Genomic DNA, 72,089 nt, shown 5'->3' on the forward strand with positions numbered 1-72,089 from the left:
CAGTATTTTCTTGATTTTACTGTAACTAGAAAAGCACAAGCATAATAAAACCTCAATTTCTAAGACCTCACTGGTTTTAACTTATCATAAATAACTTACATTTGTACCGTGGGAGTTAAGAGATACTTTATTTTCCTCAGTAAGTGCTGGAAAATTACAAGTATACAAGAATCCACAATGTTTCTTAAGTTTTGCCTCCAACATCCATATACTTGCACCATTTTGTCCGTTTTCACAAGCTAGATATAAAAAAAACAATGTAAAGGATTATAAAGTTTCATGAACCGAAGAAAGCTAAGTATGGAAAAAAAACAGTTTTGGGTTTGGTATTTCAACTTTTTAAAAAAACATTTGAACATTAGTCTTTTGTAGACAAAAGGCGCGTCTGGTGTTTCAAATTATATTCCTTGTACCTTTGATAACTAATTTCAATAGGCAGGGAAAGTATTGGCCAATAGGGACTCACTCACCAATCTTCTGGACTCAAACACAAGAACATGTATGTTTAAGAATTGGAATCGAAGTAATTTACGAGTATTTGGATATTTGTCAAGAGCAGTAAGGATTTCAACCCTTTAAGGGGTTTGAATATCTTAAAATTGCAACAAGGAAAACTAGAGGCTCTCAATAGCATGTGTCGCTCACCTGTTACTGTATTTACTGATGTCAATCGTCTTGGTTGGTAGGTGGGGTCATTTGACACTTTTTTCAAAATAGATACCCTAGTAATGATTGTGGCCAAGTTTGGTTAAATTTGGCCCATAGTTTTAGAAAAGAAGATTTTTGTACAAGTTCCAAAAATTACGAAAAGTTGTTCAATATTGACTATAAAGTGCAATAACTCCTTAAGGGGTACTCTTACAATGTTGATCATTTGACTTATTTGTAGATCTTATTATGCTGAACATTATTGCTGTTTACAGTTTATCTCTATCTATAATAGTATACACGATAATAACCAAAAACTGCAAAATTTCCTTAAAATTATCAATTTTAGGGCAGCTACCCAACAACGAGTTGTCCGATTCATCTGAAAATTTGTGAGGGGATAAATCTTATTCTGATGGACTTTAAATCTTGAGAGATTTGCCCTAAATGTCTTAGTTTCAAAGATATAAATAAAAAACTGCATTTTACCACTATGTTCTAATTTTAGCCATGTCAGCCATTTTGTTTGGAGGCGAGGTCACCGGACACATTTTTTAAACGATATACCAGAATGATAATTGTGGCCAAGTTTTGTTAAATTTGGCCATGTAGTTTCAGAGAAGAAAATTTTTGTACAAGTTACAAAAAATTACGAAAAGTTGTTAAAAATTGACTATAAAGGGCAATAACTCCTTAAGGGAATGACTGATAATTTTGGTCTTGCTGACTTATTTGTAGGTCTTACTTTGCTTAACATTAATGCTGTTTGAAGTTTATCTCTATCTATAATAGTATTCAAGATAATTAACAAAAACAGCAAACTTTCCTTAAAATTACCAATTCAGGGGCAGAAACCCAACAACGGGTTGTCTTATTCATCTGAAAATATCAGGGCAGATAAATTTTCACCTGATCAACAATTTTACCACATGTCAAATTTGCTCTAAATGCTTTGGTTTTTTGAGTTATATGCCAAAAACTGCATTTTACCCCTATGTTCTATTTTTAGCTGTGGCGGCCATCTTGGTTGGTTTGCCGGGTCACACCACACATTTTTTTCACTACATACCCCAATGATAGTTGTGGCCAAATTTGGTTTAATTTGACCCACTTGTTTCAGAGGAGAAGATTTTTTGTAAAAGATTACTAAAATTTACGAAAAATGGTTAAAAATTGACTATAAAGGGCAATAACTCCTAAAGGGGTTAATATACCATTTCGGTCATGTTGACTTATTTGTAGATCTTACTTTGCAGAACATTATTGCTGTTTACAGTTTATCTCTATGTATAATAATATTCAAGATAACAACCAAAATCTGCAAAATTTCCTTAAAATAACCAATTCAGGGGCAGCAACCCAACAACAGGCTGTCCGATTAGTCTGAAAATTTCAGGGCTGATAGATCTTCACCTGATCAACAATTTTACTTCGTCAGATTTGCTCTAAATGCTTTGGTTTTTTTGTTACCTTTCAGGTCAGGTGAGCTAAAAATGACGAAAAGTTGTTCAAAATTGATTATAAAGGGCAATAACTCCTTAAGGGGTACTCTTACAATTTTTATCATGTTGACTTATTTGTAGATCCAACTTTGCTGAACAAAACTGCTGTTTACAGTTTATATCTATCTAATAGTATTCAAGATAATAACCAAACACTGCAAAATTTCCTTAACATTACCAATTTTAGGGCAGCAACCCAACAACGAGTTGTCAGATTCATCTGAAAATTTGCGAGGGGATAGATCTTATTCTGATGGACATTTAAATCTTGAAAGATTTGCCCTAAATGTCTTAGTTTTAAAGATATAAATCAAAAACTGCATTTTACCACTATGTTCTAATTTTAGCCATGTCGGCCATTTTGTTTGGTAGGCGGTGTCATCGGACACATCTTTTAAGCAATGTACCACAATGATAATTATGGCCAAGTTTGGTTTAATTTGGCCATGTAGTTTCAGAGAAGAAGATTTTTGTACAAGTTACAAAAACTGACGAAAATTTGTTAAAAATTGACTATAAAGGGCAATAACTCCTAAAGGGGTTAATTGACCATTTCGGTCATGTTGACTTATTTGTAGATCTTACTTTGCAGAACATTATTGCTGTTTACAGTTTATCTCTATCTATAATAGTATTCAAGATAATAACCAAAAACTGCAAAATTTCCTTAAACTAACCAATCCAGGGGCAGCAACCTAACAACGGGTTGTCCAATTCATCTGAAAATTAAAAGGCAGAAAGATCTTGACCTGATCAACAATTTTACCCCATGTCAGATTTGCTCTAAATGTTTTGGTTTCAAAGATATAAGCCAAAGTATACATTTTACTCCTGTGTTCTATTTTTAGCCATGGAGGCCATCTTGGTTGGATGGCCAGGTCACCGGACACATTTTTAAAACTAGATACCCCAAGGATGATTGTGGCCAAGTTTGGTTAAATTTGGCCCAGTAGTTTCAGAGGAGAAGATTTTTGTAAAAGTTTACGGACGACGGACGATGGACGCCAAGTGATGAGAAAAGCTCACTTGACCTTTCATGTCAGGTGAGCTAAAAAGTGTGGAGATAAAACAAGAAGAAAAAAACGTAGAAAACAATGTCAGGGGCGGATCCAGGATTTTCAGTTAGGGGGGGCGCAAATTTAAGTTCAGACGAGACAGATCACAATTGCTCACCTGACCAATATATTTTTCAAATGAAAATTTCTACTTTTACCAGCGATTTTTAATTGTCTTTTCATAGTATCTGTTTTTTACTTTTTTTGATCTTCGGAGGTCGTCACCGACTTCACCGACTGTTCGCCATAAACTAAAATAAGTAAAGAATAAGATGCATTTACGCAGTTATATTTATTTTCTTGGGATCACAAGCATACAGTAATACGGTACATTATTCGGCTAAATATTTAGGTTGCAAGTGAGAAATAAATATAGACACAGAGATACAAATTAATAAACTTACCTTTCGCTTAAAACAGTATTTCTATCTTTCATTACAGTACCGATATTATAAAAAAAAATCTCGCTGCTTTCTTGATAAAATTATGAAAGTGAGTAAGGTATGTTTTGGAACTTCGATTTTCAAACAAATTGATTATAAAAACCGCAAATACAATGTAATTTTTTTTTCTTTTAACTGCTCAAAACCTATTATAATTATAAAAGATTGAATGGTCTCTTCTGATACTTAAATATGTTGAAGTCAACCTATGCTTTGCAAATTTTAAGGGGGGCGCACGCCCGCCACGCCCCCGCCTAAATCCGCCCCTGAATGTTACCCGAATTTCGTTCGAGTTGACATAATTGATATAATCAAAATAACAATTGCAACGAACTGACAGTTTACATGGTAAAAGGCACCGTTTTCAAACCTCTGATGCATGAATTCACATATATACATAACACCCTATATTTCTAATAATTTTAAGGTCATATCAAAACGAGTTGCTGGTGATTATTAAAAAAAATTATGCAATCAATCCACGAATATAAACCAAACTAAGTCCTCCCAGTACTAATATATTTACAGTTTTTTGTAAGGTGTAATCAACCAAAAAAAAAAATCACTCATTGATTTTTTTCGTAAACTTCACATTTTAATTAACTTTCAGGTGTTTGTGTCGAAGTTTACATGCGTGACCTTAAAGAACAATCGTCAGCAGAAACATAGGACATGTTAGAAATAATAATAAAAAAAATAACTGGAATTTCTATTGCAAGCAATTGCAATAGCGGATGTCTACCATTACCTACAGACATTTCACTCTATCAAAGTTTCAATTGAAATGATCTACCATTTCACGACAGGAAATGCTACTTCTAGTTTTTGGGGGCATTATGATATTTTCTGCATTTTTTCTATGATAACAGCAGTCGTTTTAGAAATTCAAAAGTTAAATGCCAAATATGCACATATATAATGAGGCAATATTTAGATTTTCTAGGAATACAACTTCAAGTATTCTTAAGTTAATAAAAAATGTCACATCTTCAAATGACAAGTAACATTACTTTGGTTCAATTTGGTCAAATGATCGAAAACATCGCTTATACTTTTATTACTTTTCGTTTAGACATTGATCTCGAAGAAAGCATAATTCAGCCTCAGTTGAAGCCGTGTTCATATCACTCTAACTTGAACCTAAGCTGAAGATGGGTTACACATGTGTGTTCAGATAAAATTATTTTAACTTCTAGTTTCTTGTGTACAATTTGGAGTTTAGTATGGTGTTCATTATCACTGAACTAGTATATATATTTGTTTAGCGGCCAGCAGTAGGACGCCTCCGGTTGCGGGAATTTCTCGCTGCATTGAAGACCTGTTGCTGACCTTCTGTTGTTGTCTGCTCTATGGTCGGGTTGTTGTCTCTTTGACACATTCCCAATTTCCATTCTCAATTTTATTCATCTTGAAAATTTTAGTGCACTTACGCAGGACTCAATTTTCCCTCTATTTTTATTAGATATATACCCTTGAAAACTTTAATTTGATTGGGTATATCTAAGTTAATGGCAGGATATTTCTGTAGATGTTAAAAAAACCTTACATTATTTAAAACGGTAGTAGGAAGAAATTTTATCAAATTTTGAAACAAAGCATACTTATAATTAATGACATCTAAACATAAATGTATGTCCACTCCCCCACGCACCCGCCAAACGTTCCAATTGACATTACTATGATTAGATTTGCATATTTATTTTTAAATCGTTTGAAAGGGGTTTTAGGATTGATACAAGATCTTATAATATGTGAAAATAGAATTACAAGTTACATATGTTCGAAGTTATAGTTATTCTATACGAACTTAAACAATTGAGTCCTGTTGTTACTATACTATATATAAAAATATTAATTTTCGCGAACCATTTAGGTCACGGAAATTCCAAAATATGGCATCAGTAAGGAGAGTTGTGCAAATAATGTGAAGACACAGAACCCCCATCCAAATTATCTTTAGCTAAAAGTATTCATCATTTTCTATTTTAAATGTACCAGCAACATTCCATTTTTCTATAATTTCGATTGAAATATTCCAAAATCTGAGTTAAAATCGATCGAATGCCCCAAATAAACATTGTCTGATTGGTTGAAGTACTGTGGTGTCAATGGTTAACATAATAAGCCTCGATGTAAAGCACACGCTTCACATGAATAAGGAGAGTTTTACAAATAATGTGAATACACAGGTCCTCCATCCTATTTATATTTTGCTGGAAATGTTGCAGTGTTCATCATTTCTGTTTTGATTCTGCTCACAACATTCCATTTTTTCTATAATTCCGATTTAAATATGTGGAACCCGCAATAAAAATAGATGGCCTCAATCATCTAATAGCAACGCAAAAAATTCCGTTACCCTGAGTTCTACGATGTTACATTAGCCTGGGATCCGGCCCAATCTAGCTGCGCGTCGTAAGGTCAAGATTAGCCAGGATCCCAGTCTAAATTATGTTACATAAACCAAAAAAATCACACATACAGAACTTTGCGCTTAAAAGTAATTCTTGGTGAAGTATACGGGTAACTTCGTTTACGAAAATTTATACACACTTTATCATTAACATATATATTACCTGGCTTTTGCATATGCACGTTTTTTTATTCTGAACTGTAGTCGAATTTAATTCTATACATTTTTTTTACATGAAGCAGAGTAAGAATATTTATTTAGCGCCAATTTACCAGCATCACAACAAAATTATTTACCGGTATTTTTGTGAAATTTCAGTTCTATAGGTTATCAATTAGAGAAATGTTGGTAAGTATTACTTATTTATGTTAAGGTTCTACTGATGTGCTTCTCTAGACCTTTTTGACGGTCCGTTTTATCCTTATTTATCCCATTACTATCTCCGATGACAGGAATGTCAACTCGACCTATTCGTGTCGAAAGTGAAAATCCAATCTCTTTGATGAAATAATTTCTTCTTCAACGGTTCATGCATTATTTTTGTATTATTTGATAACCAATCACATTCACGTTGCATGTTTGCATGAAAATGGTTATGTAAAATTGAGAATGGAAATGGGGAATGTGTCAAAGAGACAACAACCCGACCAAAATAAAAAAAAAACAAAAAAAAACACAACAGCAGAAGGTCACCAACAGGTCTTCAATGTAGCGAGAAATTCCCGCACCCGGAGGCGTCCTTCAGCTGGCCCCTAAACAAATATATACTAGTTAAAGTCATAAAAATATTTTCATTTCAAACACATGTATGAAGTCTTATTTTATTTATTGAATTAAATATATTGTCAGAGTATATATTTTTGACATCATTTCATGAGATAGAACATGGAAGATGGAAACCTCACTATAAAATTAAAGGAAGTACGTGGAAGAATATAATAACTATAAGAACGTTTTCCATACGAAACGTAAAGAAAATTAACTAAATTTGTAATTAAAAATAAATACCTGTTCGCTCTACGCTTTGCATTTTCATTACAGCTGAAATAGATAAGACAGTACTATAATCGATTATTAAAATTCCGCTATAAAAATTAAAGTGCACATTAAAATGTGCACTGTTATGTTAGTTTTAACATATTTATTAATAGTGGATTGCGTAACTAGTTATTGCAACTTATATTAATCCCTTTTCACTTTGCGGGTTTAAACGTAATAATAGGTACCAACCTTGATAGTTTAACAATACAATTTAGAAAGACAAACTATAAAATATCATTTGAAATGGCTAAACTCAATCAAGAGACTATAAAGACAAGTGAACATAAACTGAAAGAATACATTTGATATATGACACAATGTTAATACATTATAAATAAAACAAGGGGTGAATGAATAAAGGCAAAAGTAGTATACAGCTGTTAAATGTTTAAAACTTACAGAAATTAAACCGTAACCTTGAACACATAACCTTGCCACCTTATAGAATATTGCAACACCCTTTTCTCAGGTGCGGGGAGCGGGTGGGGTTTGGCGCCAACAAACATGTTTCCCCTGCCACAGTCTGTATATCCTGTTTTAAGTTAAAAGCCTGTAATACAGTGGTTGTCGTTTGTTGCTGTATATTATATTTGTTTTTCAATTATTTATTTTTAATAAACTAAGGGTGGTGTTTTCGAAAATACCCTAAGATTTTTTCCTAAGACACATCCTTAGACAAATTTTCTGATGGAATGAGGATAATCTTAGAAAACATCTTAAGTTTTGTCTTGAAAAGAGAGACAAAAGATATCAGAGGGACAGTCAAACTCACAAATCTGAAATAAACGGACAACGCCATGGCTAAAAAGGAAAAATACAAACAGACAAAGTGAAACAAAAGGACATACGACACAACATAGAAAAGTGAAGAATAAGCAACACGGACCCCACAAAAAAAGGGGTGATCTCAGGTGATCCGTAAGAGAAAGCAGCTATCATAACATGCATCTTATGTTAGGACGTCCCATACATATCATAAGGCGAAATTGTAAGTCTTTTAAGTAAATTTTTGATTCAACATTTATTTATGACGAAACCAAATAATAATATATTGTTTATGAATTTTATGATTTCACGTTTAAATTAAAAAGATATAGGAAGATGTGGTGTGAGTGCCAATGAGACAACTCTCCATCCAAGTAACAATTTAAAAAGTAAACCATTATATTTTAAAGTACGGCCTTCAACACGAAGCCTTGGCTCACACCGAACAACAAGCTATAAAGGGCCCCAAAATTACTAGTGTAAAACCATTCAAACGGGAAAACCAACGGTCTAATCTATATAAACAAAACGAGAAACACGTATATATTACATAAACAAACGACAACTACTGTATAAAAGCATGATTTCAAATATAATTATATTTCAATATCAAAAACTGGAAAACAATTTGTTTTAAAATGAGAGTTGAATTTGAAGTGTCAGCGTATTGTGAAAACACTAAGTTCAAAGTTTAAACTCATACCAAATGTCTTCATATACGGGAAAATAACCGATGGTGTGTTTCATTTCATGTTCATCTTCAAGAAAAATAATGAGCAATTAGCGAATTTCAGAAGATCAAGTCAAAAGGGCATTATATTCAGTAAACAACGCACTACATCCACAAACGGCGCTAAAAAGAATGATAGACAATTTGCAGCAAGGGGAATGCTTACAAGTCGACAAATTAAGTTTGGACGAATAACATTAACGGTGCCAATTTTCCTGCACCAGAAGATACGTTAGGTGTCCTAAAGTTATGACGTAAAATGCGATAAAAAATAAGTTATGAGGACTTCTACGTATCATAAGATGGTCTTATGACACGTCCTAATCCTTGGATAGGTTAAAGAAACCCACTCAGGTTATTAGATTTTTACATTTGTCATATAAGAACCTGTTAAGCTTTCTATACAGTATGAGTTTACTCTTTGTTGAAGGCAATACATACGGTGACCTATAGTTGCTTACACAATCATCATTTGGTTTTTGGTGTATAGTTGCCTCATGGCGATTATATATTTTTTTCTTTTTTTTTAATAATATAAAAGGCCCCGATAAGACAATGTAAAACAGTTCAAGCGAGAAAACTAACTTCCTTATTTATGTAAAAAAATGAGTAGTTACTTTTCTGTATAGGTTTGCTTAATGTTGAAGAATGTACGGTGACCTATTTTCGAAAATTCTTACGTCATTTGTTGGCCTCTGGTGAAAAGATGTATTATTACAACATATTCGTATTTTTGCAGTAACTTTGCTTATCTAAAATATCTCATCCAACAAAATGTAGGTCCACTGTTGATAATAATGGAAATTGATGTTTATTTGATTTCCATCTATCTTCCAAAATGAATTACAATAGCTAATTAATCTAGTTAATTCAGAGAAAAATATTTTGTTGTATTTCCACTATCATCAGGTATTTTGCAAGTTAATTATTGTTTTCATTATTATCTCACTAGAACTAAGCTTAACTTGTTTGCATAGTTTGATCTCAACCGATTAGAAATTATCAGCAAACAAAACCTTTTAGAATTAGGGATATTTAACATAATCAAAAGCTTAAACATCTCAAACGAATGGACAAAAACTGGCATATACCTGACTTGGTACAGGATTTGAATGAATGTTTTACTTACCAGGATTATTGTATACTTCATTTATTCTTGCTGCAACATCTTCTTCTTTTTCTGCATCTATGTATCGGACAGACTTTAGTACTGTTGGCAATTCATCGGTTATCGAATTAATACGAATAGGAATGACCTTCAATTTGTTGTAAGACTTGAATGACATTTCCAATGCTTGGGTGGCTTCTGCCATACACCACATTTTTGCAATGAATGATTGGCTGATAACAATCAATATAGCTTCACTTTGGTTCATTCCCTCGTAAATAAGGTGCTCAATCCTTCTGCCAGCAGTAAAATCCCTATCATAATTCAAACATTTAAAGAAAAATCTTCCCTCAAGTTTTTCGATAAGCTTGTTTACTACTGAAATGTCGTCGGAAGAATACGAAATAAAGAAATGATATTTCTTTCCAACAGGAAGATCACGACAGTTTTCCTCTACGATTGCTGTTATATTGGAAACATTATCAGTTTCATTGCAAGTTAATGAAGAGGTATCAATATTTTGTTGATTGGTTTCGGTCATAAGGGTATCGCTTTCTATACAAAATAGTTGTGAGCTTTGTGCTTCTAACGGTGAAATATTTTCAATCGGCAATAAAGCAGTACTTTCTGAAAATGTACTATCATCGTTTGTCTGATGAATATGCAATATTTCATTGTCTTCTGAAACCTCTCGTTGTCTTTGATTCTGAAATTTACAAACGTTCATGTTTTCTTTCTTTTGAATCAACTGAAAAACAATAAGACAAATAATATAAAGTTAATTTTAATAATAATAAGTATCAAAATAAGTACCCTTTTGATAGATTATATGATATTATTAACACGTGCAAACAATGTTTTCTTTTGTTTATAAAAAAAATAACGACCACAGTAATCACAATACCGTCATATAACTATATAATTCTACATTTTGAGGTATGAAATCGACAATATTTTATTATAATGCAATTCAAAACGTAAGTGTATTACCTAATACCTCCCTTGCAAATACCAGACGCTGGATTTATTCAATGTGTGGACGTTTTCCTTTGCTAACAAAGAAGCACAATATTTTGTGCAGCTAAGTTCAATTCTATAACGTATTTTTTTCTTCACTTCATTAATCATGATGGTCCAGTCAGAATGAGGATGTTGAATATGATGCTTCATTCATAAAGAGAGTGGGCATGCTGAAGGACCCTTGATAAAGTATAAGCTTTACATCTCATTAACATAAAATGTTAACTGAAGAGACATGTATTGTCGAAATGCGCATCTGGTGAAATTGGTACCGTTAATGTTATTAACCATAGTTATCTGTTAAATATGATTTCCATGCTTTTGTTATATCCGAACTTCGAAGAGAAAAAGGAAAAAAGCAAACTTGACAACGCTTGGCACCAGCCGATATCAATAAATACTCAGGATGGGAACCAAACCTACATACGCCAACTACGTTGTCTAATTTTTTTTAAATGCACATTTAAAATTCCTGTGTCAGAAGATAGAAATTCAGATCATTAATGTATTAAATACTAGTATACCAAATGAGAGTTTGACCCGGATTGTGTTGTTCGCAGAACATAGGTAAGTGATAATGTGATGGGCATGTTTTTTTAAGGCTTCATATTGTTGTTTATATATGCATGTACAAGAATGTGTAGCTTCCATATTTATTATCGCCTCTTAGGTCAAGCTAAAGCGCGCTAGCAGAGTTTGGGAGTTATTTTGATCGATACTCTGCAGGTTCAAATTATTATATAAACCCTTTAAAAGTTGGCGATATTTAGGAGTCTGTACAGAGTCAGAAAAGAGATTCGTAGGTAGGGTAGCAAATATTTTCCTGCGACATAGTTAACTGACAGTCGCATACAATGTTATTATATTTACGACGATATGCAAACAAAACAAACAGGCATAATAAGTAAAACACTCAAAATAGGGGTACAGCAGTCAACATTGTGTTTTAATCTTAATCATTATAAAACAAACTAATGTGTTACAAAGAAAAAAAGGTGTAAAGACATTTAGCTCTTCCATAAAAATTATGATCGTCTTGTTTTAAATACTTTTTTAATGAAAGGACAGGACAAGACGATCTTGGACATACCCCTGGTTCATTAACCTTCTGCTCAGACTCTTGTGACGTTTTACAAAGTCTGAGCAGCAAAATGCATATCATCCACATTATTATTGCCATCATTTTTATTATATTCATGTAGCTAATCAAGGTACTTAAGGGGGAAATTATCCTCTGAGTCTGATGAAAAAGTGTCCTATTATATTAACCAGTACAAATATGTGTCCTCATACAACAGTGTGCAGTGTAGGTTGTTATCCTTGTTTTTTATTGACAGTTTTGGTTGCCTTCCGTATTGTCTATGGCTTTGGATACAAAGTTTGTATACTTATGTTTGTCCATGATAACTATTGTCGAGAAATAGACATGTTTATATTGCCTTGCATCCTTAAAAGTAGGGAAAAGTTGTTTATTTTTTTTTTATAATTTGAAAAAGATAGCAGAACTTGACATGAACATATTTTGATAAGTTACAAGAATTATTTACAATAACAGCCGCACATCATACATTTTCTTTCTTTTCTGAAAGGATGAATCTAGTATTAAAAAACGAGAATTCAATCATGAATATCAAATTCGAAAAACATTTCTCAGAATTATGACTTAGTTAAAAAAAAATATGGTAAGATAATCGGATTTGGAGAATATCAGTTAATTATTTGAATATCACTTAATTTGATATAGATTTACCAAATAACACATGCTAGATTTAGGATCAACACCAAACTTCACAAAATCCAAGTCTCGCTGCCTATTGAAAGTTCCGTTAGGTGATATGGATGGACTATAGATAAACAATTGTGTTAATTGATAGTTTATAGACCTGTTATTTCCTAATGTAATGAAACCAATATTTCTCATGATATCTACATGTACGAACAGCCTAGTAAATGTCTCATGGCATATACCACAAATGGAACTGGATACAAGTATAAGAAAACCAATCTTGTTACTATATTGCATGACTTATATACCAAACTACAAAGTGACTTGAGCAAATATATACCAAATATAAGTCCTTTAATGTCGTACTAAAATACTATTGCCAAGTTGACCTGATGCTGCTTCTAAGATATGTATTTTTTTAACCAAGATTCTATTGTTTTGCTGTCTCAAGGATTTATACCAGCACTTCTATCATTCTTTGAATCTATCTATGTTAATAAACAATAGGATAAAAGAAATATTTTATTTCTTCTAAGCATGTATAATTTCACAACATATATACATATTTACATAACAAATTACAACTTGGAAAAACTGGGGACTAACAGCTGTTTGACACTTTTGAAATTAAAATTGAGTTATCCCCCTTTTCATATAGATATAAAATTTAAAACTTGGGGGATGAGATACAAAGGCTAATGTGTAGAAATTGTATCGAATTGGCATACCAAAGTATAATTTAACTGAACAAACATGTGATTTAGTAAGAATAATTTAAAATATATATCAACATAACTTAAGTAAAGGCAAAAACATTTTCATAAACTAAATAGTAAAAATTATACATAAACATATTTATAAATAGTAAAAACAAAAGAAATTCCATACGTAAGCATGGAAAGTAAAAGCAAATTGACCATATGTAGGCATTGATAATAAGCAACAAGGAATTCCATACGTAAGCATGGAAAGTATTTAGACATAGAATTGCCATACGTCAGTATGGACAATAAAATACTAAGTTAGTTCACACGTCAGTATAAATATAAGTTAAACAAAATAGAGACATAATCAGCATGAAAATAAAATAAAGTAACCCATACGTCAGCATGGATAGTACAATGCAAAAAGAATCCATACGTCAGCATGGATAGTAAAAGGCAAAAAGAATCCCTACGTCTGCATGGATAGTAAAATATAAGAGATCTATACGTCAGCATATATAGTAAAATATAAGAGATCCATACGTCAGCATAGATAGTAAAATATAAGAGATCCATACGTCAGCATAGATAGTAAAATAAAAGAGATCTATACGTCAGCATAGATAGTAAAATATAAGAGATCTATACGTCAGCATAGATAGTAAAACAAAAGAGATCTATACATCAGCATAGATAGTAAAATATAAGAGATCTATACGTCAGCATAGATAGTAAAATAAAAGAGATCTATACGTCAGCATAGATAGTAAAATATAAGAGATCTATACGTCAGCATAGATAGTAAAATATAAGAGATCCCTACTTCAGCATAGATAGTAAAATATAAGAGATCCATACGTCAGCATAGATAGTAAAATATAAGAGATCTATACGTCAGCATAGATAGTAAAATATAAGAGATCCATACGTCGGCATAGATAGTAAACTAAAAGAGATATATACGTCAGCATAGATAGTAAAATGAAAGAGATCTATACGTCAGCATAGATAGTAAAATATAAGAGATCCATACGTCAGCATAGATAGTAAAATAAAAGAGATCTATACGTCAGCATAGATAGTAAAATAAAAGAGATCTATACGTCAGCATAGATAGTAAAATATAAGAGATCCATACGTCAGCATAGATAGTAAAATAAAAGAGATCTATACGTCAGCATAGATAGTAAAATATAAGAGATCTATACGTCAGCATAGATAGTAAAATATAAGAGATCCATACGTCAGCATAGATAGTAAACTAAAAGAGATATATACGTCAGCATAGATAGTAAAATGAAAGAGATCTATACGTCAGCATAGATAGTAAAATATAAGAGATCCATACGTCAGCATAGATAGTAAAATAAAAGAGATCTATACGTCAGCATAGATAGTAAAATAAAAGAGATCTATACGTCAGCATAGATAGTAAAATATAAGAGATCCATACGTCAGCATAGATAGTAAAATATAAGAGATCTATACGTCAGCATAGATAGTAAAATATAAGAGATCCATACGTCAGTATAGATAATGAAATATAAGAGATCCATACGTCAGTATAGATAATGAAATATAAGAGATCCATACGTTAGCATAGATAATGAAATATAAGAGATCCATACGTCAGCATAGATAGTGAAGCAGGTTGAAACCATACGTTAGCATGGATTGAAAAAGTGTATTCCATACGTCAGCATGGATGGTAAAAACATAATTTTATACAAAAGGCAAGCGTAGACAATAAAGCATAAAAAACCCATACGTCAGCATGGCTATAAAATAAACAACAGAAAAAATCAAACATAAGCATGGATAATAAAACAAAAATAAACATAAAATAAGTAAGTAATAAACAACACAAATTGCTGTTACAAAATAATAAGAAAAATATAGTGTTAAGTATGTCTATCAAAATTAACTAATAGTTCTATCAAATGAATAGTCCCCAGAGGCACTGACAACAAAGGCGATTGTAGGGGATGGCGGTGGGTGATGACATTCTAGATATAAATTTCCAAACGAGAACTATGCTCTGCACATGAAAGGAACAAAGAGGTTTTGAGACGTCATGTACAATGAACCAAAGTGATGCTGGAATGACCACGCGGATGAAATTCTTTGAAAGGGGCACCAGGGGGTAATAACAGCTATAAACTATGCCACATTTGATTTCATCAAACTTCATCAATCAAATAATTCGCCATTGATTTTAAAGAATTGTTATGATATAGTTTTAATTTCTAAACACATCTTCACTTTAAATAACCATAGTCATTGTGTAATAAACCGCACTTTTAATATACCTCATTTAATTACAATAGTAGTATACTGCTTTTAAATAGTCATACATCGTTTTAAACATGAAAATGGAAATTCAATGTAAATAAATCATTATTAAGAAGTACATTATCTATGGCAGATGTAGGCAGTGGTAATTCTTTTCAGCTATTAAAAAGAATCATGATCCTTACTTTTTGGCAAGAATAAATCATGCTTACGACAGGTTATGAATAGAATTAACGAATCAAAGCAGGTGTCCTTTGCAAGAACAATGTATTCATTCTGCACAAACAGGAACAAAAATTAAATTATCAAATAACAGTTATATTTAATATCATCAAATAACAGTTATATTTTAAAAAGTATCGACCCCATTGGTAATTAGTTGCTATATGCATTCTGGAATTTGTTTTGAATTATCTAACACATACAATATAATGAATGAAATATTTCAAATCTTACCTTAATGTATCTGATCTGATTACAGTATGATCTTTTATTTTAAAACGCATGACGGATATTGATCTTCAAAATATTTACATGGAGACGATATAGATTCATGTTCATAATGACGTAATAGAACCAAAAGGAAAAATGAAACTGGTTTTTAAAACTTTATATCTATTCAGTTATGTGACGGTAAGTGAATTATGCATGTCATTTTATTTTTATTCATAAAGGCATATTACATATGATGGTCTCAATAGATTCTTAACTTCTTCAATATCCCCGGGTTTCAAATGTTTATGCTTTTTCGTTCCTGATTTAGCCTAATTCAGAAAACCTATATCCTTCTCAACTGAAATAAAAAAGATCGGTCATTTCATGTATTTTTCTTTGATGAACAAGGAAGTTATTCAGGAGCGAAGTTCCAATCTCTCTCAGGCAAATATAACTGTAAATGAACTTGGTCCGAGACCACAGTTATTTCATAGTGCATTTCTTTCAGACAATAAATGAAAATGATATAAAAAAACAACACCTGGGCTTTCATGGACGTCAAGTTGGTTACTTATTCCCTATTCCCTATTCGTTACCTATTCGTTACCTATTCCCTATTCCCTATTCGTTACCTATTCGTTACCTATTCCCTATTCCCTATTCGTTACCTATTCGTTACCTATTCCCTATTCCCTATTCCTTACCTATTCCCTATTCCCTATTCGTTACTTATTCCCTATTCCTTATTCGTTAAATGTTCGATTTTTTAATATCCTTCCCCCTTTTTAATTGTTTATGCTCTTATATCTGGTAATAGTTCTAAATTTGTTGAGGTAAAATGATCTTTTTACGACCTATTTATATGTGTTTGTGCTCAACCGATCCTTTTACTCATTTGATACTCATTTGTTCCTTATTTGATTTTTTAACGTTCTACCTTTTAACTGCTTTATGTCCGTATGTTTTAAGTTGGATCTTGGTTCGAAGAGATGAATTCACCGTGTTAGCGCTTGTATATAAAAAAAGAAGATGTGGTATGATTGCCAATGAGACAACACCCCACAATAGACAAAAATGACACAGAAATTATCAACTATAGGTCACTGTACGGCCTACAACAATGAGCAAAGCCCAAACCGTGTAGTCATCTATAAAACGCCCAGACATGACAATCTCAAACAATTCAAACAACAAAACTAACGGCCGTATTTCATATACAAAAAATAAACGGAAAACAAATATGTAACACAAAAACAAACGACAACTACTGCATTTCAGGCTCTTGTCTAGGGACAGGCACATACTAACATAATGTGGTGGGGTTAAACATTTTAGCAGGGTGTTCATCGTTTCGGAGCATGCTATTACCTTGTTTAATTCGTTCCATCACTCGCTGATAATTCGCTTATAATACGTGTATCATACGTTGCACCTTTTAAAACATGATTTTCAATTGTCTTATTGTCTCTGGTGGTAGATTTGGGTTCTTAGAGGTGATATAACTCATCTTTTAGAAAAGGATTTTGAATTTTGTTCATATCTCTGGTGGTAATTATGTGTTCTTATAGATAAAATACCCCTATTAGCGCGTATGTACCCGTTCCAGCGCTCTGATAATATCCGGGTTACTTATTCGTTCCTTATTCGCTTTTTATGCGCGGAGTATACGTTGCACCTTGAAATAAATCGTTTTTTAATTGTGTTCATGTCTCTGATGGTAACAATGTGTTCTTACAGATTAAATGACCCTATTAGCGCGTATGTATCCGTTCCAGCGCTCGGTTAATACCCTGTTACCTATTCGTTACCTATTCGTTACTTATTCGCTTTATATACGTTTGTTGTACGTTGCACCTTTTATAAAAGGATTTTCAATTAAGTTCATATCTCTGGTGGTAAGAATGTGTTCTTATAGATGAAATACCCCTATAAGCGCGTATGTACTCGTTCCAGCGCTTGGATAATACCCTGTTACTTATTCGTTCCTTATTCGCTTTTAATGCGCAGGGTATACGTTGCACCTTGAAATAAATCGTTTTTTAATTGTGTTCATGTATCTGGTGGTAACAATGTGATGAAATGACACAATTAGCGCGCATGTACCCGTTCCAGCGCTCGGTTAACACCCTATTGCCTATTCGTTACCTATTCGTTACCTATTCACTCATAATACGTTTGTTGTACGTTGCACTTTTTATAAAAGGATTTTCTATTAAGTTCATATCTCTGGTGGTAATAATGTGTTCTTGCAGATGAAATACCCCTATTAGCGCGCATGTACCCGTTCCAGCGCTCGGATAATACCCTGTTACTTATTCGTTCCTTATTGGCTTTTAATGCGCGGGGTTTACGTTGCACCTTGAAATAAATCGTTTTTTAATTGTGTTCATGTCTCTGGTTGTAACAATGTGATCTTAGAGATGAAATGACCCTATCAGCGCGCATGTACCCGTTCCATCGCTCGGTTAATACCCTGTTACCTTTTCGTTACCTATTCACTTATAACTAGTTTGTTGTAAGTTGCACTTTTTGAAAAGGATTTTCAATTGTGTCAATGTCTCTGGTGGTAACAATGTGTTCTTAGAGATGAAATCACACTATTAGCGCGCATGTACCCGTTCCAGCGCTCGGTTAATACCCTGTTACCTATTCGTTACCTATTCACGTATAACTAGTTTGTTGTAAGTTGCACTTTTTGAAAAGGATTTTCAATTGTGTCCATGTCTCTGGTAGTAACAATGTGTTCTTAGAGATGAAATGACACTATTAGAGCGCATGTACCCGTTCCAGCGCTCGGTTAATACCCTGTTATCTATTCGTTACCTATTCGTTACCTATTCACTTATAATACGTTTGTTGTACGTTGCATCTTTTGGAGAAGGACTTTCAATTGTGTTCATGTCTCTGGTGGTAACAATGTGTTCTTAGAGATGAAATGACCCTATTTTCGCGCATGTACCCGTGCCAGCGCTCGGTTAATACCCTGATACCTATTCGTTACTTATTTGCTTTTAATACGTTTGTTGAACGTTGCACCTTTCAGAAAAGGATTTTCAATTAAGTTCATATCTCTAGTGGTAATAATGTGTTCTTGTAGATGAAATACCCCTATTAACGCGTATGTACTCGTTCCAGCGCTCGGATAATACCCTGTTACTTATTCGTTCCTTAGTCGCTTTTAATACGCGTGGTTTACGTTGTACCTTGAAATAAAACGATCATCGATTACTTTCATGTCTCTGGTGGTAATTATGTGTTCTCTGAGTTGAAAAAAACCTGGAACGGGTACATATGAGTTATATCACCTCTAAGAACCCAAATCTACCACCAGAGACAATAAAACAATTGAAAATCATGTTTTAAAAGGTGCAACGTATGATACACGTATTATAAGCGAATTATAAGCGAGTGATGGAACGAATTAAACAAGGTAATAGCATACTCCGAAACGATGTACACCCTGCTAAAATGTTTAACCCCACCACATTATGTTAGTATGTGCCTGTCCCTAGACAAGAGCCTAAAATGCAGTTGTTGTCGTTTGTTTTTGTGTTACATATTTGTTTTCCGTTTATTTTTTGTATATGAAATACGGCCGTTAGTTTTGTTGTTTGAATTGTTTAAGATTGTCATGTCTGGGCGTTTTATAGATGACTACACGGTTTGGGCTTTGCTCATTGTTGAAGGCCGTACAGTGACCTAAAGTTGATAATTTCTGTGTCATTTTTGTCTATTGTGGGGTGTTGTCTCATTGGCAATCATACCACATCTTCTTTTTTTTTTATGCAAGCGCTAACACGGTGAATTCATCTCTTCGAACCAAGATCCAACTTAAAACATACGGACATCAAGCAGTTAAAAGGTAGAACGTATAAAAATCAAATAAGGAACAAATGAGTATCAAATGAGTAAAAGGATCGGTTATATAAATAGGTCATAAAAAAATCATTTTACCTCAACAAATTTAGAACTATTACCAGATATAAGAGTATAAACAATTAAAAAGGGGGAAGGATATTAAAAATCGAATAAGTAACGAATAAGGAATAGGGAATAAGTAACGAATAGGGAATAGGGAATAGGTAACGAATAAGTAACGAATAGGGAATAGGGAATAGGTAACGAATAGGTAACAAATAGGGAATAGGGAATAGGTAACGAATAGGTAACGAATAGGTAACGAATAGGTAATAGGGAATAGGTAACGAATATGGAATAGGGAATAGGTAACGAATAGGTAACGAATAGGTAACGAATAGGGAATAGGGAATAGGTAACGAATAGGTAACGAATAGGGAATAGGGAAAAGGTAACGAATAGGTAACGAATAGGTAATAGGGAATAGGTAACGAATAGGGAATAGGGAATAAGTAACGAATAGGGAATAGGGAATAGGTAACGAATAGGTAACGAAGAGGGAATAGGGAATAGGTAACGAATAGGTAACGAATAGGGAATAGGGAATAGGGAATAGGGACTAGGTAACGAATAGGTAACGAATAGGGAATAGGTAACGAATAGGGAATAGGGAATAGGTAACGAATAGGGAATAGGGAATAGGTAACGAATAGGGAATAGGGAATAGGTAACGAATAGGTTACGAATAGGTAATAGGGAATAGATAAAGAATAGGTAACGAATAGGGAATAGGGAATAGGTAACGAATAAGGAATAGGGAATAGGTAACGAATAGGGAATAGGGAATAGGTAACGAATAGGTAATAGGCAATAGGTAACGAATAGGTAACGAATAGGGAATAGGGAATAAGTAAACAACTTGACGTCCATTGTGCTTTCTCAATAATATTTTTATAGTGTGTTGTACTACTTTTGGGACAAATTGTATCAAACTTTTAGAAAACTTCATCAGCTCTAACTCAAAATTATGTACAGTGTAATTTCACCCCCTGCTTGCCATGTGAGGCATACCACATAAGGAAATTAAAAACCAGAGAGCAATGGAAGGTCTTTCCACCACTAACAATATGTTTTGATATAAAAACATTTATATTCCGCCTCAAAAGAAGATACAACTTAGGTATGTTTTAATTTGCTAATGGCAAAATCGATATAAGTGCCAATGTAAACTAAAGTCAGAGATTTAAATACAATATTGGTACGATATCCCTTACTTGTAAGTTTGTTTAAACATTTAAAGGTTCAATGAGTTTACACGGATCACATAGTGATTTCCTCGCTTTAAGTACAATATTACCGTAAAATTGAGGATGTGAAATACCATTTTTAATAAGTTTTTTACAGCCAAATTTACTAATCAAATCTTTGTATCTATGAAATAATTTAGTAAAAGTTTTAAGTAATGTATGGTATCGAAATCCCTGACACAATAATTTCCCAGTGATGCAGAGATTACGTGCGTTAAAATCTATGACATCAGAACACACTCGTGCATACCGAACGAGTCGGAAGTCTATTTAGAGAACTCTGGATTATTCAACGTAAAAATATCATGCAGATAACGGTAGGTATATTTGAATGTATCAAATATAACAATGATGGGTCTTTACTGAGTTTGGTCATAAACTGAGATTCATAGCAATATAGAAATAAATCTGCTATTAAAGGGGCACAGTTAGTGCCCATAGGAATACCTACTACCTGACGATACACTTTATCGCCGTTCGAACGTACATAAATGTTATCTAGCAGAAAATGTAAAGCTTCAATCATATTCTCATATTTCCAGTTAGTATATCTAGCAGACTTTCCTTTTTCGTTACAGAAAAAGAATTAAAACGAAATACAGCAAATATAATTACAATGAGATTTTTCAAAAGACCATTTTACCAAATACAAAAACTTTTTCTTTATAAGATTGTGTGAAAGTGTAGTGTACAGAGTAGACAAATCATAACTGTCAACAGAATTATAAGGACCATCAAAAGCATGTATTTGATCTAAAACCTTTTAAGAATTTTAAACACTCCAAAATAATTAATACCATTATTTTCATAAGCTTTATTACAAAAGATTTGTTTTTCGTTCATCGTTTACATCTCATATATCCCAGTCAACTTAAGGTTTAAAGATACTTCTGATAGAAGAAGGGCTGCTTCATACCTTAATCTTTCCCTTTATATTGACACAAATGGACGACTTCACGCTAAAATCTTTGACAAACGAGATGACCCCAACTTCCCAATTATCAATTTTACATTTCTCAGCAATAACATAACCTCTGCTTCGTCGTATGGTGCTTATATATCGCAATTGATACGTCATGATTGTACGTGTTCATATACAGGGGTATACTCCTTACACAGAAACTGCTGCAACAGAGTTTAGAGGAGGAAAGATTAAAAATGACACTCCGAAAATTTTATGAACACCATCACAAATTCGATTTGTTTGTGTTGACACTAACTAATGACATTTTCACCACTTCTGAGATTATTGATAAACATCTATGTCGTTTGTCTGCTAAGGACCGAATATGAACTATTCTCTATTATGACTGTTTTGCCGAGTGTAAATTTGCATTGCTTTACGACGAATGTGTCTAGGTATTTTGTACATCCAACAATCATGTGGGTGGTTTTTTTTGGTGTTTCTGTTGTGGTTTTCGTTGGATAATGTGTTATTTCTAATCATTTGTAGTCAAAATAATAATATAACAGATAAGCGCGTCACTGTATTTGTTGTCTAGTTTTGATGGAAGATTGTGTTGTTATTCTGCGGTTTGCAAGATGCGTCGAATTTTATGTTATTTGTTTCAGTGTTTTCTGTAATGAGTGTTCTTGCGTATTTTTGTGAAGTATTTATGGCACGTAGTGATGTTATTTTAGCTGCAACTTTAACATTGTAATAAAAGTGGTAGGTTTGGCTAGCCATGAAACCACATTCAACCAACATTTTTTTTTAAATGTCATATTCCAAGTCAGGAATATCGCAGTTGTTATTTAAAAATAGTTCGTTTTTATGTATATTGGTGTGTTTTGGTTGCAGTGTCACTGTTGTACCTTTGTATTCATCTTATAGTTGTTGTGTTTCCTCAGTTTAAGTTTGTAACCTGGATTTGTTTTCTCTCAATCCATTCATGACTTTTTAATAGCAGTTAACTGCTGTTGCCTTTCTGTACATATATAAGGTTGCTAGTTTACTCGTTTGAATTGTTTTAAATTTGTCATGTTTTGGCTATTTATAGTTGACTATGCGGTATTGGATTTGATTATTGTTGAACTCTGTACGGTGACCTGTATTTGTTAATTGCTGTGTCATTGTGTTGAGGAGAGTTGTCTCATAGGTAATTATATATATATTTCATTTCGTTTGAAATTGGGGTTTTCCCTTTAGGTATTTGTAGTTATTATATATAATTGGGAATTAGTGTAACTAGTTTTAGAACTAGTTCTGCAGGAGTATGTACTATTTATAAAGTCTGATGTTACGTGTACAAAGCACGAGAAAAGTTTTGGCGGTTTCTACGGGTGGGGTTCTATATAAAGTTTGGCATTTAAATGTATTAGTATCGAAGGTGCTCGCAGTTAGGTCGTATAGTACGAAGTTAGTCACATTAATGGCTGCTATGTTTATTACATGTATTTATATTATGTTGTTTGTATCGAAGAAACTTGTATTATAGAGTGAAATAAAATTTGTATCGCAAGAGAAGATAATAATGTTACTGCGAGCAACTAACTCTATTTATGTGTTTGTTTTGTTTAAAGCCTAATTGAATTTAGAGTAGAAATACTTTAAATTCGGACAAGCAGGGCGAGGGAGAATTTAACACATCTTCTTATTTATATACTAGTAAACATTAAAAATTAACTACATATAAAAAAGGCAACTGTACGGGGCGCCGAATGGGACTCTTGTGGTTTTGTACAAAATTCAATTCTGTCATAACAAAATCATTTTTGTCTTACAAAACTATGTGCTACAGACTTGTTTTGTGAGAACTTCAATTTTGTGATGACAAAATTCATTTGTGTTGACAAAATTCATTTTTGTAGACAAAATTCATATTTGTCATGACAAAAGTCAATTTTGTCTTAAAGGTATGCAAATATAAACATATTTGCATACAAAATTAACTTTTGTTACCTGATATAGAAATTAATTCACAAAAGTCAATTGTGTACGGTAAGATTCAATTTTGTGAGACAAAATTGACTTTTGTGAAACAAAATTAACTTTTGTGAGACAAAATTGACTTTTGTGAGACAAAATTGACTTTTGTGAGACAAAATTGACTTTTGTGAGACAAAATTGACTTTTGTGAGACAAAATTCAATTTTGTCATATTTGTTGAGACAAAATTCAATTTTGTCATTTTTGTTGAGACAAAATTCAATTTTGTCATTTTTGTTGAGACAAAATTCAATTTTGTCATTTTTGTTGAGACAAAAGTCAATTTTGTTAATTTTGTTGAGACAAAAGTCAATTTTGTAAATTTTGTTGAGACAAAAGTCAATTTTGTTAATTTTGTTGAGACAAAAGTCAATTTTGTCAATTTTGTTGCGACAAAAGTCAATTTTGTCAATTTTGTAGAGACAAAAGTCAATTTTGTGACGACAAAATTCATATTTGTGATGACAAAATTGACTTTCGTGAGACAAAATTGACTTTCGTGAGACAAAAATCAATTTTGTTGAGACAAAATTCAATTTTGTTAATTTTGTTGTGACAAAATTCAATTTTGTTAATTTTGTTGAGACAAAATTCAATTTTGTCAATTTTGTTGAGACAAAATTCAATTTTGTTAATTTTGTTGAGACAAAATTCAATTTTGTCAATTTTGTTGAGACAAAATTCAATTTTGTCAATTTTGTTGAGACAAAAGTCAATTTTGTCAATTTTGTCTCACAAAAGTCAATTTTGTGTAACAAAAGTAAATTTGTGTAACAAAAGTCAATTTTGTGTAACAAAAGTAATTTTTGTGTAACAAAAGTCAAGTTTGTGTAACAAAAGTCAATTTTGTGTAACAAAAGTCAATTTTGTGTAACAAAAGTCAATTTTGTGTAACAAAAGTCAATTTTGTGTAACAAAAGTCGATTTTGTATGCAAATAAGTTCACAGAAACCAAACTAAAGTAATTTAAATACAAAATTGACTTTTGTCGCTCAATTTTCAAATTAGGTAACAAAAGTCAAGTCTGTGTAACAAAAATGAATTTTGTCATGACAAAAGTGACTTTTGTCCGCTGATAGATAATTTTGTATGACAAAATTTCAAATTTGTAGTATGATACAAATTTTGTTAAACTGAACTCATTTTTGTTGAACAAAAGTCACTTTTGTCCGTACAAAATTGAATTTTGAGTACAAAACCACAAGAGTCCCATTCGGCGCCCCGTAAACCGTACCGCTTATTCACATATAAGAGAACTGAAATAACAAATATAAAACAATTCAAACGAGAAAACAAAAGACCTTATCAAAATGTACCAAAACAAATAACGAAAAAGAAATATTTAACACAGCAGCAAACGACATTCTTTGAAATACTGGATCCTGACATCGGACAGGTTCAAACATACATAATCTAAATTTAAATATATTAACTTCAATTCATTTAAAGTCTCCTTTATTATCTAATGAGAATGGTGAATATGCTACATAAACTTACTGGAGGTTTGATGAGATGATTGAAGCTGTTAACTTTCTACGTGATAATATTTATGTTCGTTTCGGCAACAAAGTTTATCGACAGACTGTATGTATTTCAATTTGCACTATAATTGTGCCCCTTAAAAGCAGATTTGTTTTTGTACTGTTATGTACACAGTTTAAGACCAAACTCAGTAAAGACAAGTCTAAATTGCATTTAATTGATAAATTCAACAATTCTTATCGTAATCTTGATGACATTTTTCGTTAAATATTAAAGAATTTTTCTTAATAGACCGGATTAAACATGCCAGCGAGATACCAAACATCACCTAACCTGATATAGTAGTGTAACAGTACACGTAAGAAAGAACTATAAAAATAAGTTGAAACTTATGAGATGGATACGTACACAAATACATGAAGCAAAAACACACAGTAGTATGACCGGGTACTTGTATGAATTCATAAAACAAAAGGGGGCAGTGGGGCCGGCACCGCTTATATGGGGAAAATTTTGTTGATTATATAGGGAATCACTGAAACATGACTGCAACGGGCATCTCCCCTTAGGTCAGTCAGTGGCCCTCCCCTTGTGAAAAGTTCTGGATCCGCCACTACAGCATGTTCAAAGCCATTGGCAACTAAATAGTCATGTATCTAAGACTAAAGCATTAATCAGTATTAATATGTTTACCGCTTCTTGAAATAAAGGATATAGAAACAGAAATGATTTGGTCTGCGTCATATCTCACCTTACATCTGAAACTAACAATGCGAATCAGTTAAAATCCAAACTTTGATTTAGAGAGAAAGAAGTGTTATTTTTTTGAACGATTGAAGAAGAAAAATAACGCTATGGATGAGTTCAACTAAAAAAAAGGAAAAACCTTGAGCACCGAAAGCTATAGTACTCATCCACCACAAAATTTTCACAGCTACATTTAGTTGAACCCTCATGTTTCTCGTGTTGGATCAAATTCTCCGTTGTCACAATTACCGAAAAGAGAACAGAATTTTATTAACAACAATTCGACCATATTCGTTGTCATCTGAGAAACCGATCAATTAGCCTTCAATTAATTTGTGATGGTGATATTTAAATATATAATTCCAATTTCCCCACTTGGTACCCTTGGTTTAATAGCTTCCATGTAAGCAACAACTATCTGCCAAGAACAACATGCTAGAAAAAACAAGCTCAGGAATTTCGTATCAACTTGGAGATTACTGCATATCTCAAACAAAAACTAAAATCACAAAATTACTCCGAGGAAATTCAATCGTAAAGTCCGTAATCAAAAGCAAGTGAAATTATCATTATTACACAATTTTTGTGTCAAACCAAAAAAGTGTTCAGCACATGGTACAAATGGTTGTTGTTTCCTTGTCCTCGTAAAGTGTTACCATACCTGCTGGTTTAATACCGTTATAAGTTTAAATCATTGGGTCAATTCTCGAAATCGCATGTCATGATATATTCTATCAGCAGAAGGCTGGTGTCGTACTTTTCAGTTAATCTTGATTAAAAAGATTTTCGCAAAACATGGAATTTTTTCAAGTAAAAGACCTTTGTTTCAAAAACATTCACAAATGCAAAAGACCTAAATTGTAGACAGACAATCATAATTGTGTGCTAGTTGTAAACGCTTGTATCGTTGATGTTAAACTGCAAATGATGGCGTTGTTCATATTGTCAGTTCATTTCAGGATGGCTTTTTTTCCCTTTTCCCTTTGACCTTCAATAGACACCTTACAAGAGCACTTATATGTATTCAACTCTTAGAATAGTGGTCAAAATCATATTGCACCACTTTATTACTAGATTCAAATGTAGAGATCGCCATATCGCATTTTATGAATGTTCACATTTCTGATATGGGCAACTCTTTTCGTATGATATCCTTATAAAAGTGTATGCACTTAAGGTATATTGGTATTTTTTTTAAGATTTTTATGACTCTCATGAGTATAAGGAACGGAATATAGATTATTTGTTTATTCATTTTTTTAAGTTCGTTCGTCCAATTTAAAAAAAAATGAAGATATTTACACAAAAAGAAAGTGTTGTATGTAAAAATTGGTAAGATAAGACTTCTATTACAGTTATTTAATTATAATATATTCTTTTGTTCATTTTTCGCAGCGGTACTGTAATGACTAGACGAGAGCATAGTATTTTGGTTTTGTCCTAAAATGTATACATTGATTTGACAAGACGGACATTTGCATAAAGACGCTTAGATAACTACTTTAATGGTGCATTTTGTTTTGTTTTTGACTAAGGTCAGAGGTCACAAATGAGCATTCCTAAATTTCGCAAGATTCTTGTATGATTTTTTTAATTTCATTGAACAGATTTTGATAAGGTTTGAGTGCTCAAAAACCATTTCATCCCGATTTGTCCAAAGTTGGGAGCGCAATCAGCGGTTGTCATTAGAGTATTATGTATTGTCTATGTCGATAGGTAAAGTATAAACGTATCAATTGATACATCTGTGAAAAATTAACCCTTTACATTGAAAGCTTGCCTGTTTCGTTAATTACTGTAAATTGACTTAATTTTTGTCTTTTGATTGCTACTCCTAATTTTTGTTTTTATATGTTGTATTTAAAGTATTATTTTTGTCTGTCGTTTTCGTGTTAGCCATTGCATTGTCAGTTTATTTTCAATTTATTAGTTTGACTTTCACTTTAGTATCTTTTCCACCTCTTTTACACTCTTACACTAGAACAAATAAAAAAAGATATAATTACGAATTTAATTATTATGAATATTAAAAGTACGATCAATCCATGATAATGCAAAGACTTAATCTTACAAGAATAATGTGTCCACTAAGCAAGGTAAATGCAGTTGTTTATCGCAGGCAGGGAAGAATTCTTATTGATATAAATCTTTTTTGTTATATTTTTTTTCTAGGTTGTTTTCATGATGTGTTTACCGTCTGAAGTTTTAATTCAGGAGACAAAAATGTGTAGAGAAACGTGTACATCAGAAACATTTATCTTTGACAAACAGTGTGTAACAACTTGTCCTTTTCGCTCCAAAAAACTAGAAACAGGGCTGGCGAAATTTTGCCATTTTAAAAACGAACTGTCGTGTCAGACTTCACTTTGTACTCACGAATATCCGATTTGTTACAGAATGGATTGTCTGAAAAAATGTCCAGAGTATACAGTTGAGTACAACAATACATGTTTAATGAAATGTCCGGAAAAGGCGCCTTATCTTACATTCTATGATTGCGACGGTATTTGTCTTAGAGGGAATAAATCGTGCTCAACAGTGTGCCCTGAAACACATTCATATGTTTTTCGAGCGGAATTTTTAATGCGCTGTCTTAAACGTTGTCCATGGTTTACGGAATTAATATCAGAAAATAAAAGTTGTAACTTATACTGTCCAACATTAAAACCGTTTTTATACAATAACACGTGTTATGTTACATGTCCAGACACCGCACCTTATACATCAATAGCAAAAACAGAGTTCAATGAAATATATTTCTGTGTTGAAAAGTGTCCTCTGCATACAGTCTATGACAACATGAGATGTGTGGAATCGTGTCCAAAGGGGAAACATTTTTTTAACAATTCATGTTTATCTGAATGTCCTGCAACTCATAAATACTTGTACCCAAAGGCAAAAACTGTGAACGCTAACCATATACTGCATTCTGATTTTGCAGAATTCGTTTGCGTGAACGACTGCTCTTCAAAAATTACTGATGGCAATTTGTGTGTTGATAAATGTCCACCAAGTGGTGCTGAATTTGAATTTAAAGGTAACTGTTTAATGGCATGTCCTGAAGATTATCCTTATATAGAAACAAACAGAGGACATCGGTTGAAATGTGTTAATAGGTGTACATCGCTGAGGTTTAATCAAACATGTGTGACTTTTTGTCCCAAGAATGCTAAATACACATTCAATGGATCATGTGTATCTATATGTCCCAACGACCATCCGTTAATAGATCATAGAGGCTTCGTATGTGTAAAAACATGCAAAAAGAAAGACATTTTGCATAAACAAAATTGTTATTATTTTTGTCCTACAAATGCAAAATATGAATTCAATGGATCATGTTTGAATTCTTGCCCTGATGAATTTCCTTTCATGAAGACTACACAAAGGAACGTAGAGTGCGTTAAAAGCTGCAATCTATTACATTTTAAAAATAGATGTGTGGAAATCTGTCCATCTGAAGCAAAATACAAGTACAACTCGTCATGTGTAAACGAATGTGGGGATGAATTACCATTTCAGTACGATGAACTAGTAAAGAAAAAGTCGTATAACTGGTATACACCTATCAAATATGAGCATAATTACAAATGCGTAACAGTATGTCCTACACGGACATTCCAGTACAATAACTCAATATGTGTTTTGTCTTGTCCTTTAGACAAGACTTTCGAATTCAATAATATTTGTTATGATCAATGTCCTGATACACATTTGTATAAACAACAACAAGATAAACATATTAGCTGTGTCGATAAATGCTCAACTCCATTAGCATACAATACCACCTGTCTGACAAGGTGTCCGAAGGAAAGACAGTTTGAATTGTCAGGTTCTTGTGCAGAAGATTGTCCAACAGAAAAACCGTTTAAAGAACTTACAAGTCGTAAAACATATAGATGTGTTGATAAATGCTCGACTCCATTAATATACAATACCACCTGTTTGACAAGGTGTCCTAGTGAAAGACAATTTGAATTGTCAGGTTCCTGTGCAGAAGATTGTCCAAAAGGAAAATCATTTAAGGAACTTACAAGTCGTAAAACATATAAATGTGTTGATCTTTGCAGAAGTCTGGAAATAAACGATACATGTGTGGATATTTGCCCTCCAAGTGCAAAATTTAAGTATAAATGGACATGTCTTGAGAAATGTGAAAGTGATCTTCCTTATGCCTTTTTTAATACTTATACATTTCCATATATGTACCATTGTTTAAAGAAATGTTTCGCTGGTACATTTATTTACAACAATACAGAGTGTGTGCTGGAATGTCCAAAAGATGCAAAATATCAAAATAACAGTACATGTACAAGTACCTGTGATTTTGATAGACCGTATGAGTTCTTGGATGGATTAAAATGGAACTGTTTGACAACATGCCCATCAAATAAATATCTCTTCAATAATAGATCATGTCTGCAAGCATGTCCTCGAGAAACTTTCAAATTTAAATTTGATTGTATATACACTTGTCCTTCCTCACATCCACTCAATTACACAGACAAATTAGGCACATATGAATGTGTAAAAGATTGTCCTCATCAAACATTTTTTTCAAATGGTACATGCTTTCAACAATGTCCCGGTAACATGAAAGGTCATCGGTCAAAATGTTTAAAAGAATGCCCTGAATCCCATCATTTCATTGACGAAAAATTACAGACATGTTTACACAAATGTCCAACACATTTAGTTTTGAAAAACGATCATGTTTGTTCCGAAGAATGTCCCAAAAGTGCGCGGTATATAGAAAACAATAGATGCGTTCAACGTTGTAACAAATATGAAGCATTCAATGAATATACTCGTCAAGGAATTATATGTCATGAAAGATGTCCGATTCATTTGCTATTACTAGAGACGAAAAATCAATGTGTGAAAAATTGTCCATATGAAGCACGGTATATTGAAAACCATAGATGCGTTCAACGTTGTAACAAATATGAAGCAGTCATTGAAACTACTGCGAAAGGCGAAACGTGTCATGAAACATGTCCGATTCACTTGCTATTTGAAGAGATGAGTAATCAATGTGTAAAAAGTTGTCAAAGTGGTTTAATTGTCGACAGTGTCTGCAAACAAATTCGAAAATGTCCTTACGAAAAATATATAGAACATTCAATGATTGGTAAAAGATGCACACATAGATGCTCACAGAACTTTTTTCTTGTTGGAACGAATTGTTTAAAAGACTGTCCTCCCGAAAAAATGATTGCTGGTGCTGAATGTTTAGATACATGTCCGCCATCATATCCATTTAGTTACAAGGAATATACTTATCGCAATTCACAGGTAAAATGCTATAAACAGTGTCCTGATGGTCATGTTGTAAATGGCACAACTTGTATTTCTGAATTTAGCTGCAATAACATAATTTACGACAATAGATGTTATGATAATTGTCCAACTGGAACAGTTCAAGTTTCTGAACACAAATGTCAATCGGTGACTATTTATGGAATATTAGCAGCAACAAGTGTAATTATAATACTTCTATCAGTTGTATGTTTGAGTCTGATCATCTTCAGTAATAAAATATTGAGAAACAAATGTACTTTGAGAGGTAAAAAAGATCGGGTGAGTAGGTTCTCCTAAAATATTAGTACTTGATAATATCACAAATATATATAAGTCGAAATATAATGAATTTCATACAGAAGTCTATCGTAGAGTTGTCGCATATGTACACGTATATCAACTTCGTATTTTCATTGGCCTTTTAACTTTTTTGGATTGATGAGTCTTTTGTAGACGAAACGCGCGTCTGGCGTAAATACAAAATTTAATCCTGTTATCTATGATGTACTTATAATATAACAATGTGACCGCATGGTAAGTATAATTTTGATTTACGACATTAAAAAAACTGCTGTTTTGCTTCGACATATAAAGTACTGTTATACGACCCAATAGACACAGGAAAACAAATTTTAATTAGGCATTGTATAAAACATGCATGAAAGTTAACTCGGTGAGCTTTTCAACAAATTTAAAAACATATAAAAAAAACCTACAAAGCACCATGTACATTTAAAAAATACAACTGAATGCCATCATGCAACAACCAAAATTATAGATTTCGAACAGGCTTATATTAGATTTTTTAAATTTTTGAACAATAATAATCAGTATACAAGGTTACAAAAAGTTTTAAAAAAATACCAAACTCTAAGAAATATTCTCTAAACGGAAAGTCCTTAAGTGCATCTCTTAGTCACTAAAATCAAGGGTAATTATATTAATTTTAAACCAGTATATCTGGTAAATGTCATGTTTTTCTTTGACTGTTTATTGCGTCTTTAACCTAAATCCATTGGATGTTGGATGTGTACTGATTGATAATTTAGTCTTAGTTGCATGATTTTGTTTATTAGTTGTTAGTGAATTTGAACTAGCTGTCAGCAATTGCGAGTTCTCTCAGATCAGTTCTTTAATATTAACTTTTTATCTTTTTGTGTTTGGGATATACAAGTACTCGGTGACGTCCACTATGTGTTTTTGTTAGATGTATTTCTATTTGTATCCATCTGATGAGTAAACCCTTTTCAACTGATTTTTATAGTTCGTTTTAATGTTGTACTGGTACACCATTGTCCCAGGTTAGGTAGAGGGTTGGGATTCCGCTTACATATTTAAGCCCACCACATTCTGTATGTATGTGCCTGTCTCAAGTCAGGAGACTGTAATTAAGTGGTTGTCGTTTGTTGATGTGTCCCATATTCTTTTTCGTTCATTTTCTGTTCATAAATTATGCCGTTAGTTTTCTCCTTTAGATTACTTTACATTTGTCATTTTGAAGCCTTTTATTGCTGACCATGCGGTATGATCTTTGCTCATCGTTGAAGGCCGTACCTATAGTTGTTAATTTCTGTGTAATTAGGTCTCTTGTTTATACCACTTGTTTGTATCCATTTTCTAATCTCTATCTTTAGATTGTAAAAATCAGGATAAAAGAATTGTTATGTGTTTTTATACAATGAGCTATGCTTAATAAAATAATAAAACAAAATTACATTTAACAAAAGAGGTTCAAAAATATAAACATGTATCAAACCCTAAACAAATCAACCCAACAAATACGTATGTTGCAAATTTTTTTCTTTTAGTTTTCTATTTGATAAATATAATTTGAAAAGTGACACTGAGTGAAAACAACACCATCAAGGGATTGTATGTCAGTAAAAAATTCACGAGCTAAGTATTAAAAAACGGTGAGAGTCTATTTAAAATGCATATTAATTTTGTAATGATTTTATAAAGGGACTATCTCCAAACCTCTAGTGTCTTAGTATTGTGGTCTTACATCAATGACATGCCTAATCGTACTGAACAACCTCGCCTTATTGCACACGAGTATTGATTGAAAACGTTGTAAAAATGCCTGACAGTTGGGTTATTAATCTATTTTCAGATTACTTAGAAAAATTGGTAGAACAAATACTCGTCTTTAACAAGATTTTTCTATTAGAAAGTTGTTCTTATAAAGTAAAATGACTTGTGCCCCTTTAGTTGATCTTGCAATACACCAGATTCGACAGTTAACTTCATTAGATCTGTCGTTACATGCACACGAAAACAAGTTATGATACTGAAGAGAAGATTAAACAAACCCAGAGACTCATTTACAGTTGTTTAAAAATATACTCATACCTTTTTCTATGGGTTCTATTTACACACATCTATTAAAAGTGCATAGAAGTATTACTCAGAACTATTTCATAAAGACAGCGTATATTTGCACAATAACAATCATAGCACGAGGTCTAGTGATCGCTGTACCCGACTATCTCAGAACGGAAAATGTCAATAAATATAAAATATATCACTCTTGATTTCTTAATCTCCAAAGTAAATGCCCATCTGGGAAACGACTTTGTGTGCAACAACTTAGGATAACAGATATCAATGAAATATCACAAGACACATCAATTACTGAAAGGCATACAAATACGCAATAGAGTATTAAGCACTGGCATTCAAAATGGGAGTATATAATAATCATAAAAAAAAATCAGATCAGATGGTCAGAAAAAGGGAAGAAATTCCAGCTATAGGGTAGTACTAAAAACATCACATACGCACATAACAATAATTTGAAAATTTCCTAATTGAGTTGAAGGAAGTTCTGGCTCAAAAATAATTAAAAAAAACAAAACAAAGTAGGATCAACTGATTGACTATCATTTGAGCAATAATAATATTCACTTTGCTAAATTCGCCAATCGAGTAAACCCATACACTATTAAGTACTCGGGGCAATATTGCTCGCAGTAAATATCGTTCCAATAACCAACTTTTACTTCAAGAATAAAACGTTTTTTTATCAGTGTTAAACAGTTTAATCAGTATAACTACTTGTTTGCATTCTACCACCATATTACATTTGTTATCTGCTTATGATTTATTAATGTATATGCTTGTTTTTTTCCATGTCCTGTTATTTGATTTCTGTATTGTTTCAGGCTTCAACCAGGGCTAATGTATCATGGAGGCAGTTAACACAGACAGATGATTTAGAAGCAACGGAACTTAAAGTATTGAGTGAAAATGTAGACCCTGTGTTACCAATGATAAAAGAGCGAACACTTGCCACGAAAATTTAACGAAGTCTTTGAAAAGAGAAAGTGCTAGACAGAATATTTCTACAGTATTCAGATCTCGAAAAAAACATTGTTCAACAAAAGAGAGAAAAATATTCAAATTGATAATACCATGCAAAACGCGACAAAGAATAAAAAGACTGAAAAAATAGACCATATCAAAAAACAATTCCTGATGGGTGGTAGCATGTTCATTTTATTCCTTTATTCCTTTCAGATTACATGAAACATTTGCAATATTCACGCAACATTGTCGTTTACAGTATTTCTAGACCTTTATAAAATCGTTTGTTGAAACAATAAAAAGAAAAAGAAACTTAGAAATCTCGATCTTTTTCTGAAATGGAGTTCTATCAAAACTTTTGATTTTAAACCCTGCATCCCAATTGATAAATCGTTTTAAAAAAAAATAATCCACAACGCTTTTAACATAAAAATGGTAGCATACGCTATAAATTTATAACTTTGATATACCATAAGGCATATTTTGTTAATAGTGAACAAAAAAGGTTTAACATGCTTCACAGAGGAACAAGTGATCAGTATGCTGGAGTTTCTTATTGACAACATATTTGTTGAGTTTGGAGGTAGACCTTTTCGACAAATGTCGGCATTCCCTTTGATTTCGCGTTCAGATATATTGATGATGTTCTATCCATTAACAATCCATACGTTTTTAATTGGGTTCCATAAATATATCCCCCAGAACTAGATATTAAAGAATGAACAGACACGGCTTCCTTCTCTCATTTTTAGCATCGAATTTGATATTTACGGGCATCTCACTACCAGAATTTAAAACAAAGGAGACAATTTTGATTTTGAAATAATCAACTCCCCCCACTTAAGTTGCAATATACCAACTTCACCTGCATAAGGGATATACATCTCCAAACTTATTCGGTTTTCAAGAGCTTGCAGCTCTTACTCATAATCTCTAACTTCTCACTTCTCTCTCTCAGTTTATGCGTATGGAGTTATGTTAAAAAACGTTTCGTTCTTTTCTCACCGAGTTCATTGGAACGTACCAAGAACTTGTTGATATATATTCCGTATCAACTTGATAAATAATACACGACGGTCTTGAAGTATAGATTCTAGGTACTGACGTTGTTTATCATCTTCATAAAAGAGGGACGAAAGACACCAAAGGGACAGTCAAACTCGTAAATCTAAAACAAACTGACAACGCCATGGCTAAAAATGAAAAAGACAAACAGCAAAACAATAGTACACATGACACAACATAGAAAACTAAAGAATAAACAACACGAACCCCACCAAAAACTAGGGGTGATCTCAGGTGCTCCGGAAGGGTAAGCAGATCCTGCTCCACATGCGGCACCCGTCGTGTTGCTTATGTGATTACAAATCCGGTAAATAGTCTAATTCGGTAGGTCAAATTCATGAAAGGGAAGGGGATTGTAGTTACGACGTAAGGAACATATCCGATATCATTTGTGAAACGGTTATTCCATAACGTGTTATAGAATTGTCCTATGTATTTTTTGTGTGTTCTAGTCTTTCATGTTCGCCAATGTGGTTTGTCTATGTGCCTTTTTGTGGGGGGGGGGGGGGAGGCGGGGGGGGAGTGGTTCTGATACAAATGACGTGGACCTGTACTTATAAATACCGTTAATAGGTTATTATACTATGGTCCTTTTTTTAGATTCTTGCCTTTATGCTTTTTGTTAATGTGCTTATTTGTTACATATTTGTTTGTTTTTATAGTGATTAAAATTATAACACATTGTTGACTGCTGTACCTCTATTTTTGACATTTTTTAGTATTGTGTCTGTTTGTTTGTTCACCTATAGTTACCAATATAATGAAAAATGCAACTGTCATACAAGTGAGAGGATTAGGTTGCTAATAATACCACATTGAATCCAGCATTTTCTACATGGGAAGCCGCCTCTACCAAGTCAGAAAAAAGACAGTTATTATCCATTTGTTTGATGTGTTTGAGCTTTTAATTTTTCAATTTGACATGGAACTTTCCTTTTGATATTTCCTTGGGGCTCGTTTTTTTCTTCTAATTTTACTTTTTACAGAGATGAAAATATGTACAATACAAAACATTTTGCATGTGTGAAATATTCATTAATGAATGTACTTTAACCACGAGGACAGACTGTAACTGATAAATAATTTATTGATTTTCAAAATTTATCTTATAAGACAATATTAACTGTAGCGAAAACGTTATTAAAATTAAGAATATATACATTTGTACAATAACAGTGGGGTAAATATTTATATCATCCTTTTTCTAAAATAGAATAGGATATTACATAATGGAATTCATCGCCGATGTGAGTAGTTTACAAAGCTATTCATATCTAAATAGATATCAAAGGTAAACTGATCGTTTAACTTTTTTCAATGCTTAATTCCAGTGTCTTGAGATTCTATCTTGATTTTGCCATATATTTGAATTTCCAAGATTATAACAACCATTTGTTATAAATTCCATAATTATTAAAATTAATATATATCAGCTTACACAAGTCTAAATTGAAAACAACGTCCAAACCAATGATTGCGTTGGGTAAAACTGCAATTATCATACGTGTGCCTGTAAAATAAATTTCTTTATAGAGGGGCCTAATTATTGCATATAAATTGATAAACATTAATCATAATAATTATGGAATAGAAAACTAATGGTATATTTATAATTTGTCTAAATAAAAGCCCAATAATGTTAGATTTATAAATTTGCGAAATCAATCTTATGTTGTTCACGAACCGGTATTCGAACTCATGCTACTGAAATATCGTGGCACCATATCACCTTGCACTATGCCCAGCGCGCTAGACACTCGACAAGTTAGGTTCGACAGAAATCAAGCTTTCGATGTAACCATGCCTCGTCAGTTTTCATCTAGTGTCGTATCACAGTATATTATACATAAAGCCTCGGTCACACCTTACCGGATAGCACGAACGGACGACTTACGGATGAAAATAAAAGTTGTCCGTTGACAAGATTGTTATCCGTTGGGAGTCCATTGATGTACTGATCGAATAAAACGAACGTATAACGGATGCATAACGGACACACAACGGATGCATAACGGACACACAACGGATATGCAACGTATGAGAAACGGAAACGTACCGGACAGAACGGATGTCGAACGTAAATCCAACGGACGAGTACCGCATAAAACGGACACCTAACGGAAGCGTACAGGATAAACGGATGAACAAGATATACGGAAAAATCAAAGGCGACAATAATAATAATGTAAATCGCATAAATATTCAAAATGTTTCTGTGTAACTTGTTTTGGTTAAGTCTTCAACATTCCGCCAAAGGGCAGTGTCTGGCCTAAATAAGAGCTGTTTGATTGTAAAGACGTGCCTATACTCTAAGATCGATTATGAATAATAAGAATTCATGAACCTTAAGAAATCTGACATACCAATATTTGGCATTTCTGACGAGAAATTTTCAATTGGTAGTTATCCGTTTCAGACCCGTTCATCACCCGTTTTATCCGTAATACGTCCGGTATGAGTCCGTTTCTCATCCGTTCAACATCCGTTTTATCCGTTAAAAGTCCGATAGAATTCCTTTGGTGAATTTATCTTCCAGACCTCCAACGGTCGATAAAGGGCACGTAACGGATACAAAACGGAAACGAAACGGATGAGTACCGTACAAAACGGACGCCTAACGGACGCCTAACAGACATTCAACGTACATTTTATCAGGTTGGATGTCCGTTCAACGAATTGAACATGCTCAAAAATTTCCACCGAACAGAACGGACGTAGCCTTATAAAACGTACGCTTAACGGACATGCAACGGATATGGACGGACGTCTAACGGATAAGAACGGACGTCTAACGGACATGAACGGATTGAAAAAAAGTTATCCGTTAGGCGTACGTTCGTGCTATCCGGTAAAGTGTGACCGAGGCTTAAGGCATGAAAATCGAAAATTACAAAACAGCTCAATTATCTGTCGTAGAGGATTTTACAAATTGATGTAGGGTTCAGTAAAAGAAATATTTATAACAAAGTCTGAATCAATGACAACTCTACGAAAGATGTTATCCAACGGATCACCAGTGATGGTGATACAAGACTGAAAACACATTCTGTATATATAATTCAATGTTTGATCTGTAAATTTGAGGATGCAAATTTTATTTTTCCCTTCCTAGGATTCGAACTCATGCTACTGAGATATCGTTGCAACAAATCGCTTTGTACTATACGCGGAGCGCAAGACCACTCGACCACCTAGGCTCGACAAAAATCAAGCTTTCGGTGGGAGGATGTTTCATTTCCTTGACAGTAAATATGTAGCGTCGTAACACAGTTCTTGATATATAAGGCATAAAGTTGGAATATTACAGATCAGCTGAGTTATTTATCGTGAATTTATTTACAGTCACTGAAATAACATTATCATAAGAACATATAAACTAGCGACAACTCTATTACAGAACATATTTTATCCATCGAATCACCAGTGAGGTTGATACAAGGCTGAACATATTAGATCTGTAAATTTGCAGAAGTAATTTTTAGTTCGAACCTGGCAGATATTGTTTTTATCAAGCCTAAGTGGTCGAGTTTTCTAGCGCGTCAGACATAGTGCAAGGCGATTTGATGCCAAGTTATCTCAGTAGCAAGAGTTGGAATCCCGACGAAGGAAGCGCCGATTTGTCATTATATAGAGAAATTATTTATATATTATTTGAATTGTTTTGGATTTACTCAGTATTTATTTTACAATCATATCATATCATAGAAGAATGACTCATGACATAATATTACATTCTTATTTCAGCCTTATTTTTTTTCTTGTTTACTAGTATTCACATATAATGTTAGTAAAATACGAAATGTATCTCAATGAATTTATTATTCTTCAGCAAACCTATTTCATTTTATTTTTTTAATGCAATTTTAATTATTCACTATATATGATTTACAAGTTTTAGGCAGACTCATATATTAAAATTTTGAAAAGAGGCATGGTTTAAATAATATCTGGTGATGTAAGTTTATATACTAGTCATGTCGAAAACAACCAAAGTGAAGATCATTGCTTTAAGGAAGTCATGACTTGGCTAATGTAAGGTCACAAAATTGTATCATATAGGATGATCCAACATAATGTAAAGGATTTTCTTATCATTCAAATACAGAGATATGTCCTCGTTACTGACGAAACTTATAACTCTTGTCTCATCTTAACTTAAATCAGTACTTATTGATGTAGTATAATTTAATAAAATACAATGAACTATCTTGTTCCTTCTAGATGTTGGCAACACACCATAAGCGTACTCATTTTTATTTCAGAAGATACTATGGATAAAAATATTTTAGAAGGAATGTCACCAGGCGTGCAGAAATCTTATGAGGATTTAAATATTTCATTGTATTTTCTGTCTCAGATCTAAAAAAAACCGGGTGCGATCAGTCGCTACTTCGGGGCTCGAATGGGTCTCTTGTGGTCGTGACAAATTTCAATTTTGTGTTTATTTATGTGTAGACAAAATTGACTTTTGAGACAAAAAAAATGACTTCTGTCACAAAAATTAATTTTGTGTTAAATTTTCACTTCTGTCTAACAAAACACAATTTTGTTTACAAAAAAAATGATTTTAATTACAAAATCACAGGATGCTAATTTAATCAACATGTAAATTGCGTACAAATTCATTTTTGTCTCAAAAAATTTACTTTTTTGTTTTTTAATATCCATATCAGGTAACAAAAGTCAATATTTGAGAAAAATGAATTTTGTCTACACAAATAAATTTTGTCATTACACAATTAAAGTTTTCATAAAACAAGTCTGTATCACATTGATTTGTAAGTCAAAAAGGATTTTGTTTGACAGAATTGAATTTTGTGTACACAAAATTGATTTTGATTACAAAAATTCAAGTCCCATTCGGCGCCCCAAAGCTACACCCTTAAAACATGGCATTGCGTTTCAAGATGTCAACTAGAGACGCCTTCGTCCTTATATAACCAGGTTAATGATAGAAAGCCTGAATGAAATTCATAATGGGTGACATGTTTGAAAAGAAACATGTTTTCATGCAAGTTATATCGTTTGGGAATTTTGGGTCATCATTGCTCTTCCACTTTGTACTTGTTTGGATTTACAACTATTTTGATTTGAGCGTCACTGATGAGTCTTATGTAGACGAAAGTCTGGCGTATTAAATCATAATCCTGGTACCTTTGAAAACTATAATAAATAAATCATAACACGCATCTTTCAGTTGCAATAAAGACTAAATTCCTTTATTCCTTGTGACGAATCAAACTTGTCCCAAGACGATCTAGGTATAATTCAACGATACAGCAACCCAAAAACAAAACTAATCAAAAATCACCTCATTAAACTTAGTTTTTATTTGGGCGTAAGAGACAAAACAGTAGATCAATCATTTATTGATCGCTTTGATAACAGATAGATATATTTTATTGCACTGACAGTCTGTGCTACAAATAGATAATTCATCTTATTAAAAAAAGAGGTTGAATATTGATTGTACCATGTTGATACAAACTGGCGTAATTTTATAAAGGTAATCCTATAGTGATTACAATGCACTTCAAAAGAATGTAATCAATGACTAACATTCCTCAAACGTCAATACTACTAAAAAAAAGAGAAGAAAACAAAAACAAAACCGGTATGATTTTTATGAATCCCAATTAAAAGCCAGACCGGGTGCGACGACAAGGTGAAGCACCCACAATCAAATCAATACTAAGTAAAATTTTCCTAAATCTATAAAATTACAGATTCGACGACTATTCTCGTGGTTAAAATATTAGAACTGAAAACATGCTTGCTTTTGAGTTGAGAATGACATATCTTACCGGTGTTTCAATTTGTTATTTTTTCTGTAAAACTTATGAAGCGCCAATTGAACTATTTCATTTTCATTTCTCTGTTGGAACAGTTTGTTGTGTAATGCGAACTCCTCTATTAACAAAGTCCGTATAGTGTGAACATATAAACGCACCAAGACGTTTAAAATGGTATGTTATTGATGAAAAATTAAAAGTGGTATGTTATTGATGAAAAATTAAAAGTTTGTAATTTTTTCTTCTCCACTTGGGTCAATATCGACGAAAAGATCAAGATATGGTGCAAGTTTATAGTTTTAGTTATACCCTTAATCTAAATCTCACTGAGTAATATGATATTTAAGGACATCATCAATATATCTTTAAGTGAAAGAAAAGTCCCTAAGTCGAAGTGCAAAGTAGAAAACCCATTGGAATACCTGGCTGTTGAAATATCCATCCATCAAACTCAGCAAATTCGTTGTCGATTGCACAGCCAGCATTTTGATGAGTTCATATTCGGTGTATTTGTTGTTGTAATCAGGGTTGTTCTTAACAAAGTAAGATTTTTTTTAATTTTTCAAAACCTAAACAGAGGAATTGCCATTCTTCTGGGATATCGTGACACCAAATCGCCTGCACTGCAGCCGTCCCGCTAGACCACACGACCACCTGAGCTGCACAATAATAACGGTGGCCGTGTGTTACCTTTCCTCGTCAGTTTTAATCCAGCGTCGAACTACAGTACATGATATAGAAGGCATTGAGATGTTATTGTTACAGATCAGCCCAATTATCTATATAAAGGATTCTACAAATTAATGCAAGATACAGTCACAGAAAACAATTATATTGATAAGTACGTCTGAGTCAGTGACAACTCTACAAAAGATGTATCCATCGGATCATCAGCAATGATGGTGATACATGGCTGTGTACATAATGTATATACAACTCGTCTAAACATCAACCCAACAATGTTAGATCTGTAAATTTTCTTTCGCAAACTTTTTTGTTCTTCCCTCGCCGGGATTCGAACTCATGCTACTGAGATATCGTGACACCAAATCGCCTGAATGGCGACAGTTTCACCATGAATTAAATTTGCCCTAGACGTTTTCAAATGTGGCATTTGCAAGATAACATTTGACATAACTCCTTTTTTTTTAACTTTAAATATTTTATTTCATTCCTGGTTGTGAACAATGTCCCTTAGCGCTACAACAATGACGTTTGACATAACTCCTTGGATAAAATAGATGTGAGAAATGCAACACAGAAAAACAATGCTGTGACTCAGCAAATAATCACCGATTTAATATTTACTTTTCTTTACATGTTTGCAGAAATCTGGATTGAAATAAGGATTAAAAACCAGAAATATGACCATCTGTTCATTCGTCCATAAAACTGAACCGATGATTATTTGTAAACTTTAGATATAAATGCCGGTATAGTATACCTGGTGTAATATTTCGTTTGCCAACTTAAAGTACCCTAATTTACTGTTTTATGGATATACGACTTATTTTACTGTTACAATGATAAGTTGTGAAGAAAAAGATACGTTATGACAAATAGCTGACAATATTACAATATTTAAGCCCAGGAACTAAATTTTAAAGATAAGATTTGAAGACAATATGTGCAGTTAGATATGAAAATACTTTGGAGATTATAACAATTTCGATTAGGGAAGTGTGGATTCATTTTCCTTTAATGTCACGATATGTTGACATTAAAGCGGTGGACTGAGTGATGTAGATATGCAGGATTGGTGTGCGTTTACATTCTTTATTTTATGTTTGCCACACACAAGATGTTTGCTACTTTCACCATGTCATTCGGAGCAAGATAATCCGGTAAGTATTATTCAATAATTACATATATTTTTAAAAGTAAAAGTATCATTTTTAAACAGAGGGCTGCATCCTACATTTTTACAATAATAACTATGATATCATGTACAAAAAAAAAGTGTAAACGTACAACTATGAATCTTTCCGAACAAAATATATGGAATTATAATACAAAAATAAGCAATGTCCATTAGTTTTAAACAAATGATGCATACCACATATATTTTGAGTCATGTAATCTGACGATTTAAATTTATGTATATGAAGTATTATTTGGAATTATAGAAATATGCTGTGAACTGTACTGCGATCAGATACGAAAGAAATAGTGAGTAGAGTTTGACTGTTAATAATTTGTTTGCTGTTTTATGGGTTTTTTTCATCGTCAAGAATTTGCTTATTAAAAAATATGTGAGAACGCTTTATATTTTAAAATATTGTTACACTTCACATTTTCATTATCTGTGTTCCTTCTTTTTCATTTGTATTTGAATGGCCATTTTTCAACAATCATGTCTAATCGTACCTTCTTGTTAATTTGACCTATTGATACTATTTGTAATGCTTTTTGTTTTTTAATATTACTTATTCTGGGTTATATCTAGTCTATATACCAACTTTGATAAGTGTCTGTATAACTATACATTTTTACTTCTTCTTACTATGAACATCCAAATTATTTTCATAAAAATATTTCCCTTCTCAATATGAACTGTATATATAACAACAACATTTGCATGTACCTGTGTAAAATAGTATTGTAAATGGCGTGTTTTTGTTCAAGCTTATTGTTTTGTTTTTTATAAATTGTTACCAATTTTCTGTTTATGTTCACTTGTGTTAATATGTCTTTTGATTGGGTTAAGCCTTTTCAATTGATAGTTTAGATTGTGTCTTTCTATATTGTGATGTTACACTATTGTTTCTGATAAGGGTGAAGGATTGGTACCATTACAACGTTTAATCCCGCTGCAATTATTTGCACCTGTCTTAATTAAGTAAGGAATCTGATGTTTAGTAGTTGTCGTTTGTTAATTTGGTTCATACTTGTTTCTCGTTTCTCGTTTTTTATATAGATTAGATCGTTGGTTTTTACGTTTGAATGGTTTTACGAGTTTACGAGTTTACGAATTTATGAGTTTTGAACAGCGGTATACTACTGTTGCCTTAATTTACGTTAGTAACTGTTTGGGCCCTTTATAGCATGCTGTTCGGTGGGAGCCATACTCCGTAATGAAGTCCGTACTTTAACCTATAATGCTTTACTTTTATAAATTGGACGGAGAGTTGTCTCATTTGCAATCATACCTCATCTTTTTATATCTATCTCTGTATACAAGAACAATAAGCTACCTTCATTCTACCGTTATTTGTTCCACGGAAAACGTACATTTTAATACGATCATCAAAAGTCCAGAAGTTTTATGAACAAAAAGCTTGATGACTTATAACATATTTTGAACGATGTGAACACTTAAATAGGAATCTAATAAACTATAGTAATAGTATGTCTTAATTTGATTTGTTTAATCTGTAATCCGCGTATGTTTTAACAGGCGTCTGGCGTACTAAATTATTATTCTGGTACCTTTGATTACTATTTACACATTTGGGTCGAAGCCACTGCTGGTGAACGTTTCGTTCCCGAGGGTATCACCAGCTCAGTAGTCAGAACTTCGGTGTATTCATGACTATCGATAATATGTTCAATTTTATGAATTTGCTGTTAACAAAACTTTTAATAGTTCAAATAAATAAGGATTTTTTTTATCCTAGGCATAGATTACCTTAACCGTATTTGGCTCAACTTTTTGGAATTTTTAATTCTCAATGCTCTTCAACTTTATATATACTTATTTGGTATTATAACTATTTTCATGTGAGCTTCGTCACTGGTGAGTCTTATGTAGACGAAACGCGCGTCTGGCGTACTAAATTGAAATCCTAGTATCTTTGATAACTGATTAAGCATGTTATAGAGGTGTTTACTGCATATACTGTACTATGATAAACCAATGTGTAAGAGAGACGAGATTCACCAAAACTACATTCATATATGTAAGTCAATAACGAACTGACATCGCCAAACAAAAAAAAAGTGTTGGCTTTAAAAGACCCCGATATTATAAATGTAAAACAATTCAAACGAGAAAACTTAAAATGAATTAACAAAAAATAATGAACGAAAAAAACATATGAACCACAGCAACAAACGAAAACCACTGAGTTACAGGCTCCTGACTTGGGACAGTCACATACATACATGCAGAATGTGACGGAGTTAAACTTGTAAGCGGTGTAACAGTACAAGTCAAGATATGAGTTATTTTCCATTTAAATGGTACCTTTTGTCAATCTTGACTAAAGTCTGTCAATGAAGTCTATTTAAAACGGATTTACTAGTTTTTAACAAGGGTAATCTATAATAATGCCTTTAACCAACTGAAATTTAGTTTTAAATTTAAGTTCCGATGAGAACATACACCGATTTCCTCGAGTAGACCGTGATATCATTTAAAACGATTATGTTTGATACGAATAAAACGCATTCCAAGTTTGATATTAATATATATGTTTTATCATTCTCATTATTAAGTATTAATTGTTTAAAATAAACGGGAATATTTATTGTAGAAATAAAATAAAAACCACTGATATAAAAGTATCATAAATTTCGATAAAACAAAAACGATAAAAGCTATGTGTTTATAACTATTGATAAAACAATCATCTGTCAATGAAAACTACACTCCGATATTAAAATTAAAATATTACTTTGAATTCAAAAGGACCATTATTAATTTCAGAAACATTGTTTTCATAGGGATTAGGTTGTGTGATGCCAACTTATTCATCGGTTATAAATTAGTCATATGTTGAGCCTCTATCGAAGTTTGTAGCGTTAACGGTCGATACGAAGTGATAACTTTCATTCTATTGTTTAATTCACATTAAGAGTATTAATTTACTATAAATATTACGGACTGCAACATCATTCGATGTATTTTATGTATAGACCATATGACACATTGTTTTTGTAGACTGCAGCGACTCATTTCTATCTGGACAGTATGGAGACCTTTATGGACAGGAAGAATGGCCTACAAAACCAGATGATTTGACACTGGAACCCATACAACTAGAGTATAAAAATACAAATATATTTTATCCTGGATTTTTGGTAGCGATTAAACCCCCTCGCTCAGGTGCGTTAAATTACATACTATCGATATCATAAGTTTTTTTACATAACTATGCTAATCTAAATATCACATATATACACCCCCTTTTAATGCATTAATGAATAGCAACCTTTTATCTCAAATAAATGAGCTTTCTCTACCAATAAAAAGTGGCCGCCACGAAATAGCCCAAAAGTGGTGCATTAAAGTGGCGTTAAAACACCAAAAATCAAATATCATGTAAGTGAGTGGTTTACCTAGCTATACAACTAGGTTTAATCCACCATTTGCTACAAAAGGAATTTTATGTTGCTACAAACATAAAATTCCTTAGACTAGATTTATTCTACATTTTATCATTGAGTTTAATTTGTTTTTTCTAGGCATCCGAGAGGTACAGGGATTTCAATTCAACTACGAAGAGTTAAATATTAGTACTCAAAAGTGTATGATAATCATTATTAAGAATGCTACTATGGATCATAACCATAGAGATGTAAGTTTTTTTTTCAAAACTTTTAATTACAAACTTGTGGTAGATGGTTATGCATATTATAATATAATTGCTTGCAATCCTATTCAAATACCTGTTATTAAAGCTGGGGTCACACATTCACGATTTTAATGCCGTCCTTGACAGGACCATTCCCGATTAAAATTAATTAAAAGTCTGATCAAGATCCTATATGAATCGTTGATGGAAATTCAAACTTTAATTAAAATTTGTAAAAAAAAATATATTTAATCACCACAACAATCAGATATTATTCAGGAAGCGTCGATATTCAACCGTTTCCAAGCGAATTTATCCCGATAATCCCGTTCTAATCCGCTTCTAGTTCGATTTGTATCTTTCGCAAGGTAAAATTCGACCGAGTCTGTCACGACTGCGTCCAGATTCTACCGAATGTAATCCGACACAGATCACATAGTGTCAAGACAGTGAACCGACGCTGACGGAAGTTATCCGTTCGAAAACTGTCGGCATACTCGGGATGATCAGATACTGTCGGAACGTAATCCTATCACGGTCCGCTCTATCGCCTGGTCTCAGTCGTATTGTATTCTGTAATTGTCGGGACTCTGACGTTGGTATCATTGACGAATTCAGAACTAATAACGGGATTGTTTCGGAACGGTTTCGGCTAAAAAGGTTCGCAATCGACAAGATCTGGATGCAATCTGGACTCAATCGGTAGAAAAACAGCAATTAAAAATTTCTCCAGATCATTCCCGTTCCACAGGACACCGTCCCGAATACACAGAACATTGTTAGGAATTCGATCCGATACAGCAGAATCTGTCACGACATAGACACGATTGTAATCAGACTAGACAAAATCGGCTGAGTTTCCCCGAATGCTATGGGACGCACCTAACTGTCGGGGTGCTTTGTCGAACTATTCGGACACTTCCCGACCAATAGGAATCAGTTACGAACTAAAACAACTGCGTTCAGACAAGAATAGGACATTCGAGATAAATGAGGAGACTAATCCGACTTTTTGACTTTTCGTGTCGTATCGCTGTCTGATCTCAAACGGGGGAAAAAAAGGGCAATGTGGGAACCCTGCATAATCAATAAATAACATTTTATCTGAAAGTTTTTAGAAAAAAAGACTCTATATAAGATACTGTCTTTGAATAAGTAGTTTTCTTTTTGGGATTTTTAACAAATGATCGGAATTGATAATATAAAGTTACTGAAATTTATTTTTTCCATAAAGTATTTCAATTACAGAATAATTTACGAATAGTTGTGAAACTGTGGCCAATGTTTGGTGAGATGAACTACCTGTTTAGGGCATGGAGTCTTCCGAAACCTCCTGCGAATGAAAATGGTACAAGTCATGTAAGATATGGTAGGACAGGGAAATATCAGATGAGTAAGTTTAATAAGACATTACTTGTACAATACATTTAAAAAAAATTACACTTCTGCAAAATGCTCATTTAGTTTTGACAGGTTAAATCGTAAAGTTGGTTTCAAAATTATCGATGTTAATAGTTATATTGAAAGAATTCGGAATAATAACCAGAGGGTAAGAGTATGAACCATACACAAGTAAATAAAAACTGTTTGCATAGAGACTCAATTATGTAGAAACAGAAATATCAAGATATTATTCATCCTACATTTCCAGGTAGGATAAACAATGCGTTAATTGTAAACCTGGCCTTATACATATGGGACACTATCCGGGCTATTAGATAACCAGATTTAGTTAATTTAGTACAAGAAAAAAATGAAACATATACTTTATGTAGAAAGAAAATGGTCAGATCGGTTTAGATGTAAGGAATTTTATGTAAATTGCTCGAGGCTCAAAGTGTACTCGTTGTTTAAGTTCCGTGCTTGAGAAAAAAAATCTTACAATAAAAGAATTTCAAGACTTACCATTTTTGAGGACAAAAAGTTTGAATTCTCGTTTAAGGTTTGACAGACGCACAATCAGACTGGTTAACCACAATTTCATATCACAATGATATAAGGAAAAAATACATCAGGATCTGGTTTGTTAAAGCACCAGTGGAATATCGTTTTTTTGAATACACAGTCAAATTAGAAATAATCAGATCCGGAGAAGGAACATCCTTTGAAGACAGAGATGAAGTAGAACAGAACAAGATTTCACAGGTACCCCATACAAAACGAAGCCACCATTGGCGTGAATATAAGAAGAGAACTTTATTTTAACATTTTCATTAATGATCCCCTTAACCTTGCACGATTAATGAATGAAAATTCTCAGAAACCTTAGGAATAATATATGTAGACGAAACGCGCGTCCTGCGTACTAAATTATAATCCTGGTACCTTTGATAACTATATGCATATTTTTATAGATCAACCTTTAGAAATCCATTTTTAGCCCCATCTGTGGGACGATAATGATGTTGGTGGACTATCTATCCCCTATATCATACATCAGCTCCGTAATAACATGATTAATAACAAACCTTTCTTAAAGTGTTCGTTTATAAATTGGGAAATTATCTAGAAACAAAGATTTCAACTTCGTCATGCAGAGTTTACTTTCAATTTATTCGGCCCTATAGTTCTTCAACTGATTCAAATTTCGGACATACATGGCCTTAAAGTGTTCGGCTTTGAGAGTACCTAGTTGTGTAAATCCAATATTACACTTTGGACGCATGTTATCCCAAGATCGTTATTTTCATTTCTTAACAGCACTTGGTCGACATTGCTCCTTTTGGACTATCAGTCTCCGAAAGGTTCACCGGCTCAGTGATTCGTTACTTACTTAATTGATAATAAACATTTATTAAATAAAGACATTAGTAAGAAACCAAGGTTGCGACTCTATCAAGCAAAGTTGACCTCAGAAAAATTTGGTTATTATTTTTATGTCTTTTAGAAATATAAAGTTCTTTAATTCTTTAGGTCCTTATACACCTTTGCTTTTAGATAATCGGCTTCTTAGCCTTGATTTTCAAGTAAATCCAGAAAAGCTTAGATATCTGTTGGTTTTTTTTTGGCCATATAGCTTTCTAACTGTTTCGGTTCTTACACACTAGTTACACACATTAGTTTTGAAATGTTCGATTTAAGCGTTCCTGATAAAATGTTGTTTGATATATTTGTTTCTAAATACAATAAAGATAAATAAAAAGGAATATAATATGTAAAATTGATACAATCTTTTGCAGACAAATTATACTTTTATTAACGTGAAACCTGGAAGATACAGGACTTTGGTAAGTCTGACATAAATCAGGAAAGATATCGATAAAACAAAAACGGGTGTCTGGTATTTAACATTTTTGTATATTTATATATGATACAAAGGAAAATTATAAAAACATATTTAACAAAAAAACTAACAAATAAGTCTACACAGAACAACCCAATAAGTAAGTTTTGTCCAAAATTATCACACAAGATCAAGGCCTGAATCCTCTTTTATCATCGTTTTGTTTGCTTTAATTTTTAATTTTTTAAGAATTCAACCTTTTACCCCTTACTTTATTGTCATTTATACATGCTTTCCGTGTACTGTTACTTTTCACATCACAAGAAAGATCCAAAGTCTAGATGTTGTACAGAACTGATCGAAACTCATGCAAATACATTTGATAAATCATATAAAATTAAATTACCTTTTCTTTGCTGTTGTCGGTTCGTATGGACCATCTATCTGCTTTTATAATGTTTGTATTTTAAACTCTCCAGTGGCTGAAGTTTTGTAAAGTCAAGATGTAGACTCCAAATTCAATAGAATATACATCATTATGTTTTCCCGACTTCTTTTTGTATGTTGGCGCCTGTACAAAAAACAGGAAAACCTGTAAAATGTATCGGACTTAATGATTTCTTACTTGGCAATCGGAGTCTACCGTGAGTCACACTTGACTACCGTTATGAAAAATGAGCATTATTTAAAATTAAGCTGCTAAAGAGTGAAATTAGAATTTATGGATGATCGAGGTTTTTTTTTTAAAACATTCAATCAACAGAAAGGAAAAGGTGAGTCTTTTTTATTCGATGTTTGTCATATTCTGAGTGATTTATTTATACAAATACAATATATACTTACCGTGAACAACAAGACGGGTGTCACTAGAAGAACACAATTTGCTCACATTTTCGGAGCACCCGAGAACATCCATAGGTTTGGATGGCGTTCATCGTGCTCAATCTTTAATTTGTCATTTATTTTTGTAGCAGTTTTAAATCTGACAACAGTATTTCTTTTATTCCGTCGTTTTCCCCATATAATGCTTTACTCAGTTTTAGTTTGTGACCAGGATTAATCGATGAATCGATAAGTGACTATTATACAGCGGTATACTACTGTTGCATTTATTCAATGTTTTGTGGACTCTTCTGAATTTCGTGATGTTTTTGATTTTCTGTGACTATCTACCTTTGAATGTCACTTTGGCATCTTCCGTCTTATTATTATAGAAATGAGATTAATGAAATGTGTCGCGGTCGAGCAGGTGTGCGATATCGTAATTTTCTTTCCTGTTTTATTATACAAAATGGGAATACCATATAAAACACCGATATTGAATGGATCAAAAAGTAAAGTCACAAAAATACTGAACTTAGGAAATTTCAATAAGGAATGTCCCTAATCAAATTGCAAAATGAAAAGCTCAAACATATCAAACAATTGTCATATTTCCGACTTGGTACATGCATTTTCTATGTAGAAAATGGTGGAAAGAACCTTGTTTTATAGCTAGCTAAACCTCCCACGTGTATGACAGTCTCATCAAATTCCATTTTATTGACAACGGTGCGTGAACAAAACAAATAGATATAGTACTAATAGGTAAAAATGTAAAAATTAGGGTTAAAGCAGTAAACATTTTGTTATAATCTAAACCACTTAAAAACAAACAAATATGTAACATAGAAGCACAAAATGGTATTATAGAACAAGCATATTAGCAAAGAATAGATAAAATTAATATAATACAATATCATAATGATGGGATGTATAGATACATACAGATCCACGCCATATACCTGTAGACAAAGCACAAAGCAAAAATGAAAGACAATGTTTTACAATAGCACAGAGCCACGCTATATTTATCGAAGAAACACTAAAGCAGCAACACAAACAGTAAAGGAAAAATACATGACGCATGTGACACATTTTGAAATATAACTTTTTCATGTAGATCTTTAACTTACAATAAATTGCAGGTTCCTTTCACATGTCGCTACCAAATAACTGGCTAAAAATTATCATTCAGCTATATTTTTTGTCCAAACTAAAAGAAACTAAGATCTGTAAAATAATACGAATTCGTTTTAAACCTTACACTAGATAGTGTTTTTTTCAGGTTCAGCCATATGACGACAAATTTAACACACTGAATGATTGTAAATGCAAAACCAAGGGAGAGACATGTAAACAGTGTATATCAACTAAAACAGATGTTATAATTGTCCCAGCAGGTAAGAGTTTTAAAGTATTCATCAAAAATTAATCGTTCAATGAAGAACTGTAACCGTGATTTTCTTATTCATGATTGGAATCCCTACTAATAACCGCATAGCATAAGACGTTTATCCTATAAAAAAAAGCACACGGGCTCGGTCAGTGCGATTCCTTCTGTTTTTGTTTCACTTGATCAGTTGATTCAAAATATAAATAAAAAAGATTTAAACATCGGTAAATTCCTGTTGCCTCTTCAAATCCATAAAACATAGGAATCTCCACAACAGAAATATATTATATATTCAAAAGCAAAAAGCTAGACAGTCTCTGTTACAATTATTTTACAGACATTCCAGCAACAACGACAATACGACTTACTTCAACAGAGGCTTTACCAGTATCCGCAGGAAACTCTGATCAGGCAACAAACAAACAAATTCTATCCAGTGTTTTAAGTTTTGTTGCCTTCATTTTCGTCATTGTAATTGTAGTTGTATGCTACAAACTTTACAGAGATAGAGGTAAATAAATACATTAGTCATTAATAATTAGGATGACTTATTTCGTTAATCTTTCTTATAGCTTTCAGTATGAAAATTCATATTGAATAAAAATAACGCTTTATAAATTTCATGCCTACGAAGTGTTATTCTGGATTCACTTTCATACCGAATTCTCAAATTTAGACACATGTAAGCCTGTAATGTGTATACAGGCGGAAGATTTATGAGATTTATGACAAAAGAGGGATAAAAAACAATTAGAAAATGCATATAAGGTCAGTGTAATCACTGAAGATAGATATATGAAATTTAAAATGTTCATTCCCATATTTTCTAACATGCATGGTCTTCGATATTTGAATTTTTCTTAATGAAGAAGATGTCAAAATAGATAATTCACACATTTCATGTTGGAATTTTCTGTATGTTAAATGTTATCAATAGGACGAACATAAATATGAGATATTGTAAGCCAGAAAGACGGTCGAATCGAATAATATAACCATACCAAATGAACCGGACCGTTCGCGTATGTTAAAATATTGTCGTGATAGCTTGTATTCATAACTACTCTACACATTAGATTCAATACATAACAGAGACAATACTTGATTTGAGTAAATATTCCTATACACAAGTTTGTTTGTTGTTCAAAAATAATAATTTGTTGTTTAATAAAAGAATATTTGTAGTTTTAGGTAACAAAAAAGATAAATTTGTTTTACCAAAAGACCACATTCAAATGAAAGGTAAATAATTGTTAGTTACGATACTAGTATTACGAATCGTTTCTATGTAGCGACTTTTTATGCTCTGCCTTAGCGGAGGGGACAATTAAGTGTTTAACCTTGTCCGTCTGTATGTATGTCCCAAAGTTGGTATCCGTTCTCTAACTTTAGTTTGCTTCAACACAATGTCACAGATCAAGTTTTAATTTTGTTGATGCCCCTTTATCCTTTCTAGAGTTAAGTCCCTTAACAACTAGAAAAATGCTGAAGTTTTGGTTTCCGTTCTCGAACTTAAGTTTACCTCCGTCAAATATTATGAAACTTATACAAATTGCTTATTACCACAAAACACAGATCAAGTTAGAATTATGATGGTGTCACTTTACCCGTTTAGAGTTATGCCCCTTTTCAAATTGAAAAAAAAAATGCTGATTGTTTCGTTTCTGTTCCCTTATTAAGTTTGCTTCAACCAAATGTAATGAAACTTTAACACAGTACTTATTACCATAAAACTTGAATAGCGTATCTTTTAACCCTCAGTTTTGTCACTTTATAACTTTATATGATGATGACAATATATGTGTCCCATTGAAACATCCCCATTTATTTTGTATTGTCCCAATGTATGTCATGTATGTGTACGACTCTTTGGTCTTATACACATATTTCTCTTCCATTAGTTTATTCTGTTTTAATCGTTTTAGGCTTTACATTTTTAATTAGATTCGAATAGAATATTTTAGGAAAAAGTACCAGAATTATAATTTAGTACGCCAGACGCGCGTTTCGTCTACATAAGCCTCACAAGAAAGTTTTGCCACAATTTAGCTCTTGATCGGAATATCCCCAGTCTTACTCCCCTTGTAGTGGTAGATTGTCAGAATTCCTTTTTCATGTAAAAACTTCAATCAAGAGTTTTATCTTTTTTAAGTTTGTTCCAGAACTATTGGGATTATTACTACAGATGATGATGACAAACATGACAAATTGGTCAATACATTTGCAACATTTCTGCGTGAGGCATGTCAACTCAACATATTGTTTCATCCATGGACCCCGACGGAGAACAAAGACCAATGGATCAGTAATACTTTACACTCTGCAGATTATATTGTGTTTGTGCTATCTGAATCAGCAGTCCACCAGTTTATGTCATGGACAGAGGAAGGTTATCAACATTGTCGGACCTTTTTTATGACAGCGCTCAATGCGGCTTTAAATCGATCTATTCAAAATCCTCATTATTTGAACAAGTTTATTATTGTTTCATTCGAAAATCCAAAATATATACAAATTCCACGAGACCTTAATAGTATGAAACAATTTTTGTTAGCAAAGCAGCTTAAAGATTTTCTCGATCATATACAAGAAGCGCTTCCGTCTGATCAAAATCTTGAAATTATAAGTGAATGTTTGAATGTCAATTCAGATAACGCTGTGCGAAATTATCAGTGGTTGACCTCTATTGATAGTGGTTTCCATGATGAAACAACAACGCCAATAGGGTCAGTAAGATCATGTAAGACACTGGATAGAGATGCCTTTATAAATTCTTCAGACATATACTTTATTCCGCCGAAATTAACAGAAGATCAAAGTGGGGATATCAATATCAGTGACCTACATGTTGAAATAAATGAGTTCAATGACAAAAATATGTATGGTTCTACTAACATAAGTCATTTTTGCATTGGTAGTGATTCCCATGAACAATTGCATTATAATAATTTACAACATTTAACCAGTCATAGTAATCCTATGGTTAATCAGTACAGTCGTCATGCAGATACAATAGACTATAATGCGAATGATCCTCGTGGTTATCTAAATGACTGTTTTTTTCCGAGTAACAAATTCAGCGATGACAAAAATATACCAAATCTCTATGAAAAGTTTGACAATTCTGATGGTATAAGTGTCTGAAAACTTAAAACTTTGTCGGTTTCCATTTTCAATGGATTGCTTATGTTTAAATATATCAGAATAATCCTATTGTATGTCTTATCTTGTTTTACGTTTTCTTGCCATTGTTTGATATCTCTCTTTAACTTGAGTTTTAAGCTCCTTTGGTGCCTTTGTTATCGTTTTAAGTTATGTGGGAAGAACAATACGAAATCATTGTTTATTCAAAAGCACCATAAAACCCACATTTAATGAAGAACATTAAACTAATCTGAAAGTCTGTAAAATCATTTAGTTTTTTTTGGGGAAAATTTCAACAAGATCTTCGCCTGAATGATCGGCTTCCAAAACTAGTTAGAATATACAGACATTGAATTAGAGTGCATTTTTAAATCACTCTTTAAGATCTACAGTGCCAGAATTTTCGCTGTTTTTTTCATTTAACTTGTAAATAGTTTTTGAACTTCAAATATTGAAACTGAGGGTGCATTTCTTTCTAACACAAACGATGCAAACGACTAAGAGCGCACATGTTTGATCATTTCTTTCAAACATACGTTTGCAAAGTTTGAATAAATTTTGACAAACTATGGCCGCATTTCTTTCTAACCAACACTTTTTAAACGTTGTGTCGCGTTTGTTGTTGTTTTCTTAACGCTACAAAAGTAGAAACAAATGCAACGTTTGATAAGTCTTTACTGACCCTGTTTAAACAATAATGCATGCACATGTTGTTGGTAAACAGACTTTTTACAAACGTAGAAACAAATACTTCGATTGATCACGTTGATGTAAGAAACAAATGTATAGTTTCTTCTAACAAACGACAAACGACAAACTGCAAACGTATTTGTAGCGTTTGCATTGTTTGTCAAAGTTTACGCAAACTTTGCAAACGTATGTTTGAAAGAAATGATCAAAACATGTGCGCGCTTAGCCGTTTGCATCGTTTGTGTTAGAAAGAAATGCACCCTAAACGATGTATTTGTTTCTACTTAATTATACTTTTTAATGTGCGTTGAAAAAACAACAACAAACGCGACATAACATTTACAAAATTTTGGTTAAAAAGAAATACGGTCTGAATCAATACAATACCAATACACCATTATTTATTATAGTGACATGTGTTTTATCACAATAAACAATATATCAATCAGGGGTTATAATCACATGTATCAACACCCGGCCCTTTGGACCTATACAGTATGTCACTTTAAACATTATATATATACTCTTAAATTTTTTGAAAGAGTTGAACTGAAATTGAGGGTAAATTATATGGACTTTCAATTACAGTTTGGATCCCTAACATCCCTGAAGAGACATATGTTGTTGAAATCTAGATCTGGTGTACAAAAAAAGTATTGACACCTTGTGATTGTGGCATGACATCTTGGCCATTAGTTTATTCGGTCTCCTGTTTAGTATTAAATTTATATTAAGATCCATTTTGTCACATCTTGTGATCAATTTTATTTGGCAATCGCCAATGGCAGTCAGCAGGGTTAAAGAACAACAGTTGTTCGACCTGTTAGTCTAATGCGTTATGTTTAAATATACTTTTCACTTTTTTGGGTGTTTTGGAAAATGTTGTTTGTGCTCTATTCAGACCCTTTTACTATTTGTTTTACATGCACACGTATAAAAATTGCGGTTTTTATCCAACGAAATCATAGTTTTGAACGTAGTTTTCAATTTATACTTTTATACTTTGGTGGAAGTAATCTTCCATGCCAATGTGTGGCATTCTGTGCAAATTTTACTAACAAACATATCAGGAAAATTGACACAATCTTATTGACAAGATAAAACCGTCGATAAAACATATCGTTATAAAAAGAATCCATGCAGGACAAATTTTCCATTTCCAGGAATTTCATAATAATGAAAATTTGTCCTGCATGGATTCTTTTGAGTGGTTTATTACTCGGCTTAATAGTTTCTCTCTTAAAACTAAAGTTTGGTTTACGAACTATTCTCGAATTAAATAGTTAAATAAGTTCCTTTTAAATAGCATTGATGGCAACAATTCCGAATTGTTTTGCACATACAGCTTAAATAATGGTATACTGGGGTGAAAATCCGTAGCATTCCGAAATATTCAATTTGAAAATAGTTATTCAATAATATATTTTATATCAATAATGATTCATACCAAAGCACACGTGTTAATTAATGACCTAGTGATTCCCCGTTGATGAAACCTCCACCAGCAGTGTCATCGACCCATACATGTTTACATGTTTAAGTTATGCAAATCACATAAACCGTATTTGACTTTCCAGTCCATTTGCATTCACTTTTCAAACGTGTCAAAATAATGTAATGTATACTATCAAGAGTCAAATACTTGACCCGGATTAAAGGAAATCAGTTAAAGTTGATCATAGGATTTCAAAAGATTACAACAACAAAAAAGCGACATCACGCGAAACAGTCATAATATCTTTCAATATCTACGGAAGAGTAAGTGAAATTTCCCGAGGAAAATGCATTCTTCCATCAGCAAAACCTGATTTTTTTTAATTGTGTCCTTAATTTTTTTTCTATATCTAGTTTTCACTCAGAAGTGTCTATGATAATGGGTTATCAAAAAAGGTTTCAGGATTTTATACCTGTTGAATTTAGTCTAGGTTTTGTGCCGTCGTAAAACTCATTACATGGCCCCAATACTTTCCACGTATTTGTTACCAAAAGTATCAAATACACAATTCATCATATCATGTTTAAGTGCATTTTCTTAACAACTATATATTTAAATAAGATCCAGGTCATGCATGTTGTGATATAGTTAAAAAAGGAAAAACGGAAAAATGGTATAACTAACAATGCAGCAACTATCCAAAAAAAGACAAATAAGAAAGGACGAAACAACTACGCGTCCCCTAAATAAAAGTTGCATAACCCCTTTAAGGCAAATCTACTTGCGAATTACATCGCTCTATAAACCGAATGCTCTACTGGTATGAGTGGTTTGATTTAATTTCTTAGTCCAATTTGACAATTCTAACAGTCCTTTTGTTGATTTGTTATGGACTTTGAACTAGTTTTCTCTAACAAAATTCAAATAGATTCATGGAAATGACCACAAGATGGAAGCCCGTTATGGACTACACACAGATTACGCCAAATATTTCCAATTGTCATAATCACAATCCAATCGTCTTTTCATCAAAAGTGACGTCATCGAATTAGACTTATCACATATGTTGTACTTGCATGAGCATGACGACGGTTGCTGGCAAATATGAAAGCTATACTAATGGGATTTACCTTCAACAGAACGGTCAACGCCAAATATTTGGAATGCCAATGATGAATAATAACTGAAACAGTTGAAGACCTGTATAAACAAACGGGGAAAAAAAGCCAACATCAGTATCTCTGCATGCAAATATCCCTTTGGCATCATATGTCTTTCTTTTTAGTAGCTACGAGAACTCTTATAGATAGGTACTTCGGTCATTTGTCGTTTTTATACTTTTTTGCTTTGTGTCGATCTTTAAGAGGTTAGCCATTTTCAACTGTTTGATTTCATGTTGTGCTGTAACGCCAATGTTCCAATTAAGGGTGAATTGTGCTCTCACTACATGTTTACCCCGGCCCCATGGATCGAATCTGAACCCAGAATTGGCAGTTTAAAGAAGTATAACAACGTCGTAAGTAATAAACTCTTCTAGAAATGATACTTATGTTTGACTATATGAAGATTCGACAAAGGAATTCATTTGATACAATATTAGGTAAATATATGATAAATAGAGTCTTATCAAGTCAAATAAAGGCATGTATCAGTACTTATGTTTTAAATACACGTGTGTTGTCTTTTTTCCACGTCGTCCACGCTTATTTTCTATTGTAACAAAGTTTAGAACATTATGATCGTTGAACAGCCAAGTGTTTAGGCGTAGAAAAACAAAAAGGCCTGCTATTTGTTGTCATTTAATGAAAATTATTAAAGTAATTTATGGTGCATATTGAAAATATCGATATGTTTTCTGGTTGTTTTTTTTTAACGCAACAATATCTCCCTTGTATATATGCTGCAACAATTCTACAGCCTGTTATAAGTATCTCTAATATTAGTTTACCTAATAGTTAAACATAAATATGATGCTTTACATAAAACGACCACATTCCAGTTACATTGTGATATACTTTCATGTGACATCTCACACAGGGTTTAAAAGTGATAAGCAGAAAAAAAAATACACGTTAAATTGAATTTTAAGTGTGCAAATACAATTGTATTTTATTGTAATATGATATTTTAGTTTTCTGAATAAAAAATTAGAACCTTGAAACCTGTACACCTGCACTTAAATGAATGATAAAAACACGTTCATCTTTTAAAGGGGCACTAGCTACGAGATGCATAAAAAATTCATGTATGATTTGTTTTTGTTCAATCAATAATAAAAGTGAAATAGTGAAATAATAATTGGCTTTTAGCAGCCAAAATGGTTCAATTTTGTCAAATTAAGTTAAATAATATTGATAATGACTGTTTCACTTGCAAGTGAAACAGTCGACCTCATTAAATCCGTATTCATGTGAACTTCAATTTAACCCCTTAACTAGAGATGGACAACGCATGCTTTGAACGTGTACTGTTTATTTAAAGGAAAGGAATTTCAACATTGAAAGTGAAACTAAGGTAAATTATTTGATGACGGATTCGATCCACTAAAAATCTTTCTTCTACATGTAAAAACGACGAGAAACATGTATATTTTAATCTATAAAATAAAATTAAACAGACCTATAAAGATTCAAATACACGTGTTGGCTTAATCTATTTATATCTAATCATTAGTATATTTATGTTTACATCGCTTATATGGTCATCTGAGGTCAACTCGATATTTAATTAGATGGAGTCTAGACTAAAATACACACGAAACGAAACTACATATTATTGACGTTATGTTCTGTAAACTTTATTTCACACTTTTGATAGTTTGGATGATTGTTTTACATTGTTATAAATAAAATATGAAAATTTGAGTCAAATCGGTGACGCATTTACATATTACATCCTCAAATATCTTACATACTTTTATATAAATAATACGAATTATAGGTCATATATCCTCTAACAGTGCTGTACAAAATGTATATATGATAACAGTACAGTACAGATACCCTCTATCATTACTGTATTCATCACAATAGTACAAAATTTTGGTAAGATATACACTATCATAATAGCACAGATTATAGGTCAGATATCATCTATTATAGCAGTACACATTAAAGGTTAGATATCCTTTATTATATGATTACAGATTATTGGTTAGATACCCTCTATTTAAGCAGTACAGATGAATAGGTCGGATATCCTCTATGATAACATTACAAATAATAGGTCACATATTTTCTATTTTAACAGTGCATATTATAGGTCAAATATACTCTATAATAACAGAGGATATTATAGGTCAGATGTCCTCTATCATAAACGCGCGTTTCAGCTACATTTGTTTCATCAGTGACACTCGAATAAAAATAATAAAAATGCCTAACAAATTACGAAGTTTAGAACATTGAGGACCCAAAAAAAACATATTTTTTTGGTCAAATACAGCTAAGGTAATCTATTCCTGGGGTAAAAAACCCGTAAAAACCTCTCTCGATATTTGAGATACACTGATACATCGAATTGCTCAACCAAATAGTTTAACGATGTCTAAATAATTTTATTTAGCTACATACATACATAAAAATCATACAAAATGGGTGAACAAAAAGAAAAGGTCGTGTGCCTTTTGTGGGTTTTGCAAGTTCTTTCTAATGATAGTTGTCAAAGGTACCAGGATTATAATTTAGAACCCTAGACGTGCGTTTCGTCTAGACAATACTCATCAGTGACTCTAAGATCAAAATAGTTATAAAGCCAAACAAGTACAAAGTTGAGGAGCATAGAGGACCCAAAATTCCAAAAGGTTGTGCCAAATACGGCTAAGCTATTCTATGCCTGGGATAATAAGATCCTTAGTTTTTCGAAAAAAGTTTTGTTAAGAATGTACACCTCTGAGGAGCCAAAAATTTCTAGAATTAAATTTTTTTTCTTATCCTGATTTTTGGGTTTATAAGAATGTAACAAAACAACTGGTGAAGAAAAAATCATATGGTGATACACTTCTTTTTTTCTTACGGCCCTTTGAAAATGCCCAATTTTGATGATTTTCCCATTTTTCACCGATGTTTACCTATATTTGGCCTATTATAGTAAAAAAATCACAGTTCCACAATTTTTTTTTCAATCTTTCTAGAAAGATGAAGTGGACCAATCTCAATAATTTTACTTAAACAAAAGGTAGGTGTTAATATATTAAGAAAGTTGTATCATATTTTGATGCTTTTTTGTAAAATTTACCATGCTGCCAATTTGGTATTTTTGTAATTTTCCTCCGTTTTAAGAACAAACTGCATAATATTTAAACTTTTTTGTTATAAATGATTGCAAAAATACATATGTGAGAAATTTGAAAAGACCAAAATGAAATGGGATGTACATGATTCAGTTTTTGTATCCCTTACCCATTTTCTCAAAATTTTTGCTAAAAATACTGACTTGATTGGTGTTAAATTTTGAAAACTGGATTCCTCAAAAACCATTCATTGTAAATACACAATTTTATCTTTGTTAATAATATTTTTAAAATTTATTGATATTTTCCACTTGTATCACATGTTTTGGAAATAATTCAACAACGAGATTTCAACGAGACTGGACGAGACTGAAAAGTCAGAAGAAGACATCCTTAAGAGGAAATTTGTAAAATTAACCATATAATTGATTTTCACACTTTTTCTTTTTCTAGTCTTTTTATATAAAAGGAAGGTTTTTTATGAACTTCAGCAAACTCAAGTACAAGTAATCAATTAGGCAAATTTCTACTCGAATATATTGTGTATATTTCCTACCTGTTGAAGATAAAATTCTGAAAATAGCATTCAACGAGATCTTTAATAAAATAAACAGTACCATTTTTTTTCTGCACCAGATGCGCATCTCGACAATCAATGTCTCTTCAGTGACGATAGAGCCCAAAATATTTAAAAATCCGAGATCTTTAATAAAATAAACAGTACCATTTTTTTTTCTGCACCAGATGCGCATCTCGACAATCAATGTCTCTTCAGTGACGATAGAGCCCAAAATATTTAAAAATCCAAAGCGTATTAAAAACCGGTCAAGAGAGCTTTGCACGAAGGAGAAACATACATTCATTTTCTTCTTACCAGCACACTTGGTACAATTAAAAACCTGATAATAAATTGTTCAAATAAGGCCTTCCAAAATAGTGGAATACATTACTTTTGGAGTGTCAAGAACTCGTTGGAAGTACTTGATACATTGCATGCTTATGTTGGTGATTTTGAATCTGTTCAAAGTTTTGATTTTTCTACCCTGTATACCACATTGCCTCACATTCTCATTAAGAAATATTCACACACCTAATTAAATGAGCATTCAAAAAATCAGAATGTGAATATATATGTTCAAACTCTTTTAGGTCATTTTTTAGTAGCAATAAACAAAAAAACTATATTAATTGGACATGCTTTGATACTATATATGCCCTTGAATTTTTACTAGATAACATTTTTGTTTGCTTTGGGGATTCGGTATATCGTCAGATTATCGGAATTCTAATGGGAACTAACTGTGCACCACTAATTGCGGACCTGTTTTTTGTATTGTTATGAGTTACAATTTATGACAAAAATAAGCAAAGATTCATCGAAACAACATCTAATAAACAAATTTAATAATACTTTTAGATATTTGGATGATATTTTGGCTCTCAATAATGACGACTTCAGTATGTATATTAATGAAATTTATCCTGTTGAACTTACTTTAAATAAAGCTGATACTAACAATGACCACTGCCCTTTCCTTGATCTTGATATCTATATCACTAACGGAAAGCTGAATACTAAAATTTATGATAAAAGGGATGATTTTTCATTTCCTATCGTTAATTATCCGTTTTTAGATGGTGACGTTCCCGTGTCACCATCTTACGGAGTTTATATATCTCAACTTGTACGATTCGCTCGTGTATGTAACAATGTTTTAGATTTTACGAGAGTAATTTATGTATTACTGAAAAATTATTACACCAGGGTTTCGATATCACAAACTAGTCAAAACTTTTACTAAATTTTTTCATCGGTATAAAGACATCATTCGTAAATATAGCTCAACATGCAGACTTCTTATACGTTCAGGTATTTCACATCCAATTTTTTTATGGAAATATTCTTTATAAAGCACAAATGTGTCAGTATTCATCTCAGAAACTTACAAAACTTTTGAATATACTTATTAAGAAGGGATATAATTACGATACTGTTGACAAGTCATTAAAGATTGCATATTTTGGCGTTAATATTAAGTCACTGATAAGGTCTTTGCCTCTGAACTAAACTTATTAATTCTAAAAACAGTTGTTGGCATGACACGGGTTATGTTCTTCTCATATATGTTATGATGGTATGATACTAAACCACTAACGGGAAGGATTGTGCCTGATGTTCATCTTTCAGTCAGTTTAATTGAAGTCTGGAGCTGGCATGTCAGTTAACTGCTAGTAGTCTGTTGTTATTTATGTATTATTGTCATTTTGTTTATTTTCTTTGGTTACATCTTCTGACATCAGACTCGGACTTCTCTTAAACTGAATTTTAATGTGCGTATTGTTATGCGTTTACTTTTCTACATTGGTAAGAGGTATAGGGGAGGGTTGAGATCTCAAAAACATGTTTAATCCCGCCGCATTTTTGCGCCTTTCCCAAGTCAGGAGCCTCTGGCCTTTGTTAGTCTTGTAATATTTTAATTTTAGTTTCTTATGTACAAATTAGTATGGCGTTCATTATCACTGAACTAGTATATATTTGTTTAGGGGCCAGCTGTAGGACGCCTCCGGGTGCGGGAATTTCTCGCTAAATTGAAGACCTGTTGGTGACCTTCTGCTGTTTTTTTTTATTTGGTCGGGTTGTTGTCTCTTTGACATATTCCCCATTTCCATTCTCAATTTAATTTTAAATACATTGTTTTAATATGAAATATTATCATAACAAGAATCTATAATCGCTCCCTAAGAAAATCAGATAACAGATATTCGTCGTAATAAAGTCAGTTGTATATATTATTATATGTCATTATTTATGAGATCAGATTTCTATTATTTTTTTCAGCTTGTTTTGGAATGCTTTTTTTGTTTGAATATCATGTGAAAATATACAAAAGTTCACTTTTTTCTAACCGAAATATCAGATTTCATCTAGACTCAAATACCTAGCACATTAGTGCAAATCAAATTCAAGGACGTTAAACAAGTCGGAAAAAACTTTCTTTTAAAATTATAGATGTCGATTGCGATAAGATAGGGAAAATATGTCATTTAATACAAAATAATCATCACGGGTGAAAGATATGATAAATCACTGCACTATGATGAAGAAATAATACGGAAAAAATAGAATAAGTCAACAATGACTTTACACAAACAACATATATGTTGACTTTCGACCTGCTTCTTAATTTAGCAGCCCAAACATAAAGAACGGGCAAACCAGAGAAAAGGGAAATCGAAATCAGAATATCCCGATTTGTGAAAATACACCACCGTTAAGCTTTCCAATTTTAATATTGTGTTAGTAAATGACAAATGCATGTCAATATGTAGACTAGCTCGAGTTAATAGATATAGGAAGATGTGGTGTGAGTGCCAATGAGACAACTCTCCATCCAAATAACAATTTAAAAAGTAAACCATTATAGGTTAAAATACCGTCTTCAACACGGAGCCTTGGCCCGCACCGAACAACAAGCTATAAAGGGCCCCAAAATTACTAGTGTAAAACCATTCAAACAGGAAAACCAACGGTCTAATCTATATAAACAAAACGAGAAACGAGAAACACGTATATATTACATAAGCAAACGACAACTACTGTACATCAGATTCCTGACTTAGGACAGGTGCAAACATTTGCAGCGGGATTAAACGTTTTAATGGATCCAAACCTTCTCCTTTTGTCTGAAACAATAGCATAACATCACAACATAGGAAAGCTTATTTCAGATTATTTTTACAGTTTGTTCTAATGTTTTATCCTCACTTTGGTGTTCTACTATACAGATACAGCCCTACATATATCACTATGCTGTATCTGTATACTATACATATATCGCTTAAAAGCTCTGCCCATTGCCGGACTGAGTATTGTATGAACCAACCTGCGTGAATCTCAGAAGGTGTATTGAATTTGCAGTCGCATTCTAATGACGTATCAATTGCGAATTAACGATTACTTTTATACGTTCTGTTTTCAAACATTTCTTTAGATCAATAATAATCACACCAATGTTCTGATAACATACACACATGAACAGCAGTTATTTCTACAATGACAACTATTGATTACAGAACTTGAATGTGTATGATTGTGAAACAAACAAAAAAACATGTCAATTTCAGAATGCATGTTTAGTAGATGTCGAGTCTGAAGCGTAGAACAACTCGTACACACCTGTTTCAAATTGTTTTTGTTATTTGTTTTTACTGTTGAAATTAGTTGTTGTGTTAAAATAGATAATTATTCACCTTAAGCGATGTATTATTGTTGACCATTCGAGACTCTTTTTTTTGGCGAACCCGCCTTCAGCTGAATGCGTGATTACTGTATCGTATTGCTACACGGGCCTCAAGGGTTTTCAAATCAAAAATAAACTCAAACCATGTGTTTTTGAGTCTTTCAAAACACAAATAATATACAGAATTAATTGCAAGATAAAGACAATAACTGTTTAGTGTCTTTAAATATCAGCTGTATTTGTTCTCGGCTCGAAACAGGTGTAATAGCTCGCTTGAAGCTCGCATACACCTTGTTTCCTAGCCTTGTACAAATACAGCTGATATTAAAAGACACTAAACAGTTATTGTCCATGTAATGTTGCACCACTGTCCAAGGTTCAGGATGAATGAACGCTCATTAACGTATTGTATGTACCTGTCTAAAATTGACAGGATTCTGAAATTCAATGTTTGTCATTGGAGTATATCTTTTAAATTTGTTTTTAGTATACTGTAATGTTATGTATAAGAAATTTAGAATTCTCCCCTTTGAATTGTTCACATTTGTTTTATGTCGGGCCTTTTATAGCTGACTATAGTGTATGTACGTTTCTCAATGTGATTGCTTATTTCCACTTCATTAGAACTCTAATTGGCAACCATGCCACATCTTTTTATTGTAAAGTGTTGCTATTTACTTTTGATTTTCTCAGAAGGCATATACATAGCATCTTTACATTAAATCACCTAACGTTATATACACATGGAAAAAAGTATTGCAACACCAAATTGAAATTCAAATTAAAAAAAACACTTTTTTATTTTTTTGTTAAAAAATTGGTTGAAATAAAACTAGTTAAACATTATTTAAATATTACCTGAGTTTAATCAATAAATATCGACTCTATCAGTTCTTATATGCACATGCAGCTACTGTACTCGAAAACACTAAAATAGATGTTTTTATCCTCATTGTTTTCAACACTTAAAATAATCAAGTTTATACATTTATGTGATTGACACCTTGTAATTGGTCATCCACAACTCATAACTGCAGCAATATGGCAGATAATCAGCATGAGGGAAGCAGGTATGTCGCTGTGACAATTGCACGTATTTTTGGTCATCACCATTCCACTATAAGTCGTTTTGAGAATAAAAACAAGGCAAGAAACGATGTTAAAGACCTTCCGAGGTCAAGAAGACCCCTTATAACATCTGCTAGGGAAAATCAAAGAAAACCCATTGCAAACCATACAATCCTAAAAAGAGATTGATGACCATGCAGGAGCTTTTAAACAAGAACTGATGGAGATCGGCTCATCGCTACTGGTTATCGTGCGATAATACCATTGATGGGACCTTTGCCTATGAACAGACTCACATATGCACATATGCCGTAATATAGGGCAGAGCTCGCCAAAGTTGGAAATTAGCGTCGTAGAGGAAGATCCATTGTTTCAATGGGAATTCGGTTTATCTTCCTTTGCCCAATCGTAGCCCGAATTTGAACCATATCAATCATATATGGGACACTATTTGGCGTAAAATGCACGAAAGGACACCCCAGTTCAAACACGTCATGAAATAAACAATACCCTTCGTCAAGAATGGTTGCTGTTACTTTAGCAACAAATTAGTCGACTTATGGCAGAAATCAGAGGACGTTAAGATGCGGTTATCCGTTTGAATGGAGGCTGCATACAAAGTACTAATTCTTTGGCGTATAACAAGTAACCATGATGTAAGCAATCATCTAAAGATTAATTTTGAAATGTCTGACATTTGAAAGTTCGACTACTGTAACAGTAAAAGTTGTAAAATGCATTTTTTTGTACAAAAAACAATTCATTTTGTTATAAAAATTTTGGTTAGATAAAACTTTTTTTTCATACATGTTTTTGTTCGTTTTAATGCCAATGTTATCATTGACTACGTTTCAATATTATTTTACAAATATTTTATCATATTCCATTCAAAAAAAGAGACTGATTTTTCAAGTTTTAAAAAATCAAAGTGTTGCAATACTTTTTTCCATGTGTATAAATGAAGTGATTAACATTTACCTGAGAAATATTATATATAACCTATATATTAGAACTCTTTGCGCTAGTATTTGCTATTGTTAATCAGTCTGTTGGTTGGTATTTTTTTAATTGTTCACACTTTGTCTGATATTTAATGCGTTTCCCTCAGTTTTAATTTGTAACATCGATTTTGGTTTTTGTCCATGGATTTACGATTTTGAACAGCGGTATACTACTGTTGCATTTATTTACCGGTATATTATTTTACAAAATATGTTTGCTTATTTGAAAAAAATATATATACATGTATGTGACCTGTCATTGCAGACATCTTTAATTGTGCTATGGTTGTCCTATTGGCAATCATATACTTCATTTTCTACTAAAACAAATAATGGCAATAAAGTTGACAAATTACTTTTCAAATTTAACAAAATTAAACCAAGATCATTCCATTTCTCTCGCGTATTTTAATATTATCGCTCTTCAAAATAGTAGTATATGTCAAATATATATATAAATAATCATGGTAAATTCTGATATCTGACCACACGGTCATTGGTGCATCACACAATGAAAATAAATTGTTTGCTACACTTATTTACGCATAAACTTAAATTTTTGTACCTGTGTCGTATACAATTTCTCATTGTTGACCTACATCATACCCGGTATAAATCGTTATGTTATAAACTATACAGCTTTTACAGCAAGGATCGAATTCTTGACAATTTTTACGGTTTTCCTTAAATTGAAATGACTATCGAAACCTTCACAGTGAGATCATCATGATTATCAAGGATTAGGAGAACTATTAAGTAAAACTATGCACTGCAATGAGCTGGCACATATTCTACTTGAAAGATATGCAGACCTATTTGTTTGTGTTCATAGTCTCTGTTCTGTGTATACACAACCAAAACTGCCTACCATGCAAGTCGGAACAAGATAATCCTGTGAGTATTCAAATTTGTGTAAAATAGAAAATATTTTCAAAAGCTTTTTAATGAAGCCCGATCTAGAACGCGTTTTTGAATATTGCGCAACTCGGGCAGTTTTCGGTAGTTGGTTTAACGGTTTTCATATAAGACATAAAAATAATGTAGACAATACGTTTTCTGATTACTTCAGGCACAAGAATGATAAAATAAAACAATTTTTTATCGTACTCATATTCTATGTACATTTATACTGTTATTATTGTTCATAAAACATCTTTTTCTCATATTCGGCATTGTTTTTAAATAATATGCTCTTATAAACCTGGTTTAAATCCATGTTATTTTGTAGGATTATGCTGTAAATTGTACTGCTTCCATATATGCAGGAGAAAGTAAGTACGAGTATTCTACCTGTTTGATAGAAAGGTTAGCGCAGGTAGTGGTTGACATTCTGGAAGTTTTTTTTGTCGGCGTACTCGGTATAGCTGTACTGTCACAACACATCTGAAGTTCACGATAGGAAATTCTTTACTGTAAAATGCGAAAGAATTATTAAAATAAGATGCACAGATTTTCATGTCTTTGATATTGCATAGGACATCTTTTGAATTTTGATATCCCTGTAAGGTCCATAAGGGAATATAGCTCCTAACGCTTTAATGTAGTTATACATTCAAGGCTTTCTTTATAGAGTTCCTGATGAAGAAAAATTCAGAATCGCACATTAGATGCTTTAAAATGATGGTTTAAACTTCTAATAGAAGCATACCATTTTATTTCCATGCAAAGTCCAACTTTACCTTTAAGATAATATTAGGGGGTCATTAAGCATATAGGAAATAAACTCATATAGATACCAGGATTGAAATTTTATATTAATGCCAGCCGGGCGTTTCGTCTACAAAAGACTCATCAGTGACACTCGAATAAAAAAAAGGTTAAAAAGGCAAATTAAAGTACGAAGTTGAAGTGCATTGATATCCAAATATTACTAAAAGTTTTGCGAGATACAGCTACGGTAATCTATTCCTGAGGTAGAAAAGCCTTAGTATTTCAAACATTCTGTTAACAGTTAATTTAGATATGAAATGTGAATGATATGTGTGTGTTCTCTATAAGAAAGGAATGAAGTAGTGGTTGGATGGCTAAAAAACAAGTTAACTTGTTGTCTTTTCGTTTGGTGGACGAAAGGCGCGTCTAGCGTACTAAATCATAATCCTGGTACCTTTGATAACTATTGGTAAACTATTATTGAAATATTGGAAATGCGATTTAGACAAACCAAATGCTTTCTGAATGTATAAAATATTGTAACGAGCTAAACATTTTGTTTTATAAGTATCCTTTCACCGATACGAATTTTTAAAAGCTTATAAGGCACCAGTTATAGACTTCTGATAATACCCACCATCATATTTAATGAGATAAGTTGGATACGAAAGAAATGACAAAATTTGATAATTTTACCAAAGAAAGATTTCAGTGTTTTAATCTTTTAAATAAACTGTGATTCAAATAATTAAATTTTATTTTTTTAGTAGAATGGAAAATCAATTGATTTTTTTCTAAATCTACACATGTTTGTTTATAGAAATCCTCGATTTTATATTGTCATACTTATTTATTGTTTTATTGCAGTGCAATCTTGTTCAGCTTTTATAACAGAAGCATTTTATACCCAACTTTATAACAAGAGAGTAATTTGAAGTTTCGTTTTTATCTTAACCCTTACGATAGATGACAGCTGTGCATTAATTTGGTCAAAGTGGGTTTTTATTGTTCAAATAGTTTACCCTTTATCTATACATCCCTCGCACAGTCGATATTCTGTCTTTTTCATTTGTTGTGAAAGGAGTAGGTCCGGTACGGGCCGATTGTGGCCTCAAATGTAGGTTCATCTGACGAAAGATTTTGGATACTTTTAAACACTTAAGGGTCTATTTAAGTCGTTTCAATTAGTTAATGTACAAGATTTTAACTAATTTAGTCATTAAAAACGATCCGATTCAAGCTTAAATATAAAAAATCTATCAACTCTGCCAAAAATGTAACTTTTAAGATGGTTTTTGTCAAAAATGAAAGTGGCTGTATCCGCATCCTCAATCTTTATATATGTTATGTATTATCACCAAATATAATATACATTTCAATATTATGAATGAACTTGTGTGGCGATTTTCATTTCAGACGGAAACCGTCTTAAATTTAACTAATGCGGCGATTTTCATTTCAGACGGAAACCGTCTTAAATTTAACTAAAATGCTAAAATTGTGAAATTTCAGTAATTTAGCATGACTTTATGATGCTAGTACCCGATATATGTGCATTGTATTGTCAAAAACAGCACATATTTATGTAGCAGAACCATTATTCTTTCCCATTAATAACTAATAGTTTACATTTTAACAATTTTGTAAAACTGCTATAATTTTGGGCCAAAAAGGGATCTTACTGGACCTACTCCTTTATATTATAATAAACATTATGTTTGCTCTTATATAACTTAATTTAATTTCATTAAAAGTTTCATACAATTTCTTTATTTGGAATGTGTGAGGCATTCCAAATGCAGTATTTGATTTTATTGAACTGAATGCAGTGTTTATGCGTTATAATTTTGGTTTCTTTAACGATTATTTACTATCAGTGGATTAATGCTACTGGACTTTAAATCCTCGAGGGTATACCGGTATGACCAGCTTAATTTTCACCAGCTTAATTTTGGTCTCTTGTGATCACTTGTCTCATTGTCAATCATACCACATCTTTTTTTATA

General features: G+C 32.5%; 3 protein-coding genes and 1 long non-coding RNA gene across 6 annotated transcripts in view; 3 read left to right on the forward strand and 1 right to left on the reverse strand.

Moving 5' to 3' along the window:
- Window positions 1–100: 100 nt before the first annotated feature.
- LOC134711591 (uncharacterized) lies at window positions 101–9,861 on the reverse strand. Its single transcript, XR_010106200.1, has 3 exons — window positions 9,727–9,861; window positions 7,070–7,102; window positions 101–239 (listed from the first exon to the last, which is right to left on the reverse strand). It is a non-coding gene; the product is annotated as an uncharacterized LOC134711591 (long non-coding RNA).
- Window positions 9,862–15,917: 6,056 nt separating this feature from the next.
- On the forward strand, window positions 15,918–35,931 carry LOC134705572 (proprotein convertase subtilisin/kexin type 5-like). The gene is made up of 3 exons (XM_063564293.1): window positions 15,918–16,080; window positions 28,378–31,785; window positions 34,671–35,931. The coding sequence occupies exons 1-3, from the start codon at window positions 16,036–16,038 to the stop codon at window positions 34,809–34,811; spliced, it is 3,594 nt and encodes a 1,197-aa protein (XP_063420363.1). The 5' UTR covers window positions 15,918–16,035; the 3' UTR covers window positions 34,812–35,931.
- Window positions 35,932–42,986: 7,055 nt separating this feature from the next.
- LOC134695458 (uncharacterized) lies at window positions 42,987–55,828 on the forward strand. Its single transcript, XM_063556723.1, has 11 exons — window positions 42,987–43,513; window positions 43,796–43,838; window positions 46,552–46,716; window positions 47,076–47,188; window positions 48,434–48,578; window positions 49,128–49,330; window positions 50,365–50,412; window positions 52,516–52,630; window positions 52,961–53,134; window positions 53,809–53,865; window positions 54,776–55,828. The coding sequence occupies exons 1-11, from the start codon at window positions 43,418–43,420 to the stop codon at window positions 55,765–55,767; spliced, it is 2,151 nt and encodes a 716-aa protein (XP_063412793.1). The 5' UTR covers window positions 42,987–43,417; the 3' UTR covers window positions 55,768–55,828.
- Window positions 55,829–69,016: 13,188 nt separating this feature from the next.
- The window catches only part of LOC134695473 (uncharacterized), a 14,096-nt gene continuing 11,023 nt past the window's right edge, over window positions 69,017–72,089 (forward strand). For all 3 annotated transcript variants that reach the window (XM_063556745.1, XM_063556754.1, XM_063556763.1), the window contains exons 1-2: window positions 69,017–69,327; window positions 69,662–69,704. In XM_063556745.1, the coding sequence (XP_063412815.1) occupies window positions 69,208–69,327; window positions 69,662–69,704 (163 nt within the window). In that variant the 5' untranslated portion in view covers window positions 69,017–69,207. The remainder of the gene's footprint in view (window positions 69,328–69,661; window positions 69,705–72,089) is intronic.

The sequence above is a fragment of the Mytilus trossulus genome, chromosome 1 (genome assembly GCF_036588685.1).
Source record: "Mytilus trossulus isolate FHL-02 chromosome 1, PNRI_Mtr1.1.1.hap1, whole genome shotgun sequence".
In the NCBI taxonomy this organism is placed as follows: domain Eukaryota; kingdom Metazoa; phylum Mollusca; class Bivalvia; order Mytilida; family Mytilidae; genus Mytilus; species Mytilus trossulus.

Excerpts from the sequence above, each read along its gene's own strand:
- LOC134705572 (XM_063564293.1), top strand. The coding sequence starts at position 16,036 with ATGAAACTGGTTTTTAAAACTTTATATCTATTCAGTTATGTGACG. Across the intron at positions 16,081-28,377 it reads ATCTATTCAGTTATGTGACG|GTTGTTTTCATGATGTGTTT; the intron begins GTAAGTGAATTA and ends TTTTTTTTCTAG. Across the intron at positions 31,786-34,670 it reads TGAGAGGTAAAAAAGATCGG|GCTTCAACCAGGGCTAATGT; the intron begins GTGAGTAGGTTC and ends GTATTGTTTCAG.
- LOC134695458 (XM_063556723.1), top strand. The coding sequence starts at position 43,418 with ATGCAGGATTGGTGTGCGTTTACATTCTTTATTTTATGTTTGCCACAC. Across the intron at positions 50,413-52,515 it reads CTGGAAGATACAGGACTTTG|GTTCAGCCATATGACGACAA; the intron begins GTAAGTCTGACA and ends TGTTTTTTTCAG. Across the intron at positions 53,135-53,808 it reads CAAACTTTACAGAGATAGAG|TTTTAGGTAACAAAAAAGAT; the intron begins GTAAATAAATAC and ends GAATATTTGTAG.